This window comes from Hyla sarda, unplaced genomic scaffold (genome assembly GCF_029499605.1).
Source record: "Hyla sarda isolate aHylSar1 unplaced genomic scaffold, aHylSar1.hap1 scaffold_1203, whole genome shotgun sequence".
NCBI lineage: Eukaryota > Metazoa > Chordata > Amphibia > Anura > Hylidae > Hyla > Hyla sarda.
In genome coordinates, this window is record NW_026607826.1 from 1 (window position 1) to 62500 (window position 62500).

The window sequence follows — 62500 nt, forward strand, 5'->3', positions numbered from 1 at the left end:
TAGTTCCCACTCCTAGGAAGCTAGATATAAAATCTTATCTAGGTGGTACAGAGTGCCAACTCAACCTCATGCCATGTGGTCACATGTAGAGTCTGCTTTCTGGCGTTGTGGGGACGCAGAGGGCTTTTTTGGTCATGTCCTCTGTTGACCCAATTTTGGGAGGGGGTAACACGAATCATAAAGGCTGCAACAGGCATGAAAATAGATCTGTCTCCAGCTCTTTTTCTTCTCCATCACTGTGAGGTACCCATTAAGATATATAAGAAGCCTCTTTTGAGGTTTCTAGTTATGTCCGCTAGAGCCTGTGTTCCAATTCTTTGTAAAAAAAAAATCTAATGCTCCATCTTTGTCTCTCTGGGTTTCCAAGTTAAATGATTTAATGACTCTTTAAAATTTGACTTCTTTTATCCATGATGCCGGTGAACAGTTTCAGCAAACATGGTATGCCTGGAGGGAATTCTGTGAGACGTCAGAATATAAGAATATAGAGGGTTTTCCCTGACAAGCTTTTATATAAGGATGCTCTTTATGAGTTAAGCAAGTATGAGATTAGGTCCTAGCGTCCTCCTTTTTCTTTGCGATATATGATAAGCTGGACCTAGTGCTGAGGGAGAAGAGGGGTTTGGGGTGGTTTTTTTTTTCGGGGCCTAACTGGGCATGGGGGGGGTTAGGGATTGGGGTTGGTTATTTATATGTCTTTAGAGGGGTGAAATAGGGAAGAGAGTGGCGATTATATTTCATCAAGTTGTTGTTGAGGAGATTGCTGTATTGTTTTATTTCTCTTAAATGGAATGTTTTGTCTTGGATTATTCCTTTATTGATGTTATAGGGGAGGCCCTTCTGGCCTAGTGTACCACCCTTTTGGAGACTAAAAAGTTACATAAAGATAAAAAAAAAAAAGATATGATAGCTGCAGATGACGTTACACACCTGAAGGATGGCGGATGAACCCTTTGGATCATAGGAGCACAGGTAATGTTAAGACATACCTGTGCATTGGACTACTAAACAGGCAGGAGAGATTGGCTGTAGAGGGGGTCAATATTATTGGTTTTAATTCACAATACAGCAATCATAGAACAGTGACTGCAGACCCCAGTACCTAAGATTTGTGGGTATATCCCAACTGTATATACATAAATAAATGGAGCAGTCCTGCCATGCTAGGGGTATAAGATGAAAGATGAAGAATAGAATATTAAAGAGATAGTAGATGAAGAGTTGTGTCAAATATTAAACATTTATTAGTAGGGATCGACCGATTATCTGTTTGGCCGATATTATCAGCCGATAATCACGATTTTGGGCATTATCGGTAATTACCTTGCCGATTAGCCGATAATGCCCCGCCCCCGCACCGCCCCCCTACCCGCCGCAACGCACTGCGACGCCCCCCCCCCCGACCCACCGCATCGCGTCGCACCCCCCACCGCACCACCCGGCCCCATTGCCTCCCCCATCCCGGTTTTATAATTACCTGTTCCCGGGGACCATGCTACTTCTGGCTCCTGCTGCGTCCTGCGTTACACTGTGCGCAATGACGAGTGACGTGACGTGTGCGACGTCACCATCAGTGCGCACAGTGACAGCTCAGGAGGACGCCACCGGAGCCAGACGTAGAGTGGACCCCGGGCCCCGGGAACAGGTAATTATAAAACCGGGGATGGATGAGGCAATGGGGCCGGGGCGGAGCGGTGGGGGGTCGCGGTGCGGCGGGTCGGGGGGGCGGTCGCGTTGTGGTGGGTCGGGGGGCGGTCGCGGTGCGGCGGGTCGGGGGGGCGGTCGCGGTGCGGCGGGTCGGGGGGGGGGGGGGGCGGTCGCGGTGCGGCAGTGGGGGGGGAGCGATGGCGGTGACAGGACTCAGGACCCCCGGACAGGCAGGGGGAGAGAAGCGGGTGGCGGCGGCGGCCTATGGCACCGCAAAAGCCACTACAGTTCATTGATTTAAATCGCCCACTTTAAATCAATGATCTGCAGCGGTGTCGCGGGGGGATAAATAGCCGATAACTTATACCGGAATATCGGTATAAGTTATCGGCTATTGGCACTAACCTCCACCGATTATCGGCCCTAAAAAAACGATATCGGTTGATCCCTATTTATTTGATTACATTAATTACAATAGTTTCATAGTGAGGTCCTCGGCAGTGCCCTTGCTTCGGACGACACACAAATAATATTAACCATATATTAAAAAATGAGTAAAATACAATTGGGGCTAATATTGCACTAGAGGGATATATGGGAGAGAAGGTGTCAAGCAATAGTCTGGGGGATGACGGTGACCTATTTCTGTGGATGATAGGTAATGAAAGTAATAGTCTTGTAATAGTCACATAGCATACATAGCACTGATAGGGTTAATCCACAGTAGTTTTGGCGCTCGGCGGCGCTGTAGGCTTTCAGAAATTAGACCACTTTCCCTGTCTGTGCAGGGTTTACTTAAAATAGATGCGCGTAATAGCGCTGCAGGCGTATCAGGTTATATACAGTTGTGCAAGATGCGCTCTCCTATACCCCGGCGGCACGGGGACAAAATACAAGAAGAGGTCAATGAAGAACGGGCACTATGTGCCTCTTACCGGCTCCTCTGAATTTGAATGCGCGTGTCAGCGCTGGAGGTCCTCCGGTGCCTGCCATCTGTGACCCGGCAGCATGGGGAAACAGGAGCAGGAGAGGGATGGAGGTCCGGTGTGAGATGACGTTGCTGGCTGTAGCGCTGGGAGCCGGTGCTGTCTGCGGCTGATTAGCGGTGACTGTTCGGGACTCTGCTGTGGTAATAGAATGCTCTGATGTGTTCCGGTCTCTGTGCAAGTAAGCAGTCTGTACCAGACGCGTTTCAGGGAGCCACGGTAGGGATAAAAGACTGAATCAGTCTTTTATCCCTACCAGTTTCTTCTGCTTCCAGAGGAATTTAGAGAACAGAGGCAGTATAGAGGCAAAAAATGCTTCCGGCAGGGCTATTGGGACCACGTGCATCCTATATGTGAGTTTCAGGAGAACATTACATTGAAGCCATGATATGAGGGTGATATCGTACTCCTCCAGTAAGGATGGTATGTCATGTAAAAGTGGTTTGTAGTTGGCATCATAGAGAGTGCCCATCTCTGCTGTGATGTGGACACCTAGATATTTGAGGGAAGTGGGAGCCCAGGCAAACTGAGACTGAGATTTGAGCATGGAGGTTTTAGAAGATGGGAAGGAGACATTCAGAAGCTCCGACTTTTATTAGACACCAGACACCCCCCCCCCCCCAACCCACCGAAACCCCCAGCCCCCCCCCCTCCGCACGCGACACCGCTGCAGATCATTGATTTAAAGCGGGCGCTTTAAATCAATGAACTGCAGCAGCTTTTGCAGTGTCAGAGACTGCCGCCACCACCCACTTCTCTCCCCCTGCCTGTCCGGGGGTCCTCCTGAGTCCTATCACCGCAACCGCCGCACCTCCCACCGCACCGCCCCGGACCCATTGCCTCCCCCATCCCCGGTTTTATAATTACCTGTTCCCGGGGCCCGGGGTCCACACTACATCTGGCTCCGGTGGCGTCCTCCTGAGCTGTCACTGTGCGCGCTGACAGAGAGGTCGCGTTGAGGACGTCACTCATCATTGCACAGCGTAACACAGGACGCAGCAGGAGCCAGAAGTAGCGTGGACCCCGGGAACAGGTAATTATAAAACCGGGGATGGGGAAGGCCATGGGGCAGGGGCGGTGCGGTGGGGGGTGCGGCGGGTGGTGCGGCGCGGTGTGGGCGGGGGCCATTATAGGATTGTCGGCAAGGTAATTGCCGATACCAGTAACGCCCAAAATCGTGAATATCGGACGATAAAATCGGCCAAACCGATAATCGATCGATACCTACTTCTAGAGACTGCTTAGGGAGAGGGGTACCCTGGAACAGTGAGGAGCACAGGATTTGTGAGATGGGGGTAGTAAGATATCTTGAAACTCCTTGTAATAAAGTAGTCGTAGTCTGTCTGGACTAGGGCTTTTTCCGGGGGGGGGAGGAGAGCACTACTTTTACCTCTTCTGGTGTAAAAGGGGTGAGAAGCTCTGCAGACATGTCCTCATGCAGTTGAGGAAGAGATAGAACTTTAAGGAACTGCTCAATCAGCAAATTCCGCTCACTCACTTTGGATGGGGGACTTTTATCGTTAAGGTTGTATAATTTGGAGTAGATCCGCTGGAAATCAAATTCAATGTCTGGTGTGGAGGTGCTAAGAGCGCCACCAGTGGTTCTCACCTCATGAATGTGTTGCTTATTGTCATGAGCGTAGATGCGGTGCCTGAAATGTAAGTATGCTTTGGATGATTTATGGTTGAGAAGTTTTTCTCAGAGGAAGCATAGTTCTTTCTGGGTGTCTGCTGTATGTGAGGCTTTGTGGATCCTCTCCAATGCAGCTATTTATTGCAAAAGGGAGTCATTCTCATGCTGGCTAGCTTTCGTTAGTTTAGAGCCCCAGGATATGAAAATTCCCATAATGCAGGCTTTGTGGGCCTCCCATATGACTGGTACAGGCGGGCCAGAGTCACAATTCAGCTTGAAATAGGAATCAAGATGAGACTGAATATCTGAGACGGCCTGTGGGTTCTCTAGAATGTGTTCATTTAGGCACCATCTCCAGGTTTAGAGGTGGTTTTAGAAAGGAGAAGACAGAGGTGAACAGGAGCATGGTCAGAGAAATAACATCAATACCTGTGGTTGTGAGGTGTGGTAAGAGAGAAGAATGGACAAACAAGTAGTCCAGTCTCTGGTAAGAGTTATGAGCTGCTGAAAAGTGCAAGTAGTCTTTGACGGAAGGATTCTGCAGGTGCCAGGCATCTATGAGAGATGAAACTGAAACCAAAACCATAATTTAGCAACTTATTCTGTAGGTCCATACGATTACAGAGATACCAAATGTTTATGTAAACATTTGTTAACCCCTTTAGGCCAATTTTCATTTTTACATATTCATGTTTTTTTGTTTTCTCCATATTTAGTTATTAACCCCTTAAGGACCATGCCCGTTTGACCTTAAGGACCAGGCCAATTTTAGTTTTGCATTTTCGTTTTTTCCTCCTCTCCTTCTAAAAATCGTAACTCTTTTATATTTTCATCCGCAGACTATATTATGAGGGCTTGTTTTTTGCACGACCAGTTGTCCTTTGTAATGACATCACTCATTTTACCATAAAATATATGGCGCAACCAAAAAACTACTATTTATGTGGTGAAATGAAAAAGAAAAACGCAATTTTGGAAATTTTGGAAGGTTTCGTTTTTACGCCATACAATTTATGGTAAAAATGACATGTGTTCTTTATTCTGTGGGTCGATACGATTAAAAAGATAACCATGATTACATACTTTTCTTTTATTTTTGTGCTTAAAAACAAATAGCAAACTTTTAAAACCAAATTAGTACGTTTAATCACGGCATCTGAGGGGTTAATGGCAGACATCCGTGCGATCACAGATGTCGGCCATTACCAGAGGCTCCTTGGCTGCTATCAGCAGCCAGGACCTGCCGCGCATGACCCGAGCATCGCTCCAATGTTCGCGGTCATGTACAGGACTTAAATGTACATCCTGGTGCATGAAGTACCGCCGCACCAGGACGTACATTTACGTCCTTGGTCGTTAAGGGGTTAAAGTGTACCTGTTGTCAACAAAAACTTTTTAGACAATGTAGATAATACCATTATATGCGTATTTGTAATATACATTGGTTAAAAAATAAGGAGATTTTTTAATGCTTACCGTAAAATCTCTTTCTCGAAGGATCCATTGGGGGACACAGACCATGGGTGTATGATGATGTCTCTAGGAGGTATGACACTATGGCAACAAAAAAAGTCGGCTCCTCCCAGCAGGATATACCCGCCTCCAGGCCCTGAGCTAATCAGTTTTAGTACCAGAGCAATAGGAGAGGACCGACAGGTCAAGGAAAAAACACGAACTGTTCAAGAACCAGAAGAAAAAGCATAACTAAACACACCCTTGGACAGAGAACCAAAGAGAAACCCAAAAGGGTGGGAGCTGTGTCTCCCAATGGATCCTTCGAGAAAGAGATTTTACGGTAAGCATTAAAAAATCTCCTTTTCTCTATCGACTCCATTGGGGGACACAGACCATGGGATGTACCAAAGCCGTCCCTTGGGTGGGCAGATAATCAGTCAGGCAGGCGGCTGTTCCACTGCCGCCTGCAGCACTTTACGGCCCAGACTAGCATCAGCCGATGCAAAGGTATGAACCTGGTAGAACCTCGAGAAAGTGTGCAAAGACGACCAAGTAGCCGCCTTGCAAATCTGCGAGGCCGAGGCTTTGTTCTGGAGAGCCCAGGATGCACCAACAGAACGGGCAGAATGAGCCACAACCCTGATGGGAGGAATCTTCCCCATACAGCGATAGGCTTCCAAAATGGCAGACCGGATCCACCGAGAAATGGTGGCCTTGGAAGCCGGTTGTCCCTTACGACCTTCCGTAAGGACGAAAAAGGAATCGCACTGACGAAATGAAGAAGTGATAGAGAGATAGGACCTAACAGTGAATCACCAGAAACGGAGAACAGCAGGAGAGAGCTGCCAATTCAGACACTCTCCGAATGGAGGTGATCGCAACAAGAAACGCCACTTTCCAAGAAAGGAGGCGCAGGGACACCTCCCTAAGGGGTTCAAAGGGTTCACCTTGGAGGACACCCAGAACAGATTCAAGTCCCAAGGGGGAGAAGGTGACCGATAAGGAGGGGCAGCATGCGCCACTCCTTGAATGAAGGTCTGGACATGAGAATTAGAAGCCAGAGGACGCTGGAAAAGAATAGAAAGGGCCGAAACCTGACCCTTAAGGGAACTGAGAGACAACCCAATCCCGACTGCAAGAAGGAGATAAGACGGGGAACAGAAAAAGTAACAGGAGACAAGACCTGAGCTTCACACTAACGAAAATAAGACTGTAAATTTTCGCCGAGGAGGGCTTACGAGCCCTGAGCATGGTGCGAATGACTTGGGAAGAGAAACCGTGGGCTCTCAAAACCGCGGTCTCATCCGCCACGCTGTCAAATGTAAATTGGGGTGGCAAAGAGGACCCTGAGACAGCAGGTCCGGACGAAGTGGAAGGCGCAGCGAAGAGTCGTCCAGGAGCCTGACCACGTCGGAGTACCACGTCCTTCGGGGCCAATCTGAAGCTACCAGTATGGCGGGAATGTCCTCCGCTTTGAGCTTCCTCAGAACCCTGGGAAGGAGCAGAAGGGGAGGGAACAGATAGGGCAGGGCAAACCCTGCCCAAGGAATCACTATGGCGTCCACGGCTAGAGTCAGGGGGTCCCGGGACTTTGAAACAAATGGAAGAATCTTCCGATTGTGCCGAGACGCGAAGAGGTCCACGTCTGTAATGCCCCAGAGGTCGCAGATCTGCGCGAAGACCTCTGGATGAAGGTCCACTCGCCGGGGTCGGCTGAGGACCGGCTGAGGAAATCCGCTTCCCAGTTGAGCACACCCGGAATGTAAATCGCCTAAATGGCCGGAACCTTGTTTTCCACCCAGATGAGAATCTTTGTCACCTCGGCCATGGCTGCCGAGCAGCGAGTGCCGCCTTGCCAATTTAGGTACGCTACGGCCGTGGCGTTGTCTGACTGGACGCGGACAGGGCGGGTCTGAAGCAGGGACTCCCAATGAAGAAGACAAAGAAGAATCGCCCTCAGTTCCAAGATGTTTATCGGAAGAAGGGCACCCCGGGGAGACCAGAGGCCTTGAACCGTTTAGTCCCTGAACACACCGCCCCAGCCCGACAGACTGGCAACTGTTGTAACTACCTGCCAGTGGAGGGGAAGAAATGATCGCCCCTGAAGAAGAAGGGGGGAGCGGAGCCACCAGAGCAGAGACTGACGGATCCAACAAGGGAGAGCAATCTTGCGATCGAGAGACAGAGGAGACCTGTCCCATCGAGAGAGAATCGCCAGTTGAAGGGGGCGGTAATGAAACTGGGCAAAGGGTACGGCCTCCATGGCCGCTACCATCCGACCCAAGACTTCCATGCAAATGTGGATGGAAACTGGGACCTGGGCCCGAAGGGAGAGGACTACTGACAGGAGAGTCAGACGTTTGTCCGGCAGAAGGCAAATCCGGGCAGATGGCCGTGTTGAATTGAAGTCCCAAGAAGATCAGAGACTGGGTGGGATAGAGGTCAGACTTGTCCCGGTTGACCATCCACCCGAAGCGATCCAAGGTCTGGAGAGTGAGATCCACATTCTCCAGAGTCTGGACTCTGGTGGGAGCCTTGATGAGAAGGTCGTCCAGGTAAGGGATCACTGAGACTCCTCTCGACCGCAACAGGGCTATCACTGGCGCAAGGATCTTGGTAAAGACCCGTGGAGCAGTGGCCAGACCAAAGGGGAGGTCTACGAATTGAAAATACCCCTCCGGAACCGCAAAGCGGAGGTACCGCTGATGGCCGGGAAATATTGGAACATGGAGGTAGGCATCCTTGATGTCCACCGAAGAAAGAAACTCCCCTTGTTCGATGGATGCCACTACTGATTGGAGATATTCCATTCGGAAGTGGCGGATGAGAAGATGACGGTTGAGACGCTTGAGGTCCAAGATTGGCCACACAGAACCGCCCTTCTTGGGGACCACAAAAAGATTGGAATAGAAACCCCAAAAACGTTCCCCTGGAGGGACGGGGACAATAACTACTTGGAGAAGTAGGGACTGGAGGGCCTCCCGAAACTGCTTCGCCAGAGAAGGAGACCGGGGGGCCCGGGACTGAAAAAAATCGATCCCTCGGAAGGGAGGCAAATTCGATTCGGTATCCGTTGGACACCACGTCCCTGACCCAAGAGTCCTGAATGTGTGTGGTCCAGATGTCTCGAAGAAGTAAGAGACGACCTTACACCGGAGAAAAAAATCTGCGGGTGGGGGCATCACTTCATGCGGAAGTGGGTTTGCGGTTGCCCTATTTGGCCACAAAACGTCCGGAACGGTTGGTGTCTGATTTCCAAGACGGGCGCGCCCGGAACGAGAGAGCCGTCTTGTTCCGCGAAGGCGCCTGCCCAGACCCCTTATTGGGGCCAAAAGTCCGGCATTAACCCTCTAGACACCGCAATCAAAGTTGATTGCGGCATCTAAAATGAAATTGAAAGCATCCTGGCAGCTCAGCGGAGCTGATCGGGACTATTGCGATGAAATCGCGATGTCTCAATCAGCTAAATGGACAGTGGAGGGTCCTTACCTGCCTCCTCGCTGGACGATCGGTCCTCTGTTGCTCCCAGCCGTCCATGCAGGCTGAAGCAGTAGAGCACTGATAACACTGATAGATGCTATGCTATTGCATTGCATTGAACAGTGTATGCAATCAAAAGATTGCATGGTATAGCCCCCTATGGGGCTTAAAAAAAAGTTAATATATGTGAATAAGCCCCTCCCCTAATATGAGCCCTCATGTAGCCCTGTGTGTATGTAGCCCCTATGGGGGCTATAACATTGCAAAAAAAAAAAAGTGGATAAAGATGATTTAACCCTTTCCCTAATAAAATCATCCCCCTTTACCCATAAAAAAAAAAAAAACTGTGTAACTAAAAATATTTATGGAATAAAAACTGATGGAATAAAGACTTTCTGCACGGATACACAGGTGAGTGCGGTTCCTCTCTCTGCATATTACAGTAGCGCTTTGTGCTCTTCTACCTGCACTACCAGTTTTAGCAGCCTCTTTAACCTCACGCCAATCAAACTGTGTGTGCTACCAGTGCAATCTACGCACTACACCCTTGCAGTGCCGGACACGACAGTCTGTATCTCCTACGAACACAATAATAGAAAGGTATGTAAAGATGGGCATCATTTTAATTGTATTGACCCAAAGAATGAAGAAACTTAATTTTTACTGTAAAGTGTACAATGTGAAAACGAAACCCTCCAAAATTAGCAAAATTGTGTTTTTTATTAAAATTTCCTCACTAAAAAACTGTATTTTTGGGTTCATCGTACATTTTATGGTAAAATGAGAGGAGCTTTTATAAGTACAATTGGTCACGCAGAAAAACAAGCCCTCATATGGGACTGTGGATGGAAATATAAAAGAGTTATGGATTTTAGAAGGCGAGGAGGAAAAAAATGAAAATGCAAAAACAAAATTAGCATTGTTCTTAAGGTCAAACTGGACTTGGTCCTTAAAAGGGGTTAAACATACTAATTTTGGTGCATGTAATTATAATTTTTTTTAAGGGTGTCTTTTTTACCGAAAGGTGCACTGCGTAGAAACGAAAGCCTTAAAAAGTTGCTAAATGGTCTTTTTTTTAATTTTTTATTTCACCCCACAAATAAGTTTTTTTTTTGTTTTGCCGCAGATTATGTTACAAAATAAGTGATGTCATTATAAAGTAAACTTATTGGCGCAAATAAAAAGCCCTCATATGGGTCTGTAGGTGCAAAATTGAACGCGTTATGATTTTTAGAAGGGGAGGAGGAAAGAATGAAAATTGCCCTTAAGAGTTCTTAACCCCTTAAGGACATAGGGCGTATCCATACGCCCCCGTTTCCAAGTGCTTAAGGACCGAGGGATGGATTCGCCCTGAGCATTTCCTGCCCCCGCCGCTAGCCAGAGGGGAGCCGGGGCCGGATGCCTGCTGAAATCGTTCAGAAGGCATCCCGGCATATCGCCCAGGGGGGTCATTATGTCCCCCCATGTCGGCGATTGCCGCAGATCGCTGGAAAATTCAGTCCAGCGATCTGCGGCGGATTCCGGGTCAATGGGGTCTCCAGTGACCCGATGACCCGGAATTACTGGCTGATCAGCCAGAGCCAGCAGGGGTGAGGTGGCACTGGTGCGGGTGCGGGCAGAAGACCCCGGGTGCTGGGGACCCCGATCCCCGGCGTCCCTGTTGGGATCGGGGCCCCAGGAGCGACAGCGGCGGCGGGACTGACCTGTTCCCTGAGCAGCAGCAGGAGGTGAGTGACAGCCTCCTGCTGTTGCTTAGCAACAGATCCCAGCATGCAAAAAGGGCATGCTGGGAGCTGTAGTTATGCAACAGCAGGAGGCAGACCACCACAACTCCCAGCATGCCCTTATGGGCATGCTGGGACTTGTAGTTTTGCAACAGCTGGAGGCACATTCTTTCTATGGAAAAGTGTACCTTCAGCTGTTGTATAACTACAACTCCCAGCTTGCACAATCAGCTAAAGTGCATGCTGGGAGTTGTAGTGGTGCATCTGGTGGTTGCATAACTACAACTCCCAGCATGCCCGTTGGCTGTCGTGACTGCTGAGAGTTGTAGTTTTGCAACAGCTGAAGGCACACTGAGTTAAGTAGCAAACCAGTGTGTCTCCAGCTGTTGCATAACTACAATCCCCAGCATCCCCAGCCAATGTAGTATGCCTCCGGCTGTTGCATAACTACAAGACCCAGCATGCCCTTCCGCTGTCCGTACATGCTGGGGGTTGTAGCTTTTGCAACAGCTGAAGGCACACTGGTTGCAAAACACTGAGTTTGTTACCAAACTCGGTGTTTCACAACCTGTGTGTCTCCAGCTGTTGCAAAACTACAACTCCCAGCATGCACTGATAGACCGTACATGCTGGGAGTTGTAGTTTTGCAACAGCTGGATGTTTCCCCCCCCCCCCAATGTGAATGTACAGGGTACACTCACATGGGCGGAGGATTACAGTAAGTATCCGGCTGCAAGTTTGGGCTGCGGCAAATTTTCTGCCGCTGCTCAAACTGCCAGCGAGAAACTACTGTGAACCCCCCGCCCGTGTGACTGTACCCTAAAAACACTACACTACCACAAAATAAAATAAAAAGTAAAAAACACTACATATACACATACCCCTACACAGCCCCCCTCCCCAATAAAGATGAAAAACGTCTGGTACGTCACTGTTTCCAAAACTGAGCCTCCAGCTGTTGCAAAACTACAACTCCCAGCATGCACTGCTAGACCGTACATGCTGGGAGTTGTAATTTTGCAACAGCTGGATGTTCCCCCCCCAATGTGAATGTACAGGGTACACTCACATGGGCGGAGGATTACAGTAAGTATCCGGCTGCAAGTTTGAGCTGCGGCAAATTTTCTGCTGCAGCTCAAGCTGCCAGCGAGAAACTACTGTGAACCCCCGCCCGTGCGATTGTACCCTAAAAACATTACACTAACACAAAATAAAATAAAAAGTAAAAAACACTACATATACACATACCCCTACACAGCCCCCCTCCCCAATAAAAATGACAAACGTCTGGTACGCCACTGTTTCCAGAACGGAGCCTCCAGCTGTTGCAAAACAACTACTCCCAGTATTGCCAGATAGCCACTGACTGTCTAGGCATGCTGGGAGTTTTACAACAGCTGGAGGCCCCCTGTTTGGGAATCACTGGCGTAGAATACCCCTATGTCCACCCCTATGCAAGTCCCTAATTAAGGCCTCAAATGCGCATGGCGCTCCCACTTTGGAGCCCTGTCGTATTTCAAGGCAACAGTTTAGGGCCACATATGGGGTATCGCCGTACTCGGGAGAAATTGGGCTTCAAATTTTGGGGGGTATTTTCTGCTATTACCCTTTTTAAAAATGTAAAATTTTTGGGAAAACAAGCATTTTAGGTTAAAAATATATTTTTTTTTTTACATATACAAAAGTCATGAAACACCTGTGGGGTATAAAGGTTCACTTAACCCCTTATTACGTTCCCCGAGGGGTTTAGTTTCCAAAATGGTATGCCATGTGTTTTTTTTTTTTTGCTGTCCTGGCACCATAGGGGCTTCCTAAATGCGGCATGCCCCCAGAGCAAAATTTGCTTTCAAAAAGCCAAATGTGACTCCTTCTCTTCTGAGACCTGTAGTGCGCCAGCAGAGCAATTTTCACCCCCATATGGGGTGTTTTCTGAATCGGGAGAAATTGGGCTTCAAATTTTGGGGGGTATTTTCTGCTATTACCCTTTTTAAAAACGTTAAATTTTTGGGAAACCCAGCATTTTAGGTAAAAATGTTTAAATTTTTTTTACATATGCAAAAGTCGTGAATCACCTGTAGGGTATTAAGGTTCACTTTACCCCTTGTTACGTTCCCTGAGGGGTCTAGTTTCCAAAATGGTATGCCAAGTTTTTTTTTTTTGCTGTCCTGGCACCATAGGGGCTTCCTAAAGGTGACATGCCCCCCCAAAACCATTTGTCGCTCCTTCCCTTCTGAGCCCTCTACTGCGCCCACTGAACAATTAACATAGACATATGAGGTATGTGCTCACTCGAGAGAAATTGGGTTTCAAATACAAGTAAAAATTTTCTCCTTTTTACCCCTTGCAAAAATTCAAAAATTGGGTCTACAAGAACATGCGAATGTAAAAAATGAAGATTTTGAATTTTCTCCTTCACTTTGCTGCTATTCCTGTGAAACACCTAAAGGGTTAATACACTTACTGAATGTCATTTTGAATACTTTGGGGGTGTAGTTTTTATAATGGGGTCTTTTATGGGGTATTTCTAATATGAAGACCCTTCAAATCCACTTCAAACCTGAACTGGTCCCTGAAAAATAGCGAGTTTGAAAATTTTGTGAAAAATTTCAAAATTGCTGCTGAACTTTGAAGCCCTCTGGTGTCTTCCAAAAGTAAAAACTCATAAATGTTATGATGCAAACATAAAGTGGACATATTGTATATGTGAACCCAAAAATTTTTTATTTTGAATATCCATTTTCCTTACAAGCAGAGAGCTTCAAAGTTAGAAAAATGCAAAATTTTCATTTTTTTCATCAAATTTGGGGATTTTTCACCAAGAAAGGATGCAAGTTACCATAAAATTTTACCACTAAGTTAAAGTAGAATATGTCACGAAAAAACAATCTCGGAATCAGAATGATAACTAAAAGCATTCCAGAGTTATTAATGTTTATAGTGACAGTGGTCAGAATTGCAAAAAATGCTCTGGTCCTTAAGGTGAAAAAGGGCTCGGTCCTTAAGGGGTTAAGGTTTCAAATTATGTGGTATCACTGTGTGCGTAAATGTCTGAACTATTAAAATATGACATTAAGAAAACCGTAAGGTCAGTGTCATTGAATGTGTCATTATTAGAAACAGAAGCCCCCAAAATTTACAAAATAGAATTTATTTGCCCCACAAATATTTATTTTTTTGTTTCATAGTAGATTTTGTGATAACATTTGTGATGTTATTACAAAGTACAGTTAGTGAAGCCAAAAAAGGAGCCTTTTATGAGTTTGTAGGTGTAAAATGTAAAAGGCTATTACAAAGCAAAGAGGAAAAAAATCAAAAATCCCAATGTCCTTAAGGGGGGTTACATTTTATTTTAATAGTTTGGACATTTCCACACGCGGCAATACCAAATATTTTTGTTAATCTAATTTTTTTCACTTGTAAAATGGAAAAGAGGGTTATTTATTATTTCATTGGGGTGGAAGCTTTTTTACTTATATAAACATTTTTTTTTTCCTCTTAACTCCATTGGAGAATATTTATAGCAGTCATTAGATTATGCATAGGCATAGCAGTGATAAGTAATATCGGAGATCTGCTTCTTTGGTCTGCCAGAAAAAGATTGCCAAAGTGGGCCAGGAGCAGGTGAGAGGAGATTTGGCTGCCATCTTGACTCATTATACCACAGAGATTGTGCAGTGGGTGGTCTGATGGTGATATGGTGGCCTCATATTCTCTGTTATGCTTCAGAAGCCGTGATCAGTATTGATCATGGCATCTGAAGGGTTAATATAGGGTATCAGCATGATGGCTGATGTCTGCCATTAGCCGCAGCTCTATAAAGTAAACAGCTACTGCGCTCGATTCATAATCCAGTAGAGACTCAGGACATACATGTACGTCCTGGTGCGCCAAGTACCATGCAGCCAGAGTGTACAGTAACGTCCTCTGTTCTCTAGGACCTGTGGCCTCCCCAGACATTGTGACTTTTTAATATCCCTTAAAATCTTAGGGCGCCCTAAATCTACCGGTGTTCTTAGTTAAAAAAAATTCTTCCTCCCCCATTCTCGAGATATGAAGGTTTTTGGATCCTCTCTGACTGACAGTGAATCTGTCAGATGAGCATACCCTTCATTACAATACTGTGTTCTGATGCTGCAGTGAGGGGCTGTGATTTACATAGGGGGTGAGCTGGAGCTGATTGTGTGATTTCAGAGTAGGATGTTGTCAGATCTCTTACAGCACCCTGCAAGTGTAAGGGATGACTACTTGAATGTACACAACATAGGCTCTAAACTGCCAAGACCAAAGAATGATTTGTAGTGTAAGGGTCCTGGCACTGTGGAGTCCACGGTTTGTACATTCCAGTGCAGAGCTATTGCTCCTGTTCTGTACACCTGCCAGGACCTGCAGCCTACAATACAAGTCTTTTAGTGCACAGGACTGGGAGCCGGGATCTGGTGCTGCACTCGCTCCTTCTTGGGGAGCTGAAACAACATGGTGGAGCACAACGGATCACAAATCCCCCCTTACCCCATCCTGCAATCACCCTGCTGTGATGCTATCTAGTCCCCCACTACTTTACCTACTTCCTACTTAAGGGAAACACTCTTCCCCCTAGTGTCGAGGCTCAGACAATCAGATTCAAGAAGAGCTTGTCTCAGAATTAGGTAGATAGAGCTGATGGAGACCAGATGACAGGGAGTCAGGTACATAAATATATGAGGAAGAGAGCGCATGCTCTTGAAACGCGTATGACAAGGGAGGGTGTCGGTTTTACCGTGGAAAGTTTGTTTGTCGGATTCGGACCAAAATAAAGCTGCAACTTTTTATCCAAGTGCTGGATCAGTTTCTACTTTCTTCGTTTACATAAATATATGTTTTGTTTTACTTTCATGTCACCCCTAACAATATATAAAGTTTTTTTAGCATCTGGATAACCCCTTAAAGGGGTATTCCGGGATTTTTTTTTTATTTGACTATGCTACAGGGGCTGTAAAGTTAGTGTAGTTCATAATATATAGGTTTTCTTATTTGATTTATTTTTAAACAGCATACAAAATGTCTGTTGTCTCAGATTTTTCCCAGGTTGCAATCACTAGTCAGCTGATGACAGGGAGCCTGTCTGCTTCAATGGCTTGAGCAATCGCTTGGTGGGAGTGAGCTCAATCTGCAACTAATGCAACAGCTGTAGGCACCCTGATTGAAAACACAGGTCTTTTGAATGGATGCAGCTCATTTATGTTTTAATGGGTCGGGTGGCTGATGTGTGGGAGGGAGGAAAATGGAATTATAGGATTTGTAGGCAAAGAAGAAAACTCAAACAGGAAATACCAGTTCACAAAAAGCTAGCCACAGTGTTATGGTAATCTCACAACATAGCCATTTAGCCCCAAGACAAGCGCAGATCCTTCCTAAGCATGTCCATTACTGTCTGGCAGGTACGTACTAAAATCACCTTATGGTGGATAACCCCTTTAATTCTTTTAGAATGCTGTGCATTTTCATTTCTTGTGCTTCTCCTTTTATTTTCTATATTAAATCTCCATATTCTGAGCCCTATAACCATACCTCCCAACCATCCCAGATCCGGCAGGACATTCCCGCTATTGGCCCCCATATGTCCCGCATTTAACTGTAAATGCCTCTTAATGAGGCGTCTGTAGTTAAATGCGGTGCTCGGTGGAAGGTTTGACAGAGCCATTGGCTCCTCACCCTGTCAATCACTCTTGTGCTCGCTGGCTCAAGTTAGCCAGAGAACACAAGAGGCCAGGCTGAGCTCTTCCTGCTTCTGCGAACGAGTGACTTCATCAGATGCCGGAGCACAGAGGAAGAGAAAGGAAGAGCCCATGCTAAGGAAGCCCCCGCCGCCGGAGCCGCTGGGAAGAGGGTAAAAGAGCCGCAGAAGGTAAGCATCCAGGAGGGGGAGGGGAAGGGCACTGCTACTGACTACCATGTGGGGGAAACTGTCTGGTACCATGAATGGCTTCCAGAGGAATGTGTTTCCCAACCAGGGTGCCTCCAGCTGTGCAAAACTACAACTCCCAGCATGCCCAGACAGCCAAAGGCTGTCCATGCATGCTGGGAGTTGTAGTTTTGCAACAGCTGGAGGCACCCTGGTTGGGAAACACTGATCTAGGAGCACAAAGTCTGAGCTAAACTTTCAGGCCATAATATTGGTCAATGTATAGAATATTTCTTCGAAGCTAGATGGCTAAAGCTGATGAATAAGGGGAAAGAATTCTGCATCTTTATGCCACAATCTCATCATGTCATACTGAGGAGCGCCTAAGGTCCTGGCAAATGCCCACCTACAGCTCCATGCATATGTTGAGGCCAGTTGGTGCAACACCTGATGGTAGTGGTGTAAGTGCAATCTTTAAAAGTTATCCTCTATATATAGGGTAGGAGACAGGGCTGCCATCAGAGATTTCTGGCCCCCTTACACAGGTAAAGGCCGGGGTTCGCTTCAACCTAGTGGCCTGTCCCTGAGTCTGCCCCCAGGGCCCCCCCCCCCCCCCCCCCAATTGATTTTTCTAATTATGCATTTTTAATTAGATTACAGCAGAGGGTAGTGCAGTAAAACACTGTGCTGCAAAGTATGTAACTGCGCCACACTCTGCTATAATCAAATATACCCTATTCTGAATACTGTAAAACTGCCCTAAAAATTTGTGAATATTCCCACATACTGGGGGAGATTTATGAAAACCTGTGAGAGGAAAAGTGGAGAAGTTGTCCATAGCAACCAATCAGGTGGCTTTTTTAACCTGTTGGGGACCACGGGCGTATGGGTACGCCCTTGAGTCCTGGTACTTAATCTGTTGGGGACGAAGGGCGTATGCATACGCCCTTGCGTCCTGTTACTTAAGGACAAAGGGTGTATGCATACGCCCTTGCGTCCTGGTACTTAAGGACAAAGGGCGTATCTATACGCCTGTGGGAATTTTGGTCCCTGCCGTGCGCCGGGTGGGGACCGGACCGGGGTGACTGCTGATATCAATCAACAGGCACCCCGTGCAAATGCCCAGGGGGGTCATTAGACCCCCCCCATGTCGGCAATCGGCGCAAATCACAAGTGAATTCACACTTGCGATTTGCGCCGATTCCGGGTCATACAGGTCTATGGTGACTAAGACACCTGCGATCCCCATGAAGTGATAGGAGTGAGGTGGCAGGGGTGCCACCCCTCCTATCCCTGCTATTGGTGGTCACCAATATTGGTGGCGACCACCAATAGCAGATCGGGGGCGGGGGGGTTAACTTTCGTTTTCCCCGTCCTGCCCACCCACAATAAGCGGCGCAGAACGGAGAAACCGGCGGGGACCGGCGCCGAAGATCCACTTACCGATCCGGAGGCTGCGTGCGACGGTGATCGGCGATGTCGTGCGGCAGAAGAGGACGGCTCCCTGGATCCTACGGAAGCCGGTAAGTTGCCTAGCAACATCTGGAGGGCTACAGTCTGAGACCATTATACAGTGGTCTCTAACCTGTAGCCCTCCAGATGTTGCAAAACTACAACTCCCAGCATGCCCAGACAGCTGTTTGGGCATGCTGGAATATCTAGTTTTGCAACAGCTGGAGGACTGAAGTTTGAGACCATTATACAGTGGTCTCTAAACTGTATCCCTCCAGATCTTGCAAAACTACAACTCCTAGCATTCCCAAACAGCTGTTTGCTGTCTGGGCATGCTGGGATTTGTAGTTTTGCAACATCTGGAGGGTCACAGTTTGGAGCTCACTGTGCAGTGTTCTATAAACTGTAGCACTCCAGATGTTGCAAAACTGCAAATCCCAGCATGCCCAAACAGCAAACAGCTGTCTCAGCATGCCGGAAGTTGTAGTTAAGTACCTCCAGCTGTTGCATAACTACATCTCCCAGCATGCTCTTCGGTGATCAGTACATGCTGGGGAGTTGTAGTTTTGCAACAGCTGGAGGCACACTGGTTGGAAAATCCTGAGTTAGGTAACAAAACCTAACTGAAGGTTTTCCAATCAGTGTGCCTCCAGCTGTTAAAAAAATACAACTCCCAGCATGCACGGTCTGTCAGTACATGCTGGGAGATGTAGTTTAGAAACAGCTGAAGGTTTGCCCCCCCCCCCCCATGTGAACGTACAGGGTACATGGGCAGGTTTACAGTAAGTTTCCTGCTTCAAGTTTGGGCTGCGGCAAATTTTTCGCCGCAGCGCAAACTCCTAGCGGGAACTCACAGTAACACGCCAGTGCGAATGTACCCTAAAAACACTACACTATACTACCACATAATAAAGGGTAAAACACTACATATACACCCCCTTACACTGCCCCCCCCCCCCAATAAAAATGTAAAACGTATTGTACGGCAGTGTTTCCAAAACGGAGTCTCCAGCTGTTGCAAAACAACAACTCCCAGCATTTCTGGACAGCCACTGACTGTCCAGGCATGCTGGGAGTTTAGCAACAGCTAGAGGCACCCTGTTTGGGAATCACTGGCGTAGAATACCCCTATGTCCACCCCTATGCAATCCCTAATTTAGTACTCAAATGCGCATGGCGCTCTCTCATTTTGGAGCCCTGTCGTATTTCAAGGAAACAGTTTAGTGCCACATATGGGGTATTTCCGTACTCGGGAGAAATTGCACTACAGATTTTGGGGGGCTTTTTCTCCTTTTACCCCTTATGAAAAGGAAAAGTTGGGGGTTACACCAGCCTGTTAGTGTAAAAAAAATAAGAAAATTTACACTAACATGCTGGTGTTGCCCCATACTTTTTATTTTCACAAGCAGTAAAAGGAAAAAAAGACCCCAAAATTTGTAACGCAATTTCTCCTGAGTACGGAAATACCTCATATGTGGGGCGTAAAGTGCTCTGCGGGTGCACGACAAGGCTCAGGATTGAGAGCGCACTATGTACATTTGAGGCCTAAATTGGTGATTTGCACAGGGGTGGCTGATTTTACAGCTGTTCTGACATAAACGCAAAAAAATTAATACCAACATGTGACCCCATTTTAGAAACTACACTCCTCACGGAACGTGACAAGGGGTATAGTGAGCCTTAACACCCCACAGGTGTTTGCCAAATATTCCTGAAAATTGGATGGGAAAAAGGGAAAAAAAAATTTTTTCACTAAAATGCTGATGTTACCTTAAATTTTTCATGTTCACAAGAGAAAATAGGAAAAAAGCCCCCCAAAATTTGTAACCCCATTTCTTCTGAGTAAGAAAATACCCCATAGGTGGATGTAAAGTGCTCTGCGGGCAAACTACAATGCTCAGAAGAGAAGGAGCACCATTGGGATTTTGAAGAGAAAATTTGTCTGGAATTGAAGGCAACGTGTTTACAAAGCCCCCATAGTGCCAGGACAATGGACCCCCCCACATGTGACCCCATTTTGGAAACTAAACCCCTCACGTAATGTATTAAGGGGTGCAGTGAGCATTTACGCCCCACAGGTGTCTGACAGATTTTTGGAACAGTGGTCTGTGAAAATGAAAAATTTTATTTTTCATTTGCACAGCCCACTGTTCCAAAGATCTGTCAAACGCCAGTAGGGTGTAAATACTCACTGCACCCCTTATTAAATTCTGTGAGGGGTGTAGTTTCCAAAATGGGGTCACATGTGGGGGGGTCCACCGTTCTGGCACCACGGGGGGCTTTGTAAACGCACACGGCCCCTGACTACCATTCCAAACGAATTCTCTTTCCAAAAGCTCAATGGCGCTCCTTCTCTTCTGAGCATTGTAGTTCGCCAGCAGAGCATTTTACGTCCTAACGTAGGGTATTTCCATACTCAGAAGAGATGGGGTTACAAATTTTGGGGGGCATTTTCTCCCATTACCCTTTGTAAAAATGGTAAATTTGGGGAAAAAACTGCACTTTAGTGAAAATTTTTTTTTTTTTTCATTTACACATCCGATTTTAACGAAAAGTCGTCAAACACCTGTGGGATGTTAAGGCTAACTGGACCCCTTGTTACGTGCCTTGAGGGGTAAAGTTTCCAAAATGGTATGCCATGTGGGGTTTTCTGCTGTTCTGGCACCATAGGGGCTTTCTAAATATGACATGCCCCCAAAAACCATTTCAGCAAAATTCACTTTCCAAAATCCCATTGTCGCTCCTTCCCTTCTGAGCCCTCTACTGCGCCTGCCGAACACTTGACATACACATATGAGGTATTTCCTTACTCGAGAGAAATTGGGTTACAAATTTTGTGGGGCTTTTTCTCCTATTACCACTTGTAAAAATTCAAAAACTGAGTCTACAAGAACATGCGACTGAAAAAAATGAAGATTTTGAATTTTCTCCTACACTTTGCTGTTATTCCTGTGAAACACCTAAAGGGTTAACACACTTACTGAATGTCATTTTGGAAACGTTGAGGGGTGCAGTTTTTATAATTGGGTCATTTATGGGGTATTTCTAATATGAAGGCCCTTCAAATCCACTTCAAAACTGAACTGGTCCCTGAAAAATACGGATTTTGAAAATTTTGCGAAAAATTGGAAAATTGCTGCTGAACTTTGAAGCCCTCTGATGTCTTCCAAAAGTAAAAACATGTCAACTTTATGATGAAAATATAAAGTAGACATATTGTATATATGCGAATCAATATATAATGTATTTGGAATGTCTATTTTCCTTACAAGCAGAGAGCTTCAAAGTTAGAAAAATTCAAAATGTTCAAATTTTTCATAAAATTTTCAAATTTTTCACCAAGAAATGATGCAAGTATCGACGAAAATTTACCACTACCATGAAGTAGAATATGTCACGTAAAAACAAATTTATAAGTAAAAGCATCCCAGAGTTATTAATGCTTAAAGTGACAGTGGTCAGGGGGGGGTTAAGGACCAAGGGCGTACCTGTACGCCTGTGAGAATTTCGACCCCTGCCTCTAGCCAGACGGGGATCGGAACGGGATGCCTGCTGAAATCATTCAGCAGGCATCCTGTGCAAATGCCTGGGGGGTCCTTAGACCCCCCATGTCGGCTATCGCCGCAAATCGCCAATCAATTCAGATCGTCATCAAAGACCCGATCAGCCCGGAAAATAGGGATGATCGGAGCTGTCAGAGACAGCCCCGATCATCCTAAAGGATAGGAGCGAGGTGGCAGGGGTGCCACCTCCTCCTATCCCCTGCGATTGGCCGGTCAGGACTGACCGGCGAATCGCAGGGGCGGGGGTGAAAGTTAATTCCCCCCGCTCTGCCCGCCCTTGGATGTCGGGGCAGAGCGGGGAAAGATGGCGGCAAAGTGCGGGGGCAGTGGATGCAGCGGGGAATGCCGGCGCCGGTTACCTGGGTTCACGCGGGGGCCAGGGACGATGAACCGGTGGTTGACAGGAGACGGCAGGCAAGTGGAGGCAGGCAAGTGGCGGCAATGTCCCAGATGCAGCAGTGAAGATTGCCGTAAAGTGATCTTCACTGTTGCTTCTAGGAGTTTCAAAACTACAACTTCCAGCCTTTGGCTGTCTGGGCATGCTGGGAGTTGTAGTTTTGCGACCACTGTCCTTCCAGAGGTTGCAAAACTACAACTCTCAGCATGCCCAGACTGTCCAGGCATACTGGGAGTTGTAGTTCTGTAACATCTGGCCCTTCAGATGTTTAAGAACTACAACTCCCATCATGCCTGGGCAGTCTCAGCATGCTGGAAGTTGTAGTTTTGCAACATCTGGAAGGGCACTGTTTGGAGACCACTATACAGTGGTGTCCAAACTGTAGCGCTCCAGATGTCAATTCAAAGCATGCAAAGACTGTCCATGCATGCTAGGAGTTGTAGTTCAGCAACATCTGGCCCTTCAGATGTTGCCAAACTACAACTCCCAGCATGCCTGGGCAGTCTGGGCATGCTTGGAGTTGAAGTCTTGCAACATCTGGAGGGATATAGTTTGGAGACCACTACATAGTGGTCTCCAAATTGTTCTCCTCCAGTTCTTGCATAACTACGACTCCCAACATGCCCTTCGGCTGTCTGTGCATGCTGGGAGTTGTAGTATTGCAACAACTGGAGGCACACTGGTTGGGAAACATTGTCTGTATCCTAACTCAGTGTTTCCCAACCCGTGTGCCTCCTGCTGTTGCAAAACTATAACTGCCAGCATGCACTGACAGACCATGCATGCTGGGAGTTGTAGTTTTGCAACAACTGAAGGCACATGGGTTAGGAAACACTGAGTTAGGAAACAGACAGTGGTGCGGAAACACTTCGTTAGTCTGTTACCTAACTCAGTGTTTCCCAATCCCAGCTTCCAGCTGTTGCATACAACTACAACTCCCAGCATGCACGGTCTGTCAGTGCATGCTGGGAGTCGAAGTTTCCCCCCCCCCCACGTGACTGTACAGTGTACATTCAAACGGGCGGGGGTATACAGCAAGTTTCTTGCTTCAAGTTTGAGATGCGGCACATTTTCCGCTGTAGCGGGAAACTCACTGTAAATTCCCGCCTGGGTGAACGTACCCTAAAAACACTACACTACACTAACCCTAAATGAAGAGTAAAACACTACATATACACTACACCCTTACACTGTCTCCGACCCCCCCCCCCCCCCAATAAAAATAAAAAACGCCTTGTACGGCAATTTTTCAAAAACGGAGCCTCCAGCTTCCAGTATTCCCGGACAGCCATTGACTGTCATGTTGGGAGTTTTGCAACAGCTGGGGCACCCTGTTTGGGGAAAACTGACGTACAGCATTTTTGGTGGAGGAGACAAGTGAAACGCTTGCATCCGGGTACACCCTTATGAAAATCCCTAATCCAGGCCTGAAATGCGCATGGCGCTCTCTCACTACAGATCCGTCGTATTTCAAGGAAACAGTTTACGGCCACATATGGAGTATCTCCGTACTCGGAAGAAATTGCACTACCAATTTTCCCCTTATGAAATGGTAAAGTTGGGGTCTACACCAGTATGTTAGCGCAATTTTTTTTTTTTTTTTACACTAACATGCTGGTGTTGCCCCATACTTTTCATTTTCATAAGAGGTAAAAGGAAATAAAGACCCCCAAAATTTGTAACACAATTTCTCCCCCACAGCCCCCACACACACACATACACAGCCCCCATATACACAACCGCCATATACACATACACAGCCCCCTATACTCATACACAGCCCCATATACACATACACAACCGCCATATACACATACACAACCCCCATATACACATACACAACCCCCCATATACACATCCCCCATATACACATACACAGCCCCCACACACACATGCACAGACCAATATACACATACACAACCCTCATATACACATACACAGCCCCCATATACACACATACACAGCTGCCACACACACACATACACAGCCCCCACACACACATACACAGCCCCCATATTCACATACACAGCCACCACACACATACACAGCCCCCACACATACATACACAGCCCCCATATACACATACACAGCCCCCATATACACATACACAGCCCCCACTCACACATACACAGCCCCCATATTCACATACACAGCCCCCACACACACATACACAGCCCCCATATTCACATACACAGCCCCCACACACACATACACAGCCCCCATATACACATACACAGCCCCCACACACACATACACAGCCCCATATACACATACACAGCCCCCATATACACATACACAGCCCACACACACACATACACAGCCCCCATATTCACATACACAGCCCCCACACAAACATACACAGCCCCCTATACTCATACACAGCCCCATATACACATACACAGCCCCCATATACACATACACAGCCCACACACACACATACACAGCCCCCATATTCACATACACAGCCCCCACACAAACACACACAGCCCCCATATACACATACACAGCCCCCATATACACATACACAGCCCCCACTCACACATACACAGCCCCATATACTCATACACAGCCCCCATCTACACATCCCCCCAAACACACACATACACAGCCCCCACACACACATACACAGCCCCCATATACACATACACAGCCCCCACACACACATACACAGCCCACACACACACATACACAGCCCCATATACTCATACATAGCCCCCATATACACATACACAGCCCCCACATACACAGCCCCCATACACACATACACAGCCCCCACACACACATACACAGCCCCATACACATATACACTGCCCCATACACATATACACTGCCCCATACACATACACTGCTCCCATACACATACACTGCCATACCAGAACAGAACAAAACCCCATACCGCGACTGAATAAAAACGCTATACCAGAACAGAAACATACCACCATACCGTGACTGAATAACACTGCCATACCAAAACAGAACAATATCGCCATACCGTGACTAAATAACAATGCCATACCAAAACACAACAATACTGCCATACCTTGACTAACACTGCAATAACATACCGTGACTGAAGATGCAGTAGATATTTCTCACACATGCACGTTTTATATATTTATATATATATATATATATATATATATATATATATATACATACACACACACACACACACACACACACATCAGCGTTTCCCAACCAGGGTGCCTCCAGCTGTTGCAAATCTACAACTCCCAGCATGCCCAATTGCAGTTTTACAACAGCTAGAGGCACCCTGAGAAACATTGGTCTATGTGTGTGTCTGTGTGTGTAAATATCAGTGTTTCCCAACCAGTGTGCCTACAGCTGTTGCAAAACTACAACTCCCACCATGCCCAATTGCAGTTTTGCAACTGCTTGGGGCACCCTGAGAAACAATGGTGTGTATATGTGTATATATATATATATATATATATATATATATATATATATATATGAATCACCGTGAAAATTCTAGCACAGGACGACTTCTAGTGCGGTGCAAAGTGTCCCCCAGTATGCCACACTGGATCCCCATAAAACTTCCTCCTCTAGGAAACAGCACCCAACACGAAGTCCAGGTATTATGCAGGCTAAAAGGTTTTTATTTGCATCAGAGCATAAAGTGCGATGTTTCGGCTAGCAAGCCTTTTTCAAGCAATGCTTGTAGTCTGCATAATACCTGGACTTCATGTTGGGTGCTGTTTCCTAGAGGAGGACGTTTTATGTGTGTGTGTGTGTATATATATATATATATACACATACATACATACATACATACATCCACAGAAAATCTGCAGCACTCCAGGCCCAATAATTAAGATTCTACCATATGTGACTGAACTTGCATCTCCATCTCAAACAGGCAGCGCCACAGAAGATCACAACTTTTTTCCTGCACCTTTCTCTATAGTGAGGAGAATACACAATGACATCAGTGACTACAGGTGACGTCTTCTCTATAGTCTTCCCTTATCTAATTCAGATGGTACATACCAGTGGGTCCAGCTAAATCTTCTCTCTGCAGAACTTGACGCCCAGATGGCATTGGTTCATTACTTTGTCAGCGGAGTCTGATCCTCTATATGAAAATGATAATTAATATAATGCTGCCAAACACGGACTTCTCTGAAAATAATACTACCACACACTTTATCCTCTGAATAGAATACAATCGCACACTGTACCCTCAAGATATATAATACTACTACACACTGTGCTCTCTGAATATAATACTACTGAACACTGCGCTCTCTGAATATAATACTACTGAACACTGCGCTCTCTGAAAATAAACCTGCCACACACTGTACTCTCTGAATATAATACCACTGAACACTGCACTCTCTGAAAATAAACCTGCCACACACTGTACTCTCTGAATATAATACTACTGCACACTGTGCTCTCTGAATATAAACCTGGCACACACTGTACTCTCTGAATATAATACTACTGCACACTGTGCTCTCTGAATATAAACCTGGCACACACTGTACTCTCTGAATATAATACTACTGCACACTCTGCTCTCTGAATATGATACTACTGCACACTGCACTCTCTGAATATGATACTACTGCACACTGTGCTCTCTGAATATAAACCTGGCACACACTGCACTCTCTGAATATTAAACTACTGCACACTCTGCTCTCTGAATATGGTACTACTGCACACTGCACTCTCTGAATATGATACTACTGCACACTGTGCTCTCTGAATATAAACCTGGCACACACTGTACTCTCTGAATATAATACTACTGCACACTGCACTCTCTGAATATGATACTACTGCACACTGCGCTCTCTGAATATAAACCTGGCACACACTGTACTCTCTGAATATAATACTACTGCACACTCTGCTCTCTGAATATGATACTACTGCACACTGCACTCTCTGAATATGATACTACTACACACTCTGCTCTCTGAATATAAACCTGGCACACACTGCACTCTCTGATATTAAACTACTGCACACTCTGCTCTCTGAATATGATACTACTGCACACTGCACTCTCTGAATATGATACTACTGCACACTCTGCTCTCTGAATATAAGCCTGGCACACACTGCACTCTCTGAATATTAAACTACTGCACAATCTGCTCTCTGAATATGGTACTACTGCACACTGCACTCTCTGAATATGATACTACTGCACACTGCGCTCTCTGAATATAATACTACTGCACACTGTGCTCTCTGAATATAAACCTGGCACACACTGTACTCTCTGAATATAATACTACTGCACACTCTGCTCTCTGAATATGATACTACTGCACACTGCGCTCTCTGAATATGATACTACTGCACACTGTGCTCTCTGAATATGATACTACTGCACACTGTGCTCTCTGAATATAATACTACTGCACACTGCGCTCTCTGAATATGATACTGCTGTACACTGCGCTCTCTGAATATGATACTACTGCACACTGCACTCTCTGAATATGATACTACTGCACACTGCACTCTCTGAATATGATACTACTGCACATTGTACCCTCTGAATGGTACTACTGCACAATGTACCTTTGGAATATAATAATACCACACACTATACCCTCTGAGTATAATACTGCCACAGATTGTATCCCCTATATATAACACTACCACACACTGCGCTCTCTGAATATGATACTACTGCACATTGTACCCTCTGAATATGATACTACCACACAATGTACCTTTGGAATATAATAATACCACACACTATACCCTCTGAGTATAATACTGCCACAGATTGTATCCTCTATATATAACACTACCACACACTGCACTCTCTGAATATGATACTATTACATACTGCGCCTCTGAATATAACCTTGTCATACATTAAACCTTATATGATACACCATACCTCACCCTCACATATAGTGATAATGCCTCCTGACCTGTGCAGGGGTAATACGCACAGTGATGTCACAGTACAGCGATGAAACACCCAATAATGTCACAATACAGGGATAATATATACAGTGATGTCACAGTGCAGGGATAATACACACAGTGATGTCACCGTACAGAGATAATACACACAGTGATGTCACAGTACAGCGATGAAACACCCAATAATGTAACAATACAGGGAAAATATATACAGTGATGTCACAATACAGGGATAATACAAACAGTGATGTCACAGTACAGGGATAATACACACGATGATGTCACAGTACAGGGATAATACACACAGCAACATCACAGTACAGGGATAATACACACAGCAATATCACAGTACAGGGATAATACACACAGTGATGTCACCGTACAGAGATAATACACACAGTGATGTCACAGTACAGGGATAATACAAACGATGATGTCACAGTACAGGGATAATACACACAGTGATGTCACAGTACAGTGATAATGCACACAGTGATGTCACAGTACAGTGATAATGCACACAGTGATGTCACAGTTAATATAATGCTGCCAAACACGGACTTCTCTGAAATAATACTACCACACACTTTATCCTCTGAATAGAATACAATCGCACACTGTACCCTCAAGATATATAATACTACTACACACTGTGCTCTCTGAATATAATACTACTGAACACTGCGCTCTCTGAATATAATACTACTGAACACTGCGCTCTCTGAAAATAAACCTGCCACACACTGTACTCTCTGAATATAATACTACTGAACACTGCACTCTCTGAAAATAAACCTGCCACACACTGTACTCTCTGAATATAATACTACTGCACACTGTGCTCTCTGAATATAAACCTGGCACACACTGTACTCTCTGAATATAATACTACTGCACACTGTGCTCTCTGAATATAAACCTGGCACACACTGTACTCTCTGAATATAATACTACTGCACACTCTGCTCTCTGAATATGATACTACTGCACACTGCACTCTCTGAATATGATACTACTGCACACTGTGCTCTCTGAATATAAACCTGGCACACACTGCACTCTCTGAATATTAAACTACTGCACACTCTGCTCTCTGAATATGGTACTACTGCACACTGCACTCTCTGAATATGATACTACGGCACACTGCGCTCTCTCAATATAATACTACTGCACACTGTGCTCTCTGAATATAAACCTGGCACACACTGTACTCTCTGAATATAATACTACTGCACACTGCACTCTCTGAATATGTTACTACTGCACACTGCGCTCTCTGAATATAAACCTGGCACACACTGTACTCTCTGAATATAATACTACTGCACACTCTGCTCTCTCTGAATATGATACTACTGCACACTGCACTCTCTGAATATGATACTACTGCACACTCTGTTTTCTGAATATAAACCTGGCACACACTGCACTCTCTGAATATTAAACTACTGCACAATCTGCTCTCTGAATATGGTACTACTGCACACTGCACTCTCTGAATATGATACTACTGCACACTGCGCTCTCTGAATATAATACTACTGCACACTGCGCTCTCTGAATATAATACTACTGCACACTGTGCTCTCTGAATATAAACCTGGCACACACTGTACTCTCTGAATATAATACTACTGCACACTGCACTCTCTGAATATGATACTACTGCACACTGCGCTCTCTGAATATAAACCTGCACACACTGTACTCTCTGAATATAATACTACTGCACACTCTGCTCTCTGAATATGATACTACTGCACACTGCGCTCTCTGAATATGATACTACTGCACACTGCGCTCTCTGAATATGATACTACTGCACACTGTGCTCTCTGAATATAATACTACTGCACACTGCGCTCTCTGAATATGATACTGCTGCACACTGCGCTCTCTGAATATGATACTACTGCACACTGCGCTCTCTGAATATGATACTACTGCACACTGCACTCTCTGAATATGATACTACTGCACATTGTACCCTCTGAATGGTACTACTGCACAATGTACCTTTGGAATATAATAATACCACACACTATACCCTCTGAGTATAATACTGCCACAGATTGTATCCCCTATATATAACACTACCACACACTGCGCTCTCTGAATATGATACTACTGCACATTGTACCCTCTGAATATGATACTACCACACAATGTACCTTTGGAATATAATAATACCACACACTATACCCTCTGAGTATAATACTGCCACAGATTGTATCCTCTATATATAACACTACCACACACTGCACTCTCTGAATATGATACTATTACATACTGCGCCTCTGAATATAACCTTGTCATACATTAAACCTTATATGATACACCATACCTCACCCTCACATATAGTGATAATGCCTCCTGACCTGTGCAGGGGTAATACGCACAGTGATGTCACAGTACAGCGATGAAACACCCAATAATGTCACAATACAGGGATAATATATACAGTGATGTCACAGTGCAGGGATAATACACACAGTGATGTCACCGTACAGAGATAATACACACAGTGATGTCACAGTACAGCGATGAAACACCCAATAATGTAACAATACAGGGATAATATATACAGTGATGTCACAATACAGGGATAATACAAACAGTGATGTCACAGTACATGGATTATACACACAGTGATGTCACAGTACAGGGATAATACACACGATGATGTCACAGTACAGGGATAATACACACAGCAACATCACAGTACAGGGATAATACACACAGCAATATCACAGTACAGGGATAATACACACAGTGATGTCACCGTACAGAGATAATACACACAGTGATGTCACAGTACAGGGATAATACAAACGATGATGTCACAGTACAGGGATAATACACACAGTGATGTCACAGTACAGTGATAATGCACACAGTGATGTCACAGTACAGTGATAATGCGCACAGTGATGTTACAGTACAGTGATAATGCACACAGTGATGTCACAGTACAGTGATAATGCACACAGTGATGTCACAGTACAGGGATAATACACACAGTGATGTCACAGTACAGGGATAATACACACAGTGATGTCACCGTACAGAGATAATACACACATTGAGGTCACAGTACAGGGATAATACACACGATGATGTCACAGTAGAGGGATAATACACACAGTGATGTCACAGTACAGTATAATGCACACAGTGATGTCACAGTACAGTGTTAATGCACACAGTGATGTCACAGTGCAGGGATAATACAAACAGTGATGTCACAGTACAGGGATAATACACACAGTGATGTCACAGTGCAAGGATAATACACACAGTGATGTCACCGTACAGAGATAATACACACATTGGGGGAGATTTATCAAAACCTGTGCAAAGGAAAAGTTGACCATTTGCCCATAGCAACCAATCAAATCGCTTCTTTCATTTTGCAGAGGCCTTGTTAAAAATGAAAGAAGCGATCTGATTGGTTGCTATGGGCAACTGGGCAACTTTTCCTCTGCACAGGTTTTGATAAATCTCCTCCATTGAGGTCACAGTACAGGGATAATACACATGATGATGTCACAGTACAGGGATAATACACACAGTGATGTCATAGTACAGGGAAACTGCACACAGTGATGTCACAGTACAGGGATAATACACACAGTGATGTCACCATACAGAGATAATACACACAGTGATGTCACAGTACAGTGATAATACACACATTGATGTCATAGTACAGGGAAACTGCACATAGTGATGTCACAGTACAGGGATAATACCCACAGTGATGTCACCATACAGAGATAATACACACAGTGATGTCATAGTACAGGTATAATACACACAGTGATGTCACCATACAGAGATAATACACACAGTGATGTCATAGTAGAGGGATATACACAGTACAGGGTTAGAACTCACAATGGGGTGAGGATTGGCAGGGGTCAGGGCACAGTATTTATAGTGTTACCTATGTAACCTGCCTGTCATGCCATCACCCACTGTTCACCTGCACTCTGGTCCTTCCTCTGACCCCAGCAGGCCTCCGTATGAGTCTATGATCACATGACCAGCAGGGGAGGAGCTGAGCTGGAGGTTGAGATCGCTGTGTGTATGGCAGTGTTTCCCAAGCAGGTGCATACAGATATAGCAAAACTACAACTCCCAGCATATCCAGACAACTTTTGGCTATCTGGGCATGCTGGGAGCTGTGGTTTTCAACAGCTGGATGCGCACTGCTTGGGAAACACTGCTATAGGAAGGCAGTGAAGGGGTCCATATGTGTACACATAGGACACAACAGAGCAGGTATATTTCCCCTCCCCTGGATCTCCACTGATGGCAGGAGCTGCTCACAGTTGGGGGCCCGGCTGTATGAGTCATCTGTGACTGTGGGGACTCATAATGATGCGCACAGTCCTGAAGCCGCCGGCCACCGCGGTGCCTGTCACAGGGGGGGGGGGAGGGGTGTTCAGCGGTCGGGATTGCTGCCCCCATGAAAAGTGCCTTATAGGAAAAACCGTCCCTGGCTGCAGCGCAGTGGACCGGTGGGGCTAAAGGGCTAGCTGCTTTGGGCCCCCAGGAATGCCCCATACACATACACTGCCCCAGGGGTCAAGTCCTGGAAAAAAAAAAGGGGGGGGGGGGGGGGTTGTATGCACAGCCGAGATCGCAGGGGTCCCCAATGGCGGGACCCCTGCGATCAGACATCTTATCCCATATCCTTTGGATAGAGGATAAGATGTCTAGAGGAGGAGTACCCTTTTAAAGGAGTACTCTGGGGCAGTATTCCTGCTCCGTCCTGCCCGGGCTGCAAAAAAAAATGAAAATAAACCATCTCTCACCTTCCTGGGTTCCCGCGGAGCGCCACTACAGCTGATCGGTCCTCCGTTCCATCCTCTTCATACTTCCGGGTGTAACGAAGCGTCACATGGCGCTCAGCCTATCGCCGCCGCGATGTTCTGCCTCGGCCCATAATAGGCTGAGCGCCATGTGACGATTCGTTCACACGGAAGTATGAATAAGATGGACCGGAGGACCCATCAGCTGTAGTGGCGCTCCGCGGGAACCCAGGAAGGTGAGAGATGGTTTATTTTCATTTTTTTTGCAGGACGGAGCAGGAAAACTCTGCACCAGAGTACTCCTTTAAGTACCAGGGCACCAAGATGTATATTTACATCCAATGGGGGAGATTTATTAAAACCTGTGCAGAGGATAAGTTGACCAGTTGCCCATAGCAACCAATCAGATCGCTTGTTTATTTTTTTAAAAGGCCTCTGAAAATGAAAGCAGCGATCTGATTGGTTGCTATGGGCAACTGCTCCACTTTTCCTCTGCACAGGTCTTTATATATCTCCCCCAATGTTCTTAAGGGGTTATCATTCTGATAATACACTGTAACAAAAACCTCCTCATGTCCCTATCATCATGATAACACACTGTAAGAAACCTCCTCATGTAATCTTCTTAGAATTGGGGTGACACACTGTAACAAGCCTCCTCCTCATGTAATCACCTTACTACTGGGGTGACACACTGTAACAAACCTCCTCCTCATGTAATCACCTTACTACTGGGGTGACACACTGTAACAAACCTCCTCCTCATGTAATCACCTTACTACTGGGGTGACACACTGTAACAAGCCTCCTCCTCATGTAATCACCTTACTACTGGGGTGACACACTGTAACAAACCTCCTCCTCATGTAATCACCTTACTACTGGGGTGACACACTGTAACAAACCTCCTCCTCATGTAATCACCTTACTACTGGGGTGACACACTGTAACAAACCTCCTCCTCATGTAATCACCTTACTACTGGGGTGACACACTGTAACAAACCTCCTCATCATGTAATCTCCTTACTACTGGGGTGACACACTGTAACAAACCTCCTCATGTAATCTCCTTACTACTGGGGTGACACACTGTAACAAACCTCATCATGTAATCTCCTTACTACTGGGGTGACACACTGTGACAAAACTCCTACTCATGTAATCTCCTTACTACTGGGGTGACACACTGTAACAAACCTCCTCCTCATGAAATTACCTTACTACTGGGGTGACACACTGTAACAAACCTCATCATCATGTAATATCCTTACTACTGGGGTGACACACTGTAACAAACCTCCTCCTCCTGTAATCACTTTACTACTGGGGTGACACACTGTAACAAATCTTCCATGTAATTACCTTACTGGGGTGACATGTCTCCTCCAGCTCCGCCCCGCCTCCTCCACAGCATCACACAGGTCCTTCAACCACGATCTTCCCTCTCCACCACAGCTAAGCTCCGTCCCAACATGTGATGGTGACATCATCACAGGTCCTACATCTCCAGCATCTAGCAGTCTGGGCCAGGGGAGGAGACGGAGGGAAGGTAAGAACAGAGAGGATGGTCCTGCAGGACTAATGTAAGGAACAGCATTCCTCCTGTGGAAAATGCAAAGGAACGCTGTTCCTGCAGGACTCGAGCCCTGCACTGCCCCCATACACATACACTGCCCCATACCATACACACTGCCCCCATACACATACACTGCCCCATACCATACACACTGCACCATACACATACTCTGCCCCATACACATACACTGCCCCATACCATACACACTGCCCCATACCATAAACTTCCCCATACACATACACTGCACCCATACACATACACTGCCCCCATACACATACACTGCCCCCATACACATACACTGCCCCATACCATACACACTGCCCCATACCATAAACTGCCCCATACACATACACTGCACCCATACACATACACTGCCCCCATACACATACACTGCCCCCATACACATACACTGCCCCATACCATACACACTGCCCCATACCATACACACTGCCCCCATACACAGCCCCCATACACATACACTGCCCCATACCATACACACTGCCCCATACCATACACACTGCACCATACACATACACTGCCCCATACACATACACTGCCCCATACCATACACACTGCCCCATACCATACACACTGCACCATACACATACACTGCCCCCATACACATACACTGCCCCCATACACATACACTGCCCCCATACACATACACTGCCCCCATATACATACACTGCCCCCATACTCATACACTGCCCCCATACACATACACTGCCCCCATATACATACACTGCCCCCATACTCATACACTGCCCCCATACTCATACACTGCCCCATACACATGTACTGCCCCCATATACTCACATGCACTGCCCCCCATACACAGCCCCCATACACATACACTGCCCCATACCATACACTGCCCCATACCATACACACTGCCCCATACACATACACTGCCCCATACACATACACTGCCCCATACACATACACTGCCCCGTACCATACACTGCCCCATACACATACACTGCCCCATACCATACACTGCCACATACACATACACTGCCCCATACACATACACTGCCCCCATACACATACACTGCCCCATACCATACACACTGCCCCCATACACAGCCCCATACCATACACTGCTACATACACATACACTGCCCCATACCATACACACTGCCCCATACCATACACACTGCCCCATACCATACACTGCCCCATACACATACACTGCACCCATACACTGCCCCATACCATACACTGCCCCAATACACATACAATGCCCCCCATAAGCATACAATGCCCCCCATACACATGCACTGCCCCCATACACATGCACTGCCCCCATACACATACACTGCCCCCATACACATACACTGCCCCATACACATACACTGCCCCCATACACAGACACTTCCCCCATACTCATACACTGCCCCCATACTCATACACTGCCCCATACCATACACACTGCCCCATACACATACACTGCCCCCATACACATACACTGCCCCATACACATACACTGCCCCATACACATAAACTGACGACATACACTGTCCCATACACTGTCCCCATACCTTACACACAGCCCCATACATATGCACTGCCCCATACACATATACTGCCCCTATATACACACACGTACACAACCCCATGCACACATACACTGCCCCTATAAACACACACGTACACAACCCCATGCACACATACACAGTCCCATACCATATAAACTGCCCCATACACATGCACTGCCCCATACACATACACTGCCCCATACACATACACAGCCACCATATACACACATACACAGCCCCCATACACAAAAACAGCCCCATACCATATACACTGCCCCTATATACACACATAGACACAGCCCCCACACACAGTCCACCATACACACAAACACAGCCCCCCACACACACACATACAGCCCTGTACCATATACACTGCCCCATACACATACACTGCCCCCATACAATGCCCCATACACATACACTGCCCCCATACACATACACTGCCCCATACCATACACACTGCCCCATACACTTACACATACACCCATACAAATATACTCGCATACACAGCCCCATATACTCACCTACACTGCCCCATACACATGCACTGCTCCCATACACATACACTGCCCCCATATACACACACATACAGAGCCCCCATATACACACATACACAGCCCCATACAAAATACACTGCCCCATACACATACACTGCCCCCATCTACACACACATACACAGCCCCCATATACACTGCCCCATACACATGTAATGCCCCCATATACTCACATGCACTGCCCCCCATACACTGCCCCTATGTACACGCACATACACAGCCCACATATATACTGCCTCATACACATACACTGCACCATACACATATACTGCCCCTATATACACACATAAACAGCCCCATACCATATACATAGCCTCATACACATACACTGCCCCTATATACACACACACAGCCATACACATACACTCAGGACCAGTTTTAGATTTAATGTGGCGCTGGGCAAAATTAAAAGTGGGGCCGCAAAAGCCAAACAAGTTAGATTTTATTGTGAAACGACTGATGTCATTACAAAGTAAAATTGGTAGTGCATAAAACAAGCGTTTGTAGGGGTCTGTAGGTGGAAAACTGAAAGCGTTATGGTTTTTAGAAGGTGGGGAGGAAAAAACAAAAGTGCAAAAACGGAAAAACGCTGAGTCCTGAAAGGGTTAAATGATCAGGAGCACAAGCCACAAAGCGTATGTCCCTGTAGACACACAATATTTGCTAGACACACAATACCGCTATATTGTTCCAAATTAAAAACCACGATAAAAAGACCAATATTCTGACATACAATAACATATACTGTAGTGGTAGATACCAACTATACACTGGCACCCTGCAGATCGAATGAGGCCGGGTTCACATATGTCAGGCGTGCACTGGAGGGAAACTAATGCTAGAACTGATCCCATTTATTTGAATGGGGCAGTTCACAATCATCCAGCGTCTTAATTTTGACGCTGGATTGTTGGACACACCGGAGAGGGAGGTCTGGATTACACCCCCTGAAAAACACTACTGTGCGTGTGTGTATGTATATATATATCATAGGAAAGAAAAATAAAATATATATATATATATATATATATATATATATTTCCCAACCAGAGTGTATCCAGCTGTTGCAAAACTACAACTCTCCCGTACATACAGCACAGGCTAAATCCACATCATTGCTTAAAAGAAGGACAGGAGTCCATTCCACTCTGATGGAGCAATAAGCAATGCAATCCATACCCTGGCTTTTACAGGAACCCCTGTAATTGTGTAATTCACATTTCTTGCCACAAGATGGCCGTAGTGTTTTAAAATCTTGAACGCTGTGCACAGCTAACTCCGTACTATTGAAATTGCTCAGTGTCTGTCAGACAGACTGGTATTTAGACTCTTCTATCTAGTTAGTTCCGGTGCCCTGCTGCAGCTCGGGCACGGGAGTTACTAACTAAGCTGGGACACTGGCACAGCGTTATTATTAAAACATAATCCTCCCTTACTTTAAAGGAAGGGAGGATTACGTTTTATATCATGAAAAACTATTTCGGAAACTATGTCGGAGTTAGCTGTGCACAGCGTTCAATATTTTAAAACACCACTGCCATCTTGTGGCAAGAAATGTGAATTACACAAGTCAAGAAATATTTTAAAGAAGCATTAATAAAAGTAAATTTTTAGGGGATCTTTAGTCAGGGTTAATCCTGAGGGGATTTATTTCCCCAAGTAAGTCGGCCCAGAGATCCCTAAGGGATTTAGCTAGTGTAGGTTTTCGTGACATATTCTACTTTAACATAGCAGTAAATTTTTGTGGTTACTTGCATCACAAAATGTCATGAAAATTTAGAAAATTTTGCATTTTTCTAACTTTGAAACTCTCTGCTTGTAAGGAAAATGGATATTCCAAATACATTTTATATTGATTCACAAACACAATGGGGGAGATTTATCAAAGGATTTAGACTGATTTTTCATGTCTAAATTTGTCGCACAGAAAGTCGCAGTCTAAATATGTGCGACTTTTCTGCGACTTTTGCTCTAGAGGATTTTTAGAACATGATGCATGCAAGTCTATTTTAGACAGAAATGCATTGGAAAATGCATTGGTGCTGAATTTATCAAGTGCGACTTTTGTGGGACAAGTCGCATCTGCCCAAAATACGCTGAAATGTCAGACCATGCTGGAGCAGGACTAAATGCAGTTTAAGCTGTAGACCCTGAAGTCTGAGCACAGAATTTATCAAGGGCTGTGAGACCTTTGATAAATTAGGAGCACAATAGACAGGAGACTACCACATACGCTGGTCTATAAGCATACCCAGAATAGACTAGATTAGTAAATGTCCCCCAATATGTCTAATTTATGTTGGCATCATAAAATTGACCAATTTTTTACTTTTTGAAGACATTAGAGGGCTTCAAAGTATAGCAGCAATTTTCTAAATTTTCATGAAAATTTTAAAATCTGAATTTTTCAAAGACCAGTTAAGTTTGAACTGGATTTGAGGGGCCATTCTGTGAGAAATACCCCATAAATGACCCCATTGTAGAAACTACACCCCTCACAGTTTTCAAAATGACATTCAAAAAGTGTGTTAACCTTTTAGGTCTTTCACAAGAATTGCCGCAAAGTGGAGGAGAAAAATCAAAATCTGCATTTTTTACACTAACATATTCTTGTAGCCCCATTTTTTTCATTTTTAAAAGTGGTAAAAGGAGAAAAAGCCCCCCAAAATTTGTAGCTCAATTTCTCTCGAGTACGTAAATACATCATATGTTGACATAAAGTGCTTTGTGGGCTCACAACATGGCTCAAGATGGAAAGAGCAACTGTAGGATTTTTTTAAACAAATTTTGCTGTCATGGTTTTTGGGGCCATGTTGCATTTAGGAAGCCCCCATGGTGCCAGAACAGCAAAAAAAACTTATGGCATACTATTTTGGAAACTACACCCCTCAAGGAATGTAACAAGGGGTATAGTGAGCCTCAACACCCCACAGGTGTTTGGCGACTTTGCGTTGAAGTTGGGTGTAAAAATGGAAAATTAGATTTTCTCTATCGGCTCCATTGGGGGACACAGACCATGGGTGTATGCTGCTGTCTCTAGGAGGTATGACACTATGGCAACAAAAAAAAGTCGGCTCCTCCCAGCAGGATATACCCGCCTCTAGGCCCTGAGCTAATCAGTTTTAGCTTAGTGTCTGAAGGAGGTGGACATGGTCTGGAATTCTCCAGACCAGGTCTTCTGTTTCTTATTTTTCCTAGTTAGGGTATGTGTTAGTTTTTTATTCCGTTTTCTTTCATGTTTTCAGGTGGGGACTCAGGAACTGCGGCTCACTGTTTCCTCATTGTGATTGAGGGGGCACAGACATTGCGTATATGCGCTGTTCACCCCCTCTCGCCAATGGTCAGCGTCTGGGGTTGTACCTCATGGGTCCGGGTCCCCCTATTCCCTGCTCGCTTTGCTCGCACATGGTAGCTCAGCGTGATGCAGGTAACAGAAAGCTGACTGAAGACCTCACAGAAGACTCCATTAGGTAAGTACTTCTGATTGAGGTGAGTATATATTCTTCTCCCTTTAGGTGCTGACTTGCAACCTCTGGAGACCCTCATTTTTTGGCCCACCTTTCAGGGTCCAAGGGGCTGGCCTGTGTTAGGGGCTCTATCTTTTATTCTAAAAAAAGGGGCGAGCAATGGCATATTGGGAATGAATGGTTTACTTTATTATTATGCACATGTGTGTGTGTGTTATACTATGCGGCTGACAGCCGCGGCGCTTACTATGTGGCTGACAGCCGCGGCGCTTTTACTGTTCGGGCGCATGAAGCGCCGACTTACTTTCGCTTTCGGCAGCAGACGACTGTCGGCGAATATGTGTATCGCCTACTCACTTCCCCGTGGGCGCATATGCGGCTGACATGTGCGCCTGGGGCAAGGAGCGGGCGCCATTACTATTGTTCTTCTTGGCGGCTGGGGAGCTATAGCTCCGCCCACAGGGCCGCCGGAGCTCACTGGAGGCGCGGATTGTCCTCCAATCAGCGCCGTGCGTGCGATTTTCGGTGGCAGAGGCCAATCAGACAGGGCCCCTGCTCCAGACACGCCCCTCTCTGGCTATTGGCTGGCCTGTTTCTCCCTCTCTATCTACACAGAGCGGAGTTCTCCTCACAGCAGCCACCACAGGGGACACAGACTCGGGTGAGATAGTTCTTTTTTCATTATGTTCGTACCCAGAATTGTTCCTCCCTCTAAACAGACAACTGGAGCGTTAGTTTCCTATTTGGTCTGTAAGAACTGTAATTCCAAAATACCTGGTTCTGCTGAACCCACTTGCTCTGCCTGCTCCTCTGCTGCCCCAGACCCCCTGGTACCCTCGGATGCTCTTTCAGTTCTGGTGGATTCGGCCGCCCCTCCAGCCTGGGTTTCTTCCCTATCCCAGTATATGGGCTGACTTGACTCAAGTCTCCCGTTCGGTGGCTGAGGCTTCTCGTGACGTGGTGTCTGCCTTGAAGAGGTCTGCCCTGTGCCAACCCTCTAAAGGGCCCCGCTCCTCTTCTCCACATACTTCACCCTCTCACAGGCGTACTAGGGGTGTATCTTCTGACTCTTCCATTGAGTCTTCAGGTAGACGTGGGTGCTCCCCTCGTGGGTCCCGCCCCCCGTGTCATCTGGCCACAAACGTCGCTCCTCCAGAGGACGTTCCCGGAATCGCCACTCTGCCTCGCAAGAGTCGCGTACCCGGTCATGGTCGCCCCCCACTTGTTCACATTCTCCTGGTGGATGAGGCTTTCGAATTGGCATCTGACTCGGAGGACCGCTCGGATACAGTTGAAATGGTGAACTCATTGGTTGCGGCCATAAGAGACACCTTTCACTTAGAGGACCCAGGATCTTCGGATGTGACTCCTGAAGTATCTTTTCATCATGCTAAACTGGCACCTCAAAGGTTCAGCTCTCACGCTGAATTTGACACCCTTCTGGAATCTGCATGGAAACATCCGGACAAGAGGCTCCCGGGAATGAAGAAGGTTCAGGTGCGTTACCCATTCGACAAGGACCTTGCCTCTAAGATGGTTTCCCCTCCCTTGGTGGATCCACCAATTTCCCGCCTCTCTAAGGCTACTACACTGTCGCTAGCAGATATGGCTGCTTTCAAGGATTCAACGGACAAGAAGGTGGAGTCCTTAGCGAAGTTTGCCTCTGAAGCAGCAGGCTCTTCTCTGCTTCCCACCTTCGCCTCGGCTTGGGTGTCCAAGGCCCTATCGGTGTGGTGCTCAAAACTCTGTCAGGGTATCCAGGCGGGATCCCCCCAGAGGATCTGTCTGCTTTGGTTCTCCAATGCTCTAAAGCTGGGGACTTTCTGTGCACAGCTTCCATGCAGTCAGCCTGATGTGCTGCCTTTGCTGTGGGTCACCTGGCGGCCCTCCGCCGTTCCATGTGGCTTAAGGCTTGGGATGTGGATGCGGATGCCGCTTCCAAAAGGTCTCTCACCGAGCTTCCTTTTACTGGTGCCCGTCTTTTTGGCAAGCGCCTTGACGAGATTATCTCTGAGGCGACGGTTGGCAAGAGTTCCTTGTTGCCTCAAAATAAGGCTCACTCTACTTCCCAGAGGAAGTCCTCTTCCTTTCAGTCCTTTCGGACTTTTGGCCCTAATAAGGGGTCTAGGCAGGCGCCTTCGCGGGACAAGAAGGCTCCCTCATTCCGGGCTTGCCCGTCTTGGAAGTTGGACACCAACCGTTCCGGCCGTTTTGCGGCCAAATCGGGCAAACGCAAACCCACTTCTACATGAAGTGATGCCCCCACCCGCAGATTTTTCTCGGGTGGGAGGTCGTCTCTTACTTTTTCGAGACATCTGGACCACACACATTCAGGACTCTTTGGTCAGGGACGTGGTGTCCAACGGATACCGAATGGAATTTGCCTCCCTCCCGAGGGATCGTTTTTTTCAGTCCCGGGCCCCCCGGTCTCCTTCTCTGGCGAAACAGTTTCGGGAGGCTCTCCGGTCCCTGCTTCTCCAGGGAGTTATTTTTGGGGTTTCTATTCCAATCTTTTTGTGGTCCCCAAGAAGGGCGGTTCTGTGCGGCCAATCCTGGACCTCAAGCATCTCAACCTTCATCTTCTCATCCGCCACTTCCGATTGGAATCCCTCCGTTCGGTAGTGGCATCCATGGAACAAGGGGAATTTCTTTCTTCAGTGGACATCAAAGATGCCTACCTCCATGTTCCAATATTTCCCAGCCATCAATGGCTTTTTTTCCTATTACTCCTTGTGAAAATGAAAAATTTGGGATAACACCAGCATTTTAGTGAAGAAAATAAAATTTTTCATTTTCACGTCCAACTTTAATGAAAATTTGTCAAACACCTGTGGGGTGTTAAAGCTCACTATACCCATTCTTACATTCCGTGAGGGGTGTAGTTTCCAAAATGGGGTCACATGTGGGTATTTATTTTTGTGCGTTTATGTCAGAACCGCTGTAAAAGGTAAAAGGAGAAAAAGCCCCCCAAAATTTGTTGGGCAATTTTTACCGAGTACGGTAAAGTGAGAGAGCGCCATGCGCATTTAAGGCCTAAATTACGGATGCAAGAGTTAGACTTGCCTCGGATACCAAAATTACCTACGGCAGTGTTTCGCAAACAGAGTGCCTCCTTCTGTTGCAAAACTCCCAGCATGCCTGGACAGTCAATGGCTGTCTGGCAATACTGGGAGTTGTTGTTTTGCAACAGCTGGAGACTACGTTTTAGAAACCGTGCCATACCAGAGATTTCTCATTTTTATTGGGGGTGGGGGGGGGGACTGTGTAGGGGTATGTTTATAGGTAGTGTTTTTAGGGTACATTCAGACTGCCGGGGGATTACAGCGAGTTTCCTGCTGGGAGTTTGAGCTGCAGCAGAAAATTTCCTGCATCTCTAGCTTGCAGCGAGAGACTAACTGTAAACCCCCGCCCCTTGTGAATGTACCCTGTACATTCGCATGGAGGGGGGGGCAAACCCACAGGTACCGCCACCATCTTCTCCCCCCCCCCCCCCCCCTCTCTGCCTGACATCCAGGGGCGGGCAGAGCGGGGAATTTCCATGGTAACCCCTCCGCCTTTAACTGCCATTGGTCAGTAGTCATTACTAATGGCAGGGGATAGGGGGGGATGGCACCACTGCCACCTCGCTCCTATCCCTTAGGAGGATTGGGGCTGTCACTGACAAATCCTTTCATCCCTATTTTCCGGGCAATCGGGTCATCAGAGACCCGATCAGCCCGGAATTGCCACAAACGTCGATTTGCCGCCATGGCCGACATGGGGGGTTCTCAGGACCCTCCTAGGCATTTTCACAGGATGCCTGCTGAAAGATTTCAGCAGGCATCTCGGTCCGGTCCCTGACGGCTAGCGGCGGGGACCGAAATTCCCACGGGCGTATCCATACACCCTCAGTCCTTAAGGACTTTGAAACGGGGGCGTATGGGCACGCCCTCCATCCTTAAGGGGTTAAGATCTGCATATGAAAACAACACGCCTACCTTTGTTGCCTGCAGCCACCTCCCTGGCTGTCCGGACACGGAATCAAACCAACTGGAACGAGAAACTGAAAATAAACAGTATTCACCTGCATCCTTTTGGACTCTTTGCTGAATCAGGGTAATCTGACAACCCATGGTCGTGCTGTTGGTGCTTCTGGTTCTTCTGCTGTTTACACCTGGCAGTGGCATTGAATGACATTTAATAGAACTAAAGGTCCTGGGTGCAACAATCCTCCCATGAGGACCAGCCTCAACAGCTTTGTAGATTGCACTCCATATACATTTATACATGTTTGCAACTCCATATACATTTTATTTTCTTCATACTTCTTTCTTCATACTTTTTTCTTTCTGTCATTCAGACTTTCATTCATTCTCACTCACACACTCACTCACTTTAATTCATTTGTTCTCTCTCTCACTCACTCAATTACTCACTCAATCACTCACTCACTCTCTCTCTTACCCACTCACTCAGTCAGTCTCTCTCTCTTTCTTTCTTTTTTTTATTAATTTTTTTCCATCTTCTTCTTCTTCAGACCCCATCATAGCACTAATGCTTATCCAATACCACCAGCAGATGGAGACACTCCATTGCAACATTGGTTGTGAGCAGCAGTTTCTAAAAACAAATGCCTCATGGCTGATTTCTCATCAATCAATGGATGGCAAATTTTGTTTTTATCATTCACTGACCACAGAACCAATGCATGGTCAAGCAACAGCAATGACGCACCCTTGTGAATAACCATGAGACCCTCACATCATTTAACAGGATTCAGCACCACCTGCAAGACAGCTACGTATCATGTCATGTCAAACCTGCACAGGTGTGCTAGATTAGTATTATTATTATTTTTTTATTTTTTATGACATCAATCAGTGTGCAAACATGGTCAGTAAAACGCCAAATGGATAGACGTTCATAAACCAGTCAGTGCAACTCATTATTGTGGTCTCTAATTGTGGAACTCTTTTTTTTTTTGTGAGGATACGATGAGCTTATCCAATTAAGGAGGCCATTCAGCAGTACTGGGTCTGGACAGCAGCAGCACCTTCTGCAGCCAGACTGACTGACATGACAAGGCAGGCAACAGCTGCAGCAGCACCCACAGAGGATTAAATAAGAATCTGTCTTTTTTAACACTGGAATGGGGTGGTGCACTGTACCCGAAGATACTGCCATATCGGGTCAATGCATTGGGCGACGGAAGCAAGTTTCCAAATCGGCTCCCATTCTCAAAAATCCATTTAATTTATGGTCCCCAGATAGGGGACGTATCAGATATTAAACTGATAAGAACAGATTTTTGATTGAAAAAACCTTTATTACCAATCAATTGTCAATCACACAATAAATATATTCACCATAACAGAACTGACTTTTTTTTTATCTCTCTATCTATCTATCTATCTATATATATATACCGTATTTATCGGGGTATACCACGCACCGGCCTATAACATGCACCCTCATTTTACCAAGGATATTTGGGTAAAAAAAGTTTTTTACCCAAATATCCATGGTAAAATGAGGGTGCGTGTGTGCGCGTGTATACCCCGATAAACCCCCAGGAAAGGCAGGGGGAGAGAGGCCGTCGCTGCCCGCTTCTCTCCCCCTGCCTTTCCTGGGGTCTAGAGCGCTGCTGCCGGCCCTTCTCACCCCCTGGTTATCGGCGCCGACAGCCAGGGGGAGAGAAGGGGCAGCGGCACCCATTGCCGGCGCCGCTGCCCTGTTGCCTCCCCCCATCCCCGGTGGCATAATTACCTGGGTCGGGTCCGCGCTGCTGCAGGCCTCCGGCGCGAGTCCCCTGCGTCGTTGCTATGCACGGCGCGGCGCATGACGTCAGTGCGCCGCGCCGTGCAGCGCATAGCAACAGGTAATTATGCCACCGGGGATGGGGGGAGGCAACGGGGCAGCGGCGCCGGCAATGGGTGCCGCTGCCCCTTCTCTCCCCCTGGCTGTCGGCGCCGCTTCTCTCCCCCTGGCTATCGGCGCCGGCACCGATAGTCAGGGGGACAGAACGGGCAGCGGCGCCGATAGCCAGGGGGTGAGAAGGGCCGGCAGCAGGGCTCTAGACCCCAGGAAAGGCAGGGGGAGAGAAGCGGGCAGCGACGGCCTCTCTCCCCCTGCCTTTCCTGGGGGTGTATCGGCGTATAACACGCACATAGACTTTAGGCTAAAAATTTTAGCCTAAAAAGTGCGTGTTATACGCCGATAAATACGGTATATATATATAGATATATAAAAAAAATTATTTTATTGAAGAGCTGAGGTATGTGCTCTTAAAGAGTAGCTATCCTCAACTAAAATGTCCATATTCCCCCTCCCCATCTTTCCCTCACACTGTCTACATCTATCCCTGTTTTTTTTATCCTCTTAAAACATTAGAACAATACCTTTTTCCACTCCTCTTCGGTAGCTCAGAGTTGAGCAGTCTCACGATTGCAGGAAGTCGGCGGGCGGGCCGACGTGACGTCATCTGAAGCCTCGCCGGCCACCACTTCCGCCCATCTTGCTGTATTCTGCGCTCAATGTCGGGAGCGCGCATACAGGCGCGCATACAGGCTGGGAGGGACGGCAGCCTCTGAGTCTCCTCCTTTCTGTTTGGTTTTGCACGTACCATTCAGAGAGGAGGAGAGTCTGAGAACGGAGCTGCTGTACTGTGCCCTGAGGGAATTTATAATATCAAAATGGTGGGTAGTACAATTGATTATATGCCCAAAACAATAAAAATAAAATTTTACAAAGCTGCAATCCCCAATGAATGACTGCAAACCGCAGTGCATTATAAATGGTGTGAATAATAGTGATTTTATCCCAATCAAAAATGATGCATCATTTTTGAATGGGATAAAATCTCCATTATTGACACCATTTATAATGCACTGCTGGCTGCAGCCATTCATTGGGGATTGCAGCTTTGTGAATTTATTTATTTATTTTTTCATATAAAGCTGCACTCCCAAATGAATGGCTGCAGCCAGCAGTGCATTATAAATGGTGTCAATAATAGTGATTTTATCCCATTCAAAAATGATGCATCATTTTTGTAATGGAATAAAATCTCTTTTTTTTCACCATCTATACCAGTGGTCCCCAAATTGTGGCCCTCCAGATGTTGCAAAACTACAACTCCCAGCATGCCTGGACAGCCAACGGCTGTCCAGGCATGCTGGGAATTGTAGTTTTGCAACATCTGGAGGGCCACAGTTTGGGGACCACTGACCTATACTGCATTGCTGCGGTTTTATCGTGTACATGTGCTCACTGATTGCATATTTTATTGCATTAGGAACACCGCAGCAATTCAGGATAGGTGGTGATTAAAAAAAAAGATTTTATTCCATTCAAAAATTGTGCATATTTATTGATGGAATGAATTCACAATTTATATCACAATCTAGACTGTATTGCACATAACACCATAACCTCCCCCCAATGGAATAAATGTGCTTTTTTTGCTCACCATCTATACTGGAGTGATTACTCAATAAAACCGCAGCACTACAATATAGATAGTGATCCAAAGTCCCAAATGAGTCCAAAATCAGAAATTTACCGTGCATAACATCCACACTCAATATATGATAATGAGCGTGCATAGCATGCAGGCTCAAAACATGATAATGAGAGTGCATAGCATGCATGCTCAATACCTGATATTGAGCATCCATAGCATGCACACTCAATACATAATAATAAACATGAATATTTTGAGCGTGCATAGCCTGCATGTTCAATACATGATATTGAGCATGCATAGCATGCACAGTAAGTATATGATATTGAGCATGCATAGCATACACACTCAATTCATGATAATGAGCGTGCATAGCATGCAGGCTCAATACATTGTAATGAAAGTGTGTAGCATGTATGTGTAGCATACATTGAGTATCCATAGGATGCATACTCAATACATAATAATGAACGTTAATATATGAGTGTGCATAGCCTGCATGCTCAATACATTATATTGAGCATGCATAGCATACACACTCAATACATGATAATGAATGTGAATATATGAGCGTGCATAGCATGCATGCTCAATACATGTTATTGAGCATGCATAGCATCCACAGTCAATACATGATATTGAGCATGCATAGCATGCACAATCAATACATGATATTGAGCGTGCATGGCATAAACACTCAATACATGATAATGAGCATGCATAGCATGCAGGCTCAATACATCATAATGAAAGTGTGTAGCATGCATGTTCAATATATTACATTGAGCATCCATAGGATGCATACTCAATACATAATAATGAACGTTAATATATGAGTGTGCATAGCATGCATGCTCAATACATGATATTGAACATGTATATCCTACACACTCAATACATTATAATGAGCGTGCATAGCATGCAGGCTCAATACATCATAATGAGAGTGCATAGCATGCACACTCAATACATAATAATTAGCGTGCTTATCTGATCAATACCTGATGTTGAGCGTGCATAGCCTGCACAGTCAGTACATGATAATGAGCCTGCATAGCTGAGTGTGCATAACATGCACACTCAATACATGATAATGAGTTTGCTTAGCTGAGCGTGCAGGCTCAAAATATGATATTGAGCAGCCCTAGCTTGCTGTCGCTATAAATACAATGTGCAGAGTATTATTAAACCTTGTATAATTGATTATTGTACTGAAAAAGGATGATAGCCACTAACATGTTATCTCAACAAGACCAAAACCAAGTAATGGAGAATTTTGCTTTAGGCTATTACATACTCTATTAATCTATTTACTAAAGGCAACTGGATATTCATATGCTGCAGAGGAGGAAAGGAATGAAGAATATAATCCTGAAGAATCTTCTGATGAGGTAATTAATATTCTTTATTATTTATATATATATATATATATATATATATATATATATATATATATATATATAATTTTTTTGAATACTTATTATTATATTAATTCACTTTTTTTTTTTTTTTTAAATAGGAAGATTATAGTATTCAACAGGAGACGTAAAGTGACAGTGAGGAGGAAACAGCTGCAACAATACATGAAATAACGCCGGTAAGCATATCAACAAGCTACACTTGAAGATCATTTGAACACTGTAATTGAACCCACACCAGGGTCTAACCTACACATTACTAACAGCGCCCTGATGTTTAGCTTTCTACCCCGTTTGACAAAAGATCTCCATAGACCACAATGGGCAAAATAAAAAAAATAAAATAAAATAATGTTTTAGATCTAGCCCATTCATTCCTATCCACCAAAAATAGACCCTGGAGGCTGACTTCCAGTACCCTGCTGTTTAGCTTCCTACTTCATTTGACACAGGATCTCCATAGACCACAATGGGCCATTGAATTCAATGGGCAAAAAATCTCAATATTATAGATCTAGCCCATTCATTCCTATACACCAACAATAAACCCTGGAGGCTGACTTCATACTCAGCCTCCAATGGTATTTTGACTAAACAAACCTCAAATGTTTAATGGGTTAATTTGTTGGTGTATAGGAATGAATGGGCTAGATCAGTGTTGTTCAAACAGTGGCCCTCCAGATGTCGCAAAACTACAACTCACTCACAGTCCACGCATGCTGGGGGTTTTAGTTTTGCAACATCTGGAGGGCCACAGTTTGAAGACCACTTGGCTACATCTATCTTCTACAATCTTCACTATCACCAATCTCTTCTTTCTCCTGCCCTAATCTAGCAGCCAAACATTACCATGACACCCCAAAGTCTACCCTGGATCAAATGGTACCCTCTAAAACACGAATCTCCCAACACAGACGGCAGCAACCCTGGCACACGCTAACAACCCGCTTTCTCAGGCGATGCTCTAGGTGTGCTGAACGTCTCTGGAGGAAAACTAAGACTTCTTCAGACTATCTGCACTATAAATTCATGCTTAAATCCTATTACTCCGCTCTTCACCTCGCCAAACAAACATATTTTACCTCCCTCATCTCCTCTCTGTCTAACAACCCAAAACACCTTTTTGACACGTTCAACTCTCTCCTTCGGCCTAAAGTACAGACCCCAATCACTGATCTCTGTGCTGAAGACCTGGCCAAATACTTCAAAACTAAAATTGATGAAAATCGTGATGAAATCCTCTCTCAGTCCCCTAAAAGTTCTGATCCAATTCCCAGCCACGTCTCCTCTTCATTACAGGCTCAAAAACTGAGAGTGATGGAAGATGAGGTTTCCAAGCTCCTCTCCTCCGCCCGCCCCACTACCTGCTCTAGTGACCCCATGCCTTTACACCTCATCCAGTCTCTCTCTTCTGCTATCAGCTGTCACCTAACTAAAATCTTTAACCTCTCCCTCTCTTCTGGGGTCTTTCCCTCCTCCTTTAAACACTCTATCATAACCCCACTATTGAAAAAACCATCTCTGGACCCTTCCTGTGCAGCCAACTATCGACCCATCTCAAATCTCCCCTTTATCTCCAAACTCCTGGAATGCTTGGTCTACTCCCGCCTTATCCGCTATCTCTCCGAGAACTCTCTCCTTGACCCCTTACAGTCTGGTTTCCGCTCCATTCACTCCATTCACAGAAACGGCCCTAACCAAAGTCACTGACAATCTTCTGATGGCCAAATCAAATGGCAATTTCTCTTTACTGATTCTCTTGGACCTGTCTGCGGCTTTTGACACTGTGAATCATCAACTCCTCCTCAGTAGTCTCCGCTCCATCGGTCTCAAGGACTCTGCTCTCGCCTGGTTTTCCTCCTATCTCTCTGGCCGCTTCTTTAGCGTCTCGTTTTCTGGCTCTACTTCTTCTCCTCTTCCCCTTGCTGTCAGGGTTCCCCAGGGATCGGTCCTAAGTCCTCTACTCTTTTCACTCTACACATCCCCGATTGGAAAAACAGTCAGTGGATTTGGTTTCCAGTACCACCTCTACGCTGATGACACCCAACTTTATACCTCCTCCTCCAACATCACCCCTGCACTCCTACAGAATACCAGTGACTGTCTCTCTGCCGTCTCAGACATCATGTCCTCTTTATATCTGAAACTAAATCTTTCTAAAACAGAACTTCTTGTCTTTTCTCCATCAACTGATACTGTACCTAACCCTGACATTTCCATCTCGGTATGTGGTACTACCATAACTCCCGGGCAGCAGGCTCGCTGTCTTGGAGTTATACTTGACTCTGATCTGTCTTTCACTCCCCATATTCAGTCTCTTTCACGTTCTTGTCACCTGCATCTAAAAAACATTTCCAGAATCCGCCCGTTTCTCATTACTGAAACTGCTAAAACTCTCATTATTGCTTTGATTCACTCCCGTCTCGACTACTGTAACTCTTTACTAATAGGCCTTCCTTTCTCCAAACTCTCTCCTCTTCAGTCCATCCTTAATGCCGCAGCCAGACTCATCTCCTCTCCAGCCGCTACACCGACGACTCCTCCCTGTGCCAGTCACTACACTGGTTAACAATTCAGTCCAGAATACAGTACAAAATCCTTAGTCTCACACACAAAGCTCTCCACAATGCTGCACCTCCCTACATCTCATCTCCGTCTACCATCCTACACTTTCTCTCCGATCTGCTAATGATCTCACACTAACATCTTCTATAATCCGAACTTCTCACTCCCGTCTACAAGACTTCACTCGTGCTGCACCGGTTCTCTTGAATGCTATCCCTAAATCCCTCAGACTCAACAACAACATCCATAGTTTCAAACGTGGCCTAAAAACACATCTCTTCAGACAGGCCTACAAGTAGTCTCTAATTGGCCTCAACATATCCTCAACATATCCCCAACATATCCTCAACATATCCCCACACCTCTTGTTTGAATAGTTATTGTGTAATTTTATGTCTGATACTTGTCTTTGTTTGTACCCCATAATTGTAAGCGCTGTGGAATCTGTATGCGCTATATAAATAAATAAATAAATAAAATAAAATAAATAAATCTATAACATAGTGATTTTTTGTCTATTTAAATCCAAGGGCCCATTGTGGTCTATGGCGATATTGTGGTAAACTTGTAAGAAAGCTGAACAGCAGTGTCCTGTTAGTAATGTGTATGGGAGACCCTGGTGTGGGTTCAATTCCTCTGTTGATATAGAGGGAGATTTATCAAATCCTGTCCAGAGGAAAAGTTTCTGAGTTGCCCATTGCAACCAATCAGATTGCTTCTTTCATTTTTCAGAGGCCTTTTAAAAAATGAAAGAAGCAATCCAATTGGTTGCTATGGGCAACTGCACAACTCTTCCTCTACACTGGTTTCGATGAATCTCCCCCATAGAGTTCTGTGATTATACTCATATTAGTTTGAACTTTTGTGAACTAGGTCAATTGAATACAACACATTACCTCCTTTTTCAATTAACCTAGTTGCCCATTTATGGTATCCAATCAACCTAGTTTCCACGGTTCAAAGTATCAATTGACCTATATCTGTCAAACCTAATTAAAGAATAATCACACAACTTGAGCTGAACCCAGGAATTGAACCCACACCAGGGTCTCCCATACATATTACTACCAATACCCTGCTGTTTAGTTTCCTACTTCATTTGACACAGGATCTCCATAGACCACAATAGGCCATTGAATTCAATGGGCAAAAAATCTCAATGTTATAGATGTAGCCCATTCATTCCTATACACCAACAATAGACCATGGAGGCTGACTTCATACTCAGCCTCCAATGGTATTCTGACTCACCAAAATGATAATGTTTAATGGGTTAATTTATTCCTAAATTTCTGTACTTTCCTATTTTGTCTGTAGCTTGATGCATTGGACAAACATTTTAGCAGGAACTGGTGGGTTTGGATAAAACAGTCCCCCATAGGGCTACTGTAAGTGGTCCCCAAAATTTTTTGTGACACCCCTATGTCCATTTAATATATTGTTCAAGAGGATTACATTTTTTTATTGTATACAATTTTTTATCTTTTTGTATTCATTTTTAGAAACGAAAAGCTCTTCTGGAAAGACTAAGAAAAAAGGCAGAACTACATGGCGAGCTACATGAGCACTCTTTCCAAAACGATCCAGAGTGGCCAAGCATCAATGACATCCCAGGTGACATAGTTACATAGTTGCATAGTTACATAGTTAGTACGGTCGAAAAAAGACATATGTCCATCAAGTTCAACCAGGGAATTAAGGGGTAGGGGTGTGGCGCGATATTGGGGAAGGGATGGGATTTTATATTTCTTCATAAGCATTAATGTTATTTTGTTCCAGGAATGTATCTAATCCTGTTTTAAAGCTGTTAATTGTTCCTGCTGTGACCAGTTCTTGAGGTAGACCGTTCCATAAATTCACAGTCCTCACAGTAAAGAAGGCGTGTCGCCCCTTGAGACTAAACTTTTTCTTCTCCAGACGGAGGGAGTTCCCCCTCGTCCTTTGGGGGGTTTAACCTGGAACAGTTTTTCTCCATATTTTTTGTATGGGCCATTAATATACTTATATACGTTTATCATATCCCCCCTTAAACGTCTCTTCTCAAGACTAAACAATTGTAACTCCTTTAATCGCTCCTCATAGCTAAGATGTTCCATGCCCCATATTAGTTTAGTCGCGCGTCTCTGCACCCTTTCCAACTCCGCAGTGTCCCTTTTATGGACAGGTGCCCAAAACTGAACAGCATATTCCAGGTGAGGCCGTACCAATGCTTTATAAAGGGGGAGTATTATGTCCCTGTCCCTTGAGTCCATGCCTCTTTTGATACATGACAATATCCTGCCGGCTTTGGAAGCAGCAGCCTGACATTGCATGCTATTCTGTAGTCTGTGATCTACAAGTACACCCAGATCCTTCTCTACCAGTGACTCTGCCAGTTTAATCCCCCCTAAGACATACGACGCATGCAGGTTATTAGTACCCAGATGCATAACTTTACATTTATCCACATTGAACCACATTGAACTATAATGATCCAAGAATTGGGAATACACATTGGTGCAAGTGCCAAAATTGCAAAATTATGCCAACAAGAGATGAGAGCATCTGCTGCCAGGAGGAGGATATTCTTAATCCCCACTTTGATAAAGGACTAACTTGTATTCTACAACACGAGGAGTTAGTCAACTTGAGATTTAAAGAAAAAAGTTCAGTGAATGGATAAGTGCCAAAGAATTGTTAAAAAATTGCAATAGGTAATAATATTGTATTGTATATTAATTTTTATATCTTTTTTAGAAACATTTTTTTTTAATGTTTTTAAATATTACTCTTTTTTTGACCTTTTCATAAAACTTGAAAAATTAAAAATGTGCATATCAGCATTTCTCTGTGTTTACATGAACATAATTGCAGTTGCTATTACAATTCATTTTATTTTTTATTAATTTTTTTGTGTGCAAATAATTTACCAATCTCAAAGTACATTTACACAAACTTTAGCGTATACGGCTGGGGGAGATAAAACCGGGGGATCACGTATCCCTGCCATATGCAACCATATGTTAATTCCTTTCTATGAGCCGACCGGAGTGAAATGCCGATTATGGTTGGCTCATTTTTGCCCTGTATGCGCTTTTTCCACAGACCTAAAGCCATAGTCGACCATGGTTTTACTTCACCTTTTTAGGTACGGTTGAAAGTGCATACGGGACAAAAATGAGCCAACCTCACTGAGGATCACTCCGGTCGGCTCATTGAAATGATTTACCATACGGCAGGGATACGGTAGCACATGGTTTTAGCTCCACCACAGCCTTATGAACTCATGTAAGTGTAACAACATGATGTAGGTCTTTATAAGTCTTCCCCCACGATTGTGAAATTTGAATCTATATCCACATATCTGTAAATTATTCATAATTTTTACACTATTTTAATCTTATTTTATTTGTAGGGTTATTCGCAAGTCCGCTTATAGATCCTACTCTTGTTTTGCGCATGGAATCCTTGGGCCTAAACGACGAAAGCCAATACCATCATGTGTCGTCAATTTTATTAGGTCTGAATTTCCAGATCCTGACGGGCAATATATTGGATTCCACTGGCCTGATGAATACCCAGCAAGTGACATGGCTGCTGATGTTTGATTCACTATGACACTTACTTTCTGCACTTTTCATGTTACTACAGTTTTACATTGCACTTTTATTGTTTACAATTTTTTTATGTTTATTTATCTTGTTATTTATATTATATTAATTAGTTATTTAAATTTTTATGGTGGTTATTTTATTTTGTCTATTTTAATCTGTCTACACCAGTCAGTTCCCAAACGTGGTCCCTCGGCACACTGCTATTCCATTTGACACTTCCCATTGTTGGAGTTTATTTTTCCGTTGATTTTTTTATTTCCAGCCCTGGCATGCTCGCTGATGACTGACGGCGCAGGGTGGAAGGGAAGCCTGCGTGCGAACTGCGCACAGTGTCCCACTCCCCCTTGCGGCCCAGTGAGGCAAAAATGGAGCCATGGTGAAGAAGCTGTAATACCTGCGGTGCCACCGTCACTGCGGTGTCACCCAGGTCCACCCTCTACCCACCCCAACTGTCAACCCCCCCCGTCCACACCCGTGTCACCATGTTCATCCTCCTGTCCTCGCTGTCACACATGTACACTCCTCTACACCCGTCTATAAACCATATACACTCCTCTACACCTCTCTGTCACCCATGTACACCCCTCTGTTACCCATGTACACTCATCTACACCCCTCTGTTGCCCACGTAAAATAATTGCGGATCCTAATGTGTTTGTTTTGCATGTTTAACAGTGAAGAATTGTGTGTGGAATAAATAGTCAAGATGGCAACAATTCAAAGTAGAGAAGATATTATTTGTCAGTTGCTATATAAAGCAGAAATTTTAAATACATACCAACTGAAAAATAGATAATCCATACTCCTTGTATCTCGGCCAGCTGCAGCACCTGGCGTATGAGATAACCCCCGGTTTTCTATAAAATTTTACCTTGTTTAAAGGTAGTCTTATATGGCATATAAAAAAAATATTAATTCCTTAGAAACTGAATATTTTTGATTTACGTTTTTTTTTTTTAACAATTGATGATTAGTGTTGCTCGCGAATATTCGCAATTCGAATATTATTCGCGAATATCGCATATTCGCGAATTCGCGAATTTCGCGAATATAGCGCTATATATTCGTAATTACGAATATTCGTTTTTTTTTTTTCTTTTTTTTCTTCACAGTACACATCACAGTGATCACCCCTCTCTGCTTCCAGCTTGTGTGGTGTAAAGAAGACTGTAATACTACTGTGTGAGACTGGCGTGCGAAAATTCGCATATGTGAAAATTCGCATATGCGAAAATTCGCATATACTAATTTTCGTATATGCGAATTTCCACATATGCTAATTTTCGCATGCGCGTATTTCCGCATGCGCGAAAATAAAACGAGAATATAACGAATATGCGAATATTCGCGAATATATGACGAATATTCGTCCATATATTCGCGAATATTCGCGAATTCGAATATGGCCTATGCCGCTCAACACTATTGATGATTAAAATTTATTTTCTGTAATGAAAACATTTCACAAAAACAAGTAGTAATAATATTTTTAAATAAACAACACTATAATAATAAACCATTAATAAAAAAAAGTATTTTTTACTCATGAAAATATACATGAATATGCATGTTGAACAATATAGCACATAAACAAGTATATAGCACATAACAAACAAGTAAAAAATTTAAATCTTGAGTGGTGTTTTTCAACCATTGATTGTTTGTCTGGTTTTTCAATTGGTGCTATATTAGAAGGCATTGTTGACCGGCGAGAGGTCCAGTCTATGGAAATGTTTCCATCAGCAAGTCCCATTACATCCTGCATGATTTTCGAGACGAATTCCTGAGTGGTTGGCTCATACACTGATCGTACAAACCACTCTTTCCGGGCTTTTGAATAGGCAAGATTGTACCTCGGTGTGCCTAAAGGTCCGCTAGTTTCAGTCTCTCTTGTAACAACTGCTTGCACTCTATTCACATTATAATTATGGTCAAGAGCAGCAAGCTGTGTTCGAGCATACACCCTGTCTGTACTAAAATGAAGTCTTTTAGGCCTGTATTTTGTTAGTGAACTATGAAACACTTCCAGATCTCCAGTGTGACAAAAGTTGCTAAGATGTCTAAGGTCTTTTTGTAGTCTTGTATCCATGACAATTTTTCCAAGTTCAACATAACAGGCACTTTGTTTTTTTAACCATTTTCGGGTGGACTGAATGTCCTCAGGGAGTTGGTCATGATGACAAGATGATTCCTGACCATTATCATCCTTCCAAAAATGAACGTTGGTGACATGGTACCATCTGTTTACAAGTTCATCTGGATTGCATTCACAAGTATTAGAACTCCACCATAAATGATTTTTAATTGGTCCTATCCATTCTGCTAAATCTTGGCAGTTTTTAGTTTTTTTTTTGCTGACGGCAAGTAGCTTTTTTCCAATAGATTTAGCTAAGTGCCAGACATCAAACTGGTGACCAATTGTTTTATATTCCTCACGCAGCATTTTTCTGATGGATACGTGCCGGTCAGTGCAAATGATGTCTATGTCCACTTTATTTTGCAGTAGAAATTCCAAGGCATTCTTGCACGCTATTTTTTCAAGGGCAACAGAGGATAAACCAATACCGATTTGTTGAATGTTGAAATTCAATATTTTGTTAGTTTCTACATCCATCAATGTGTATATGCAATATTTTGCACTGTGCCCGGGTGAATCACATTGTCCATCTCCAGCAACACATACTGCATGTTGTGATATTTTTTCCATTTCTAATTTTTGATTAATTGTTCAAGAATTTTCAATTGCAGGAAATATATATATTTTTTGGATACGGTAGTAAGTAGCCTGGCTAATTCCCAAAATATTAAATATTTTTAGGAACTGTTGGATTTTGATGTAAGTGTTTCCACTAGTAATGATAGCAGTAGCTAACTGTAAATTTCCAAATGGTTTCTTTCCCAATCGGGGCTGGCTCTGCCATATGCGTTTTAAATGTTTGGCCTCGAATTCAGCAAAGACTGAAATATATGATCCCTTTGTTTTTTTATACACTCCTAGTATTTTTTTGTTGCAGGGTGGATTAGAGGTACAAGGCATCTTGTATAGTAATGTGTCCAAACAGCTTTCATAAACTATGAATTTTCTTTCTTCATGATGTGGTACATTTACATTTACAAATTTTTCACTCAGCACATGCTGACTGTCCTCTTCTTCGTAGTCTTCATCATCTGAATGAACTGAGTCTCCCTCATCATCACTTGAACTACTTTCATTTGTTGAGACTGGAGTTGTGATTGTTGACAAACTTTTATCTACTTCTAAAACAGATATAGGGGCATGCAGAGTAGATTCCTCCACAATAACAGTGACTTCAGGGTCTTCAATAGGTTGTATAGGTGAAATTGTCAATTCGGATAAAAGCGTGGCAGGTAGTAGTTCGTGTCTAGCTCTACAACTTTCTTGAAACTCAGGTACACTGTTAAGAGTTGCTGATCCAGTTGGTCCTATATATTTTTTCGGAGTCGAAAATATTACACTGGCACCTTGCAATGGCTCCGAAGGCAGGTTTCCAAATACCAAGCTTTGTCTTGATTTTTTTTTTCTCAAGATTTTTTTTTTAACCAGTCTTCTGCATTGTATTTTTATAGAGAAAGTTGTAGGTTTTACTTGTATACACTGATTTACGGTTCCCCAATTCCTGTCAAATATAGTTGCTGCTTCCTTTTTCGTTATCTCTGAGGCTTGTGGCTCCGTTTCAGTTGGGTTAACATGAGGTACAATATTTCGGCAGGTTGGGCACATTTCCCCTGGCTTTAAACCATTGGTTGAAGCTACGTCTTCATCCAATCTTTTCCTCTTTTGAGGATTCAGGATTTCAGCCTCAACTGCCTCGGCAGCTTGAACTTGTATATCCCGTGTAGGGAAAATACTAGGAACGGCAAAGGGGGTGAGCCTCTGTTTTCCTGTATTTGGATTAAAGGTATAGTCAGTAGTTTTAAAATGGGCTGAGCAGAGCCGATAATTGTTCGTTTTAGAGAGATGAATGTGGTCAACCAGTTCATCAATTTTGGGAAACTCTTGATCTGTAGCCAATAGCCATGCCATGATACGATCCCTCTCTCTTGGGAAGGAATGCATGATGATATTATGGTCGCCTTTTATGCTCCTTGACTTGCAACCGTTGACAATGCAACCCGGCATTTTCTAAAGAAGAAAATGGAATAATGGATTTTAAAATAAATACTAAATATGTCTATATAAAAATATTAAAATTACATTATGTTTCTATTTTCTAGGAGAACATTTGAAAAATAATATTTATTGAAAAAGCACCATTCAAATAATAAATACAAGATTAATATGTTAGTTCACTAGTACAGTAATGTAACTCCTTCCAAAATTTTACAAAGCTTTCTAAATAATTTTAGTGCGGGAGCATTACATTATTGAACTGAGGCATAAGATAGTATCCACTATAATCTAAGAATGGTGCAGAATCACGTGGAATAAAATAGTGTCCATTAGTGGAAGATGTTCCCTATTGTGAATAGAGGCTAAAAAAATCTTTATAAATTATAGAGTAGTGTCATGTACTAAATGAAGATTGTAATTAACTATAAAACCCTTAAATACAGTAGAATATCTGAGAGCCTTTTAGTAATCTACTAAAACCACCCCCCCATATGATTTTAACCACTGTGCCATATTATTTCACCTTGATCCGCCACTATGTCTACTACTAATTTTCACCCTACTATTTCATTGCCCCTTTATTACCTCTGTGTGGCATGAAGAGGAAATACATTTATGTATCTAAAGGTTGTTGGGTTGCCCAAAGCAAACAATCATATAGCTTTTTTGATGAAAGAAGCGATCTGAACGGTTGCCATGGGACACTCTTCAGCTTCACATCAGGACAAGTTGTTCTAAAATCACCCACACTATATTTATGTATTACATAACTTTATGTAAAATTTTTATGCAAACCTGAAAAGCGGCTCTGATAAGTAGTAGACAATAAAGCAAAAGAAAAGAGCTGTTGATGAGTCTTCTGAAAAAAATCAAAAAAGGATAATGTCACATTGACACACAGAACTAAACATCATTTTATTACTTAGATTTTTGATCTATGTTGCCCAGCTTTTAAAAAATTTAACACATAGACACCATAGGTGAACTAAGCCTAAATAGACAAAATTTATAACACAACAAATGACAACTTATCACAAGTTAACCCTACTAATCGCTTTTGAAAATGGGGATGTGGCTTCCATAAATGTGTGTAGCCTAGGACTGCACACACCAATACCAAAATATTATACACATAGTAGTACACGCAATTACGAAGCCATTACCGTCTCACTTGAGAACTGAGAGCACGCTCCACTGATCACAACATCACCGCTGTCCAGCCAAATCGTGGCATTGGTCCCTGAACCTAGTCCAATAACACCACCATCTGCATTTTCCAGCAAGAGGCACATACTGGCAAACCTTCATTCCGCTTGAAACTTGGTTAATATTGTAACAGCACTGCAAGGGTAAAAGAGTTCCACAGCGGAGGACTCAAGTAAAGCAGTGCGCCCCTGAATAACTCAGTACTCACCCCCACCCCACTAAATATCACTCATACAGCAGGGCTGTGAAGACAGGGTATATTGGGCAGAAAATAGAGGGACTCCAGCACAGCTACTAAACTCATTTTTACGTTTTATTTCGACTACATTGGCACAGTGACGTCCGTGCCAGCTACATGTAATGCTAAGACATTGATTATAACAAAAAACATTTTTTATGTACATTTAGTTTATATTACATAATACAATTATGTATGTATTATTAAATGCCAACCTGTATAGCTGTTCTGTAGAGTAGTCAACAATAAACACAAATAAGATAGCTGTAGATGAGTCTTCTGAAAAATGAAAAGGAAAATGTCACATTGACATACAGACCAATACATCATTTTCCTAATTATGGTTTTGATCTATGTATCACAACTTGTTCCAAATTGAATGCATAGACACCTTATGGTGAACATTAGAGATGAGCGAACTTACAGTAAATTCGATTCGTCACAAACTTCTCGGCTCGGCAGTTGATGACTTTTCCTGCGTAAATTAGTTCAGCCTTCAGGTGCTCCGGTGGGCTGGAAAAGGTGGATACAGTCCTAGGAAAGAGTCTTCTAGGACTGTATCCACCTTTTCCAGCCCACTGGAGCACCTGAAAGCTGAACTAATTTATTGAGGAAAAGTTATCAACTGCCGAGTCGAGAAGTTCGTGACGAATCGAATTTACTGTAAGTTCGCTCATCTCTAGTGAACATAGGTTAAAGCATAAATATTGACACAATTGACGCCACAACAGATGACCACTTATCATAAGTAGTATAGCATCTGGTGTCCATTTTTTCAAGACAGTGGACAGGGCAACGCATAAAGATGTGTTACCCTGTCAGGTGCCCTCTCAGATGTCCAACCATCCTGCCTCAAAATTGATGTCCTGCAAAGTTTCCCTCTGGCGTGATTTGCGGGTAAAATCATGCAAGAACTGATACCAATCTTTTCTTTTTGACAGTTCACATTCATCAAGAATCTAAATTTAACCTCCTGAGCGGTATTCCCGAGCGTGACTCGGGGTTAATTTTCCCTGCCAGAATCGGTAACCCCGAGTCACGCTCGGGGTAGAATTACAGAGTTCCCGGCCGGGCTGCACGATATATCGCAAAAGCAATGCGATATAGCGATGCGGCCCCCCAGGAAAACTAGCGATTATCTGCTCTGGTTGGCTCGCGTTGCGGGGGCCGGCCAGAGCAGGTAAAGAAAAATACTAAAAGTCAGTGTTTCCCTACCAGGGGGCCTCCAGCTGTTGCAAAACTACAACTCTCAGCATGCCCGAACAGCCAAAGGCGGTCCGGGCATGCTGGGAGTAGTAGTTTCACAACAGCTGGAGGTACCCTGTCAGAAAAACACTGAGCTAAATGTAAAAGGAAAAAGTAGTAAAATAAAAAAAACTTTTGCTCACCTAGTCCCGGTCCCTGAAGATGTCGTTCCCCTCCGTGCGCTCTGGTCCCTGCTCTATTCATCTTACAGGACCTTTCACTTTTCAGCCAATCACAGGCCGCAGTGGTGTAAAGCCTGTGATTGGCTGAAGGGGAAAGGGCTTGTTCTGCAGCAAATACACTAGGTTTGATAACTGCCCGGCAAACCCAGTGTATCCTGCTGCAGAACAAGGTGACAAGGGGGGGATAGGAAGAATGTGACAAAGGGGGGAATGTGACAGAGGGGGGGATGTGACAAGGGGGGGGGGAATGTGACATGAAGGGGGGGGGAATGTGACAGGGGGGAATGTGACAAGGGGGGGGGGATGTGACATGAAGGGGGGGGGGAAATGTGACAGGGGGGAATGTGACAAGGGGGGGGGATGTGACAAGAGGGGGGAAT

At 44.7% G+C, this 62500-nt stretch overlaps 1 protein-coding gene, 1 long non-coding RNA gene and 1 other non-coding gene across 3 annotated transcripts; 1 reads left to right on the forward strand and 2 right to left on the reverse strand.

Moving 5' to 3' along the window:
• Nucleotides 1–15984: 15984 nt before the first annotated feature.
• LOC130303247 (uncharacterized) lies at nt 15985–53206 on the forward strand. Its single transcript, XR_008853349.1, has 4 exons — nt 15985–16809; nt 48861–48932; nt 49061–49138; nt 53027–53206. It is a non-coding gene; the product is annotated as an uncharacterized LOC130303247 (long non-coding RNA).
• Nucleotides 45232–45418, reverse strand: LOC130303248 (U2 spliceosomal RNA). Its single transcript, XR_008853350.1, has one exon. It is a non-coding gene; the product is annotated as a U2 spliceosomal RNA (small nuclear RNA).
• Nucleotides 53207–57845: 4639 nt separating the features above from the next.
• On the reverse strand, nt 57846–62216 carry LOC130303246 (uncharacterized). Its single transcript, XM_056551769.1, has 4 exons — nt 62082–62216; nt 60909–60972; nt 60045–60108; nt 57846–59261 (listed from the first exon to the last, which is right to left on the reverse strand). Exons 1-4 carry the CDS (start codon nt 62140–62142, stop codon nt 57846–57848), a joined length of 1605 nt encoding a protein of 534 aa, XP_056407744.1. The 5' UTR covers nt 62143–62216.
• Between the last annotated feature and the right edge of the window lie 284 nt (nt 62217–62500).

Coding starts and splice junctions, on each gene's coding strand:
- LOC130303246 (XM_056551769.1), bottom strand. CDS start 62,142: ATGAATAGAGCAGGGACCAGAGCGCACGGAGGGGAACGACATCTTCAG. Junction 60,973..62,081: donor TCTTCAGGGACCGGGACTAG/GTGAGCAAAAGT, acceptor TTCATTTTTCAG/AAGACTCATCTACAGCTATC. Junction 59,262..60,044: donor TTATCAGAGCCGCTTTTCAG/GTTTGCATAAAA, acceptor TTTCTTCTTTAG/AAAATGCCGGGTTGCATTGT.